We start from the raw sequence: 72,089 nt of genomic DNA on the forward strand, positions 1-72,089 counted from the left end.
CATTATAAGGGTTTGATCCACAAATAATCTGTGTTTGATAAATTACACAGGTACAGAAGTATATAATGTAATCTGTTATATGAAGGTATAAAACAAAGAAAAAATGAAGTTAGGCCCAGTACAGAACCCCCGACCAACCCTCTGATAACAGGTTATGGATCCTCAGCCTGAGGGGTCTTACCCTGTCAGATGCTGACTGGTCCTATATAGGTTGGTGTCGATTAGATTCACTCCGCTGTTAACGGTCTACATCCCATAGTTCCTCCCATATCTTCCTCTACCCACCTCAGCTGAACTGAAAAATCTCCCCAAACCTAAAAACTGTACACCGAAGTGGATAGTCTCTATGGTTAACGACCGCTCTAATCTGATATGTGTGCCAGTTGGTGTGGTTGCGGATAAAGGGTTTATCGGTAAGGATAATTTACCCAAAGGAGGTAATAAGAGGTCAGATATAACCCTTCAGATCCTAAGATGTATTATGCACAGCAATCTATAATATTTTATGTTACCAGGAGGAGGTAAAAAGGCTTATGAGGGATGGAATGACTAAAAAAATAAAAATAAAAATAAAAAATAATAATAAAAAAATTAAAATAAAAATGTAGAATTAAAAATTGAGAAAATTGTTCCTTTAAATGCAGGTTAAATTCTTTAATGATGGCTTAAAACATTACAGCATTACAGGCAGAGTGATTAAATGGTAAAATGCTAGTATTCAAAAATGATAAAAAATTAGAAAATAATAAAACCTATCAGTCTGTCCCTACTCTGCCTGTGAAATTTAGAGAAGTCCCAGTTTCAACCCGTCGAGCATAGCCGGTTCCTCTATCCGCCAGAGCTGTTGTTATACAAACAAAGGTCCGCCAAGGTCCTCCGTTGTACTAGTGTGGCGAGGCCGACAGTCAGAATTCAATCAGAGTGTGAGCTCCGGACAAGGAGAATCTGCTATATTTGGTTTTCAACACACTCAGTTCTGCTCCGGTCCTTCAGGTGTACGCTCCGCAGCGGGGAAAGTCCGATGTACTGCTCCAGGGAGCTCTTTTTATAATCTTCAATGGGGCTTTCCTTTACCCCCACCCTCTCTTATCTAATTCATTTCGTCAGGCATTGAATTCGATCTAGTTCTCAGTCAAGCATAGAATTCTATCTAATTCATTACATCACCCTGAGTTCGCACCCATGCTTAGTCATGGGCCTAAGGGAACCTGTTGTTATGTCTACTAGACATACTTATCACTCTCCTGCTCAAACTGGACTCAAGGCCACTTCTTATTGTGGACTTCTGCAATTCTATTCTATTTTTTGTAACATACTAATCTAGGCCTTGAACTCATTTATCATTAACCAATTATATATATTTGACTCAACTTATCATTAATCGGTTACACACATTTGAATCAACTTATCATTAATCAGTTACACACATTTGAATCAACTTATCAGTTACACACTTTTGAATCAACTTATCAGTTACACACTTTTGAATCAACTTATCAGTTAAGCAGATATGCAGTTGCACCTATTTGAAGGATAGTTCAAAGATAAAATGTGTTTCAGGTTGGGCCCCCAGCTGCTAATCTTTTTCTCTTTCTAGCAGTGTCATGGTGATTCACCAAGATTGCTCTCAAATCTCGGGCCAATCCTGCTGTGCTTAACTGGGTAACGTTGGGAATGGTGTTTAGGCTGGGAAAAGGCCATACTAATCTCGCCCTCGGCGACAATTTAAAAAAAAGTAAACCAGCCTAGATGGCGTGTGGGTTAGAGTTAGGGTTAACCCTAATTGCATTGTTCTGTTTCTCCAAATCTTTTATTGGGTTAGGGTTTGGTAAAAGACAAACAAACCCTCTCTGCTATGATGACAACCTAAATTCTTACTACCTGCAGCAGGTTTTGTGTATTATGCAAAAGAGTAAGCAAGCTCTGCTTTCCCAGGTCTAGTCACATTAAGTAGCTTGTAGCTTAGTCACTACTTGTTTTGTATTTTGGGAAACTGTAAAACGTGAGATGTTAACAGACTGCAGCTTTGGGTTTGAGAGGAAATAGTGTATTCCTAATGTTTAATGTTAATGTAAAAACAAGTATATCTAAAGTTCTCTATCTCTCTGTGTGTCTGTATGTGTGCATGTTTAATGATGAAGTCACAGTCACTGTGCACACGGTTTAGAGACAACAGAGTGCATCCTATCACATTAACAAGTTAACACGTTGAGGTCCTATTCCTTTACCCATTTAAAAACCCCAAATAGCTTGACACCACACCCTTTCTCCCCACAACACCATGACAAACACGTTGGTTATGATGCATCTAATTTATTGGCATAGCAATCTTACCATATATAAAAGTGCAATGTTTCAAAACTGATAGCTGCATTGTTTATCAAAAGGTAGTTATGACTAACATTCATTATGCATATTTATAATGTGCAGTATGCAGCAGTCGACAGGTAAGAAAAGCTTAAAGGTAGACTTTGGGATATGACGTCACGCCTGTGAAAACAGAGCAACTTTCATCAAAGATATTGTAGTGAACAAGAGCGCCCACTGATGTCACTGTCCTCCGAATTAAGATGGCAGAGAGCATGTGCCGATCACATTCAACTCTACAGTGTAATCCTTTCCTCCCTTCTGTCTCAACATGCTCTCTAGTCTGTTGCATTAACGTTTTTTAAAGTCTTTGGCAGCATCGTGCCGCTTGTTTTGCTATGACGTAATATCCCAGAGTCTACCTTTAACTCAACAATAATGCTTAACTCGCATCGTAATCAATAATAATGCTTAACTCGCATCGTAATCAATAATAATGCTTAACTCATCATAATAATGCCAAATAATAATAATGCATATAAACAGGATGCAGACGAGTACCCTAGCCTGTTATCACTGCAGGTTGGTTTGACCCTCAGCTACGGTATGAATTCAGGAGGAAATGTACTGTAAAAAAGCAGGCTGAAATGTTTTGCTTGGGAGTACATTTGGCACTAAATCATACATGTGAATTAAACAAACAGTTAAACTGCACTTCAGTGTAGCTGCAAAATACATAATTTTGTTAAATCATTTTTGGAATATTGACTTGTACACAAATTAAATATTACACAGCTTGGAACCACAATAATAGCAAATAATGCTTGTAGTAAAGATCAACTTTACATACAAAAGAACATCATTATAATAATATGTCTCAGTGATTAATCAAGACACATTTACATTCATTTAGAAATCAACATATAGTAATATATTACTGAATAAGGCAGAGATACATCCACTACCCTGACGACTGAACCAAATAATAAATATAGGTTTTTATAAAAGCTTATTCTTATTCAATTGTATTAACTTCTCAAATCATCAGTATCTGATGACTAGAATTAAGGTTTATGCTGGTGTGGTCTCTACAAAATCTATGACCATTGTTTGGTGTTTGGGTAAACATCATAAGGCAAAACTAAAATATACTCTATCTTTTCATGTTACTGTTGTTAAAACAATCAAATAGTACTCCTACGTGAGCACACTGCCCGCTCTAAAACAACAGAAGGTGGCTCAGTTGGTAGAGCATCGCACTAACAATACTTAGGTTGGGGGGTTCGATTCCCGCTGGGACCATATATACTGAAAAATGTATGCACTCACTGCAATGTAAGTTGCTTTGGATAAAAGCATCAGCTAAATGGCATATATAGAATAAAAAGCAACTTTGTAAGAGAGCCAACAGAGTCATGACTAATAAACAATAAACTGAGTAATACAAATGTACACATACCACAACAAGGGCTATTCAATTTCCCATTTATGATGTCTAACAGTGCAAAAGATCTCTTGTACATAGTACATGCAAATTAACATAGGAGTGATACACACATCAGCTGGGGTAATGGCAATTTCTAGAGAGTTACCAGTAGGACACAAGTATACTAGTGCTTTTAGCCCCACAAGGGCACACAGGTAACCCACACAAGTAACCCCAGGGGTACACTGATCTGTATTATATGTGCGTATCAGGCAGCGAGTACAGTAGGTCTTATAATGGGCATTCCCACTTAATAAAAATATATTTGGAAATCACTGCTTAAGTAAACTGGCGCAACAGATCATTGGCTAAGCAGTATGGCTTATTAGCCAGGCTAACGCTCAAAAAGCTAAGATGGACAGAAACGACAGTAAAGGAGAAGGGGCACTCTTTAGGTTTTCCTTGGAAGGCAGAGAGACACAGAGAAGGGTGTGTGGGCTTCACTGACTGCGTCTGAACTCGCCTGGTCCACCCTGGTTGGCTCAAGCAGATCCGGATGAATAACGATCGGTGGATGTGGTCAGTTCTTCCGGACATCTGCGTAGATGGTGGAGGGGACATCATCCGGCTGAGGGGCGGGCCTCTTCACCTGGGGGTACTTGGATTGGTGATCTACATAGGAGGGCGGGGCGGACGACTGTCCAGGCTTGCTCTTCGGTCTGACCTGGGCGTACTCCGTGGCTGAAGTACCCAGGTTCCCCAGTTGAACTGACCCACCATCCTTCCTCTGGAAATGGCTGATATCTGCATAGGTCAGATTCTAGGAGAGATAGAAAAGGGTGACACCAATCTTAGTGTGGGTCTTACATTTGGGGCTGGACTAAATACTATTTTTCAATAGAAAATGTATTTTTACTACTCTTACTCTATTGGAGATGTATATTAGTCTAGGATAAGGCTTTATCTGTGTCCGGAAAACAAGCCGCTAAAGTTTAATGTTAGCAGTTATGTAGGTTCACTTGTTTTTTATTAATTTATTTGTTTCTTGTCCAACTCATTGAGGTTATGCAAAAGCAGGGTTGGGCAACTTCCACTAAAACAGTGCTTGCAAACTTTCCACGTTATCCACTTTTGCAGGATAATGCACCCACATGACCCAGATGAAAAAAGGTCTGCACTTGCATTAAAGCATTTGACTTTATTTTATTAATGGGTCAGTTCAGATGTTTCAGACTTTTTCTGAGATTTAAAGAGTAGCCTACTGTATGCCCCTAAACAGTGTGCACATTATTGCTTTTACCTTTCACCAAAAAGGGTTAGTTCAAGTGGAAATTCACCAACTACTAGGTAGGTTGAGTGTATTCATCTATTTGTCCAACTTCCTCTACGACAGTGGTTTTCAAACCTTTTTGGAATTTGACTCTCTTTTGTACAATGATTTATCCACATGACCCAAATGAAAAAAAAAATGTATAGAGAAACTTCCTCTATTTATTAATACACAGGACAAGATGTTATAATCCCTTGTGCCATGATCCAAGGTAAAACAGATGTAGAAGGCCAAATCAAACCAACAAAGCGAGTGATATATCCACCATTCGATGCAACACCATAGCAAACATCAGGCTACGCCGTCATAGGTCTACGGAGTCATTCCTCAGGTGGTACCATTCACCGGTTACCTACTCTAGCCAACTGAGGTAAGCAGCATGTCATTGGGGTTATCAAGTGGGCACCTTCTGTCACCGGTGTTTCGTTAAGTTAGGCCCACGACACCTCGAGAAGGCTTAACTGTGTAGTCCAGCGTCCTGGAAACACCCCCCTCAACACCACTACCTCAATACTATCTTTAACTTAAACCCTACAACCAACCTATCAGCCTACCCACCCCATCAGTGTGTGTGTGTGATGCCCTATCTAGGGTAAATGTTTTCTGTAAGGTAAGGGAACGGTGTATGTGGGGGCCTAAATAGTGTGTGCATGTGTTTATGTTTATGTCTTTATATAAGTGTAGATGCAGGGATTCAAACCCTAATTTAGGGTAGAGGGAAGGGTTAGAGGTGGGGAAGCCCCCGGGTGGATACGGTCCCGGATTAGGGAAAGGAGGGGTGAGTGTGCCCTTTATTTATGTTGTGGGGGAATGTTTGTGTCCGTGCAACTTCATGGCTAGCCTACACTGGCTAGCAGTACTAACCCCCCCCACCACACTATGACACGATATCCTCTCATAAATATAGCCAAACAATGGCAGTACAAAACCCCTCACCACCACAATATGACACGATGCCTTCTCATTAATATAGCCAAACAATGCCAAGCTATGCTACCTCATGCTCTAGTCAAGTCGCTGTTGCATCTTACCTTTAACGGGAACCCCAGCTACTGATCTTCCGCCTCAGCCACAGCCACTGGCTAGCGCTCTCCGCTGCTACCGACATATTCTTTATCGCCAGTTTCAATTCTCGTCCGCGAATACCCAGCTCCGTTAGCAGTGCATAGGTTGTCTTGGCCACAAATCCTCGACAACCAATTTCCACTGGGCGAACAAAAGCGGTCCACCCGCGCTGTGTCGCGTCTGCCGCTAATTCTGCATATTTAGCTTTCTTTCGTTCATAAGCCTCGTCAACCCGGTCTTCCCAAGGGACCGTGAGTTCGATAATATAAACTAGCTTCTGTGCTTCAGACCACAGCAGCATGTCTGGCCGCAAATTAGTGCTAGCAATTTCAGCCGGTACGATTAGCTGTTCAATTAAATCTACCTTTAACTTCCAATCTGCGCCAGTTCGCAACTGTCCCTGCGCGCAGCTGCGCCCTGGCCTCCTTACGCCAGTCTCTCCCTCTCTTATAAATGCAATGTCTTTCCGCTGGCCACTACTAGCTAGCGAGTTTACTTCTAGCCGTTTTCCCTCAACTGCAGCAGCTAAACATTTCAACACTTGATTGTGACGCCACGTGTATCGCCCTTGAGAAAGACTGATTCTACACCCAGTCATTATATGCCTAAGTGTGCATACGCTGGAACATAACGGGCAGGCAGCATCCTCACCCAACCATTGATTAAGATTTTGGGGAGATGGCAGTACGTCATAAGTAGCCCCTATGATAAATTTAATTCTGCTTGCCTCCATGCTCCACAAATCCTTCCACTTCAAGCTTCTCTTCACTACACTCTCCCAGTTTACCCACTGGCCTTGTTTTGCCTGTGCCACCGCCCTTGTACATCTTATCATCTCCTCCTGTCTGTGTATTTCTTCCACTACCAGTTTCCTCCTTTCTACTGCTGTTGCCTTACTCCACACAGGTTTTCCTGCACACAGCCCTAGACCTCCACGTCCATGCTGAACCTGCCCAATGATATCCCTATGGCTAAGGGCTGCCTGTGCCTGTTGCACTGCCTCTTTAGGCTTCCACTTCCTTCCAGTTTTAACTATGGGCGCTGCACTTCTAACAACTGGGTCCTTTGACTGGGTTAGAGTCATTTCCAGTCTAGCCTTGGCACATTTAAATTCCTCTGTCAGACTAGAAATCGGCAGCTCTAGCATGCCCTTTCCATACAGGGCCACACTGGTCAGACAGCGCGGGGCTCCAAGCCACTTTCTAATATTAGAGTTAATCAACCTTTCCATTTTTTCAACCTTCGATATGGGAACCTCGTAAACTGTCAGTGGCCACATCAGCCGAGGCAACAATCCAAACTGTAGGCACCACAACTTTAGCTTGCCTGGGAGCCCTGACTTATCTATACCTTTGATGCCTTGAATCATCTCCTGCCTCAACTCCTCACATTGACTCTTGTCATTGAGGCTTGCGTCATACCATCTTCCTAAGCTTTTAACCGGTTTCTCTAACACTGTTGGAACCACTTCCCCACCAATGAAAAACTTTTTATCAGCTATCTTCCCTTTGACAATGGAGATACTCCTAGACTTGCTTGGCTTCACTTTCATCCTAGCCCATTCTAGGTTGCTATTTAGTTTATCCAGTAGCCTCCTAGTACAGGGGGCTGTTGATGTCATAGTTGTCATGTCATCCATGTAAGCCCTGATTGGTGGGAGGCGCAGCCCTCCCTGCAACCTTTCCCCACCCACTACCCATTTCGAGGCTCTGATTATGACTTCCATTGCCATGGTAAAGGCCAAAGGGGAAATTGTACAGCCTGCCATAATGCCTATCTCTAGCTGTTGCCAAGCTGTAGTGTACTCTGCTGTAGTAAAACAGAGTTGAATGTCACAAAAGTAAGCTTTAACTAACCTCTTTATACTGTCTGGCACTTTAAAAAAGTCAAACGCCTCCCATAACAGACTATGCGGTACTGACCCAAAAGCATTCGCCAGATCCAAAAATACCACATGAAGGTCTTTCTTCTCATGTCTAGCTGTCTGAATTTGATTCCAAATCATGCTGGTGTGTTCCAAGCACCCGGAGAAGCCTGGAATTCCAGCCTTTTGCACCGTAGTGTCAATTAAGCTATTCTTTACTAAGTAACTAGACAACCTCTGTGCCACCACACTAAAGAAAACCTTCCCTTCCACATTAAGAAGGCTTATAGGCCTAAACTGACTAATGTCTACAGAGTCTCTTTCTTTGGGAATAAAAATTCCCCCTGCTCTACGCCATGCCCTAGGAATAACCTGTTTCTTCCAGACTACCTTCATCAATGTCCATAAGAACCTCAGCACATCTGGCGCACTCTTGTACAGCCTGTAAGGGACTCCATTGGGCCCTGGGGCTGAAGACGCCCTAGCCCGCCTTACTATCTCTTGTACCTCTTTCCACCTAGGTGGGCTATCGTCACACTGACTGGTTATCTCTCCAATAGGTGGAATGTCAGGGGGGAGGGGTAGCTGTCTAGACCTTTCTCTGTCTCTATGCACTTCCTCCAGATGTCCCTCAAGCTCCTGTTTTGGAGCCCTAAGGCTACCATTTTTCCCCTTACTAAATAACGATTTCACAAATCTAAATGGATCTTTGTAAAATGCTGTTCTAGCTCGCTCTCTCTTTTTCCTGTTTTTCCTAATGCTCTCTGCTCTTCTTAACACTGCCAGTCTCTCCTTCACATCTACCTGCAGCCTATTTAACCCTTCCTTCTCAGCCTCTGTAGCTTTCCTCCACTGTTTCCTGAGCTGTCTTCTCTCCCTGATAAGTCTATCCATTTCCTGTTGGCGCCTAGATTTAATTACCTCAGTACCTGTCTTCTTCTTTTTCTCGGACACGCCAAATCTTTCTGCTCCATAATCATAGATAATATCGCCCATTTTCTCCAGTTTACTCTCGGCAGTACCTTTCAACTTGTCTAAAATCCTACTCAAGTCACTGTTGATACCTTCCCATACCCTGTTTTCTGAAGCCCCTGGCCATTTAACTCTCGGCTTCTGGGCACTAATCTTTTCCCTTTTGGGCTGGCTGGTCTCTCTGTCTTCTTCAGTGCTAGGACCTACTTCAGGGGTGCTGATGTCCTGCGAACTGTGGTTTACTTCCTGCCGCTGGACTTCAACCGACTGACTTGACATACTTCTGAGGAAATAATTGTCAATGCGGGATCCCTGTGTTCCCTCTACCAAGCACTTCCTCCTCCCTTGATGGATTCTAAGACCCTTCAAAGTTGTTACCTTTTGCCAGCCGCATGAACAAGTTTGGAGCTTCTTCCCACCCATCTCTGATCTAGTGCCTTCCACAGCCATGTTTTCCCTACTCGTAGTCAGGTCCGTTCCAGAGTCAATAACCATGTTAGCCATAGATGAGTCATCTTCCGCCCCCGCTCTCGCAGACTCTAGGGGTGTTTTTCTCAAAGTCGTTTCTGTAGCTAGGTAGGGTGTAACCACTAGGTTTATACAACCTTGGTTACTGCAGCATTGAGTTGCTAACCCAATGCCGCCCCGGTGGGGTCTATTTCCTCCTGTCAGCTGTCTTTCCATTCTGTCACAAGGTCTTTCCCTAGTTGTCAGCTGCTCTATTCACAACAGTCACTAGCCTAAGCTAGCTTTAGCATTTATTAATACACAGGACAAGATGTTATAATCCCTTGTGCCATGATCCAAGGTAAAACAGATGTAGAAGGCCAAATCAAACCAACAAAGCGAGTGATATATCCACCATTCGATGCAACACCATAGCAAACATCAGGCTACGCCGTCATAGGTCTACGGAGTCATTCCTCAGGTGGTACCATTCACCGGTTACCTACTCTAGCCAACTGAGGTAAGCAGCATGTCATTGGGGTTATCAAGTGGGCACCTTCTGTCACCGGTGTTTCGTTAAGTTAGGCCCACGACACCTCGAGAAGGCTTAACTGTGTAGTCCAGCGTCCTGGAAACACCCCCCTCAACACCACTACCTCAATACTATCTTTAACTTAAACCCTACAACCAACCTATCAGCCTACCCACCCCATCAGTGTGTGTGTGTGATGCCCTATCTAGGGTAAATGTTTTCTGTAAGGTAAGGGAACGGTGTATGTGGGGGCCTAAATAGTGTGTGCATGTGTTTATGTTTATGTCTTTATATAAGTGTAGATGCAGGGATTCAAACCCTAATTTAGGGTAGAGGGAAGGGTTAGAGGTGGGGAAGCCCCCGGGTGGATACGGTCCCGGATTAGGGAAAGGAGGGGTGAGTGTGCCCTTTATTTATGTTGTGGGGGAATGTTTGTGTCCGTGCAACTTCATGGCTAGCCTACACTGGCTAGCAGTACTAACCCCCCCCACCACACTATGACACGATATCCTCTCATAAATATAGCCAAACAATGGCAGTACAAAACCCCTCACCACCACAATATGACACGATGCCTTCTCATTAATATAGCCAAACAATGCCAAGCTATGCTACCTCATGCTCTAGTCAAGTCGCTGTTGCATCTTACCTTTAACGGGAACCCCAGCTACTGATCTTCCGCCTCAGCCACAGCCACTGGCTAGCGCTCTCCGCTGCTACCGACATATTCTTTATCGCCAGTTTCAATTCTCGTCCGCGAATACCCAGCTCCGTTAGCAGTGCATAGGTTGTCTTGGCCACAAATCCTCGACAACCAATTTCCACTGGGCGAACAAAAGCGGTCCACCCGCGCTGTGTCGCGTCTGCCGCTAATTCTGCATATTTAGCTTTCTTTCGTTCATAAGCCTCGTCAACCCGGTCTTCCCAAGGGACCGTGAGTTCGATAATATAAACTAGCTTCTGTGCTTCAGACCACAGCAGCATGTCTGGCCGCAAATTAGTGCTAGCAATTTCAGCCGGTACGATTAGCTGTTCAATTAAATCTACCTTTAACTTCCAATCTGCGCCAGTTCGCAACTGTCCCTGCGCGCAGCTGCGCCCTGGCCTCCTTACGCCAGTCTCTCCCTCTCTTATAAATGCAATGTCTTTCCGCTGGCCACTACTAGCTAGCGAGTTTACTTCTAGCCGTTTTCCCTCAACTGCAGCAGCTAAACATTTCAACACTTGATTGTGACGCCACGTGTATCGCCCTTGAGAAAGACTGATTCTACACCCAGTCATTATATGCCTAAGTGTGCATACGCTGGAACATAACGGGCAGGCAGCATCCTCACCCAACCATTGATTAAGATTTTGGGGAGATGGCAGTACGTCATAAGTAGCCCCTATGATAAATTTAATTCTGCTTGCCTCCATGCTCCACAAATCCTTCCACTTCAAGCTTCTCTTCACTACACTCTCCCAGTTTACCCACTGGCCTTGTTTTGCCTGTGCCACCGCCCTTGTACATCTTATCATCTCCTCCTGTCTGTGTATTTCTTCCACTACCAGTTTCCTCCTTTCTACTGCTGTTGCCTTACTCCACACAGGTTTTCCTGCACACAGCCCTAGACCTCCACGTCCATGCTGAACCTGCCCAATGATATCCCTATGGCTAAGGGCTGCCTGTGCCTGTTGCACTGCCTCTTTAGGCTTCCACTTCCTTCCAGTTTTAACTATGGGCGCTGCACTTCTAACAACTGGGTCCTTTGACTGGGTTAGAGTCATTTCCAGTCTAGCCTTGGCACATTTAAATTCCTCTGTCAGACTAGAAATCGGCAGCTCTAGCATGCCCTTTCCATACAGGGCCACACTGGTCAGACAGCGCGGGGCTCCAAGCCACTTTCTAATATTAGAGTTAATCAACCTTTCCATTTTTTCAACCTTCGATATGGGAACCTCGTAAACTGTCAGTGGCCACATCAGCCGAGGCAACAATCCAAACTGTAGGCACCACAACTTTAGCTTGCCTGGGAGCCCTGACTTATCTATACCTTTGATGCCTTGAATCATCTCCTGCCTCAACTCCTCACATTGACTCTTGTCATTGAGGCTTGCGTCATACCATCTTCCTAAGCTTTTAACCGGTTTCTCTAACACTGTTGGAACCACTTCCCCACCAATGAAAAACTTTTTATCAGCTATCTTCCCTTTGACAATGGAGATACTCCTAGACTTGCTTGGCTTCACTTTCATCCTAGCCCATTCTAGGTTGCTATTTAGTTTATCCAGTAGCCTCCTAGTACAGGGGGCTGTTGATGTCATAGTTGTCATGTCATCCATGTAAGCCCTGATTGGTGGGAGGCGCAGCCCTCCCTGCAACCTTTCCCCACCCACTACCCATTTCGAGGCTCTGATTATGACTTCCATTGCCATGGTAAAGGCCAAAGGGGAAATTGTACAGCCTGCCATAATGCCTATCTCTAGCTGTTGCCAAGCTGTAGTGTACTCTGCTGTAGTAAAACAGAGTTGAATGTCACAAAAGTAAGCTTTAACTAACCTCTTTATACTGTCTGGCACTTTAAAAAAGTCAAACGCCTCCCATAACAGACTATGCGGTACTGACCCAAAAGCATTCGCCAGATCCAAAAATACCACATGAAGGTCTTTCTTCTCATGTCTAGCTGTCTGAATTTGATTCCAAATCATGCTGGTGTGTTCCAAGCACCCGGAGAAGCCTGGAATTCCAGCCTTTTGCACCGTAGTGTCAATTAAGCTATTCTTTACTAAGTAACTAGACAACCTCTGTGCCACCACACTAAAGAAAACCTTCCCTTCCACATTAAGAAGGCTTATAGGCCTAAACTGACTAATGTCTACAGAGTCTCTTTCTTTGGGAATAAAAATTCCCCCTGCTCTACGCCATGCCCTAGGAATAACCTGTTTCTTCCAGACTACCTTCATCAATGTCCATAAGAACCTCAGCACATCTGGCGCACTCTTGTACAGCCTGTAAGGGACTCCATTGGGCCCTGGGGCTGAAGACGCCCTAGCCCGCCTTACTATCTCTTGTACCTCTTTCCACCTAGGTGGGCTATCGTCACACTGACTGGTTATCTCTCCAATAGGTGGAATGTCAGGGGGGAGGGGTAGCTGTCTAGACCTTTCTCTGTCTCTATGCACTTCCTCCAGATGTCCCTCAAGCTCCTGTTTTGGAGCCCTAAGGCTACCATTTTTCCCCTTACTAAATAACGATTTCACAAATCTAAATGGATCTTTGTAAAATGCTGTTCTAGCTCGCTCTCTCTTTTTCCTGTTTTTCCTAATGCTCTCTGCTCTTCTTAACACTGCCAGTCTCTCCTTCACATCTACCTGCAGCCTATTTAACCCTTCCTTCTCAGCCTCTGTAGCTTTCCTCCACTGTTTCCTGAGCTGTCTTCTCTCCCTGATAAGTCTATCCATTTCCTGTTGGCGCCTAGATTTAATTACCTCAGTACCTGTCTTCTTCTTTTTCTCGGACACGCCAAATCTTTCTGCTCCATAATCATAGATAATATCGCCCATTTTCTCCAGTTTACTCTCGGCAGTACCTTTCAACTTGTCTAAAATCCTACTCAAGTCACTGTTGATACCTTCCCATACCCTGTTTTCTGAAGCCCCTGGCCATTTAACTCTCGGCTTCTGGGCACTAATCTTTTCCCTTTTGGGCTGGCTGGTCTCTCTGTCTTCTTCAGTGCTAGGACCTACTTCAGGGGTGCTGATGTCCTGCGAACTGTGGTTTACTTCCTGCCGCTGGACTTCAACCGACTGACTTGACATACTTCTGAGGAAATAATTGTCAATGCGGGATCCCTGCAGATAGGGTGTGTTGAATTTCAGTTGAATAAAGACTCAGTCTGTCAAAGAGCCAAATGGACACATTGTGCCTCTTGGCAATTTACAGAGATTCATTTGTCAGAGTTGAGCAGCCAAGGAAACAATTTAATCGAAATACTTCATAGTAAAAGGTGTGTTTTCCTGATCAATATGACACACTCTTCCTGGATGAAAGTCTGCCCAGCCTTACAGTAAACACACCACACATACTTGCCGGAAAGTGTGCTCACCTTTACAATGGGGTTATAAACCTGGTCATAGGTTGGGCCATGAGTTATAAATTAGTAGGCACAACTGGAGACAAAGCCTAGCTGGAACTTGACTTTGGTGACTTTCAACTACTGACCCATGTTTGTCTACAATGCACTGTATATTGAGGCTATTTAATTGTGATTATAAAAAGTCTATTGGGCTCATAACCTAAGTATATCGTTACCATTTCCTTATTCCCATAACTGTCTTTATACGATGATACTGATAACTGTCTTTATACGATGATAAGATCATATCTCACTGATATCTCATCAGCATTAGAGAGTGATAACTAGCCAAGCTATGATACAGTGCATGTAATCAAGCTTTGACTCTCTCAAGATGGTGAAAGCAGTTGGCCACTAATGGTGAAAGCAGTTGGCCACTAATGGTGAAAGCAGTTGGCCACTAATGGTGAAAGCAGTTGGCCACTAATGGTGAAAGCAGTTGGCCACTAATGGTGAAAGCAGTTGGCCACTAATGGCTCAACCTTTTAGGGGGCCCTTTGCTAAAAACTTCAGGGGGGGGGGCCGACCTCGCACCCGTGACTCCCCCAATGCAGTTTTTTGGTTGTTGCACTCTGGGGCCCGTAGCAGTCGTCTGGTCCTCATATAGGAAGAGCCGGCTCTGTGCACATCTACCTACAGTATACTCATATCATAGTGATAAAGGTACTGTATACATTTTAGTTGTTTTAATCTCCAATAAATAGAAACCGGATTTTAACATTGCAGGAGAGAAATGGATGATATATGCAGGACATGAATGGTTCTTTACCTGGTTTGCTGGTCCTCCGCCGTTACTGTGGCCTGTGCCTGCAAAGAAGACATGGCATATAAACAGAATTGTGCTACAACTTAAAGTGCAGAAGTAAGTGTGAAAAGTCTGTACTCATAATCTTCATTAAAGATGTTGCTTTAGATTACGGGCATGGTGGTCTTAACGTGATGGTTTAGATCAGTGTTTTACAGTGCAGATGAGAGTTCATAACGAGAGAAGGGCTAAATTAGTTAGCCCACATTCACAGTTCTAGGTGAAAAAGTAACACTTTAAACTCCTTTGCAGTTTGCATCAGGCACCAAGTTCATAAGCAATCCTTGCAATGAAGTACAGTGCACATTTCTGAAGTGTAACTTTTCTAGGCCCAAAACTGTACAGAGGAAGTATTTTTTGCAAGGGGAAGGGAATAAAGGTAAGCTTACTGCAATCAATTGAATACATAGCACATGTACACACAGGATTAACACAAACATATAACCATACTTACTGTTATTGACATTCAGGCCGGAGGATTCTTTCTTGAAGTAACTAATGTAAATTGAGTTGAAGTTAGTATTTTTAGTGTGCTTTCTACCAAAATGCTATTCATTGGACTCTAAAATGTACAAATTAGTCATTTAAATATTGTACTTCAAAGCTTCAGAAGTGTCAATGCGATTGTAAAGCGGAGATTGTAAAGCTAATGGTTGCACACAAGGGGTTGTACCCTTGTGTGCAACCATTAGCTTTACTGAACCACCAGCAAATCCTGGCAAAATCATTTCCTCAAAATGGTATAACTATAACGGTACCTTCAGTAATGCCTACCAACAGTACAAGACAAGTGAGTCTCCTCTTATCAAGCTTTAAATGTTTACTTTTTACTACAAATTCTACTCAGCGTCACTACCCCTAACTGGGTGGCTGGAATTCTCACACTCATATTCTCTCTCTCTCTCTCTCTCTCTCTCTCTCTCTCTCTCTCTCTCTCTCTCTCTCTCTCTCTCTCTCTCTCTCTCTCTCTCTCTCTCTCTCTCTCTCTCTCTCTCTCTCTCTCTCTCTCTCTCTCTCTCTCTCTCTCTCTCTCTCTCTCTCTCTCTCTCTCTCTCTCTCTCTCTCTCTCTCTCTCTCTCTCTCTCATACTGTATCACATACAGACATACCTTGGCACTACATTTCAATAATTAAACCACAATCTGGCAGCCTCGTCATAGGCAAACACCAGAGGTTTGAAAAGCACAAATAAACCTGAAGGGCAAGGAGGTGGTGGTTATTCATCAGGTGCTACACATATATGGTGTCATTTCGAGGAAGCTTTTTTCCATCAAATACTTTTGCATTTGTGTTGTTTTTCCACTTTCACTTCTGGTGACACAGGACAAAAGCTGAAGCCCCAAGCAAGAACTAAGAACTGTATACCTGTAAGTGGTTATTGTCTGATATACTGTAGTGATGTGGATTACGTCGCTCTACGTTATCAAACAAACAAACAGTGGGTGGAATATTTTCAGAAAGAACAAGCATGCCAACCCAAAATCCTAACCCTAACCCTAACCCTATCTCTAAATACAATATCTGAATCTGATTCTAACATATTGAATCTTAGATATCATCTTACAGTTTAATGTTTGTCTGAATGAAAGACTTCACTTACAAGACGTATGAAAACAACACATTTTCACTCACCCCTTTTTCATAATGAAGTAGCTTGCCACAACACCCACAACCACAACCACCAATACACCAATCACAATCCCAGCAATGGCACCAGGAGACAGACCAGGTGGTGTTAAAGAGCCCACCGCTGCAGAGACCAGGGACAGAACCACACAGACATACAGTAAGAGAAATGCAACAGTTACTGGACCGACAATGAACACTATCATAGACTATTTGTGACACACATACTGTACAAGGTCAAAAATAGGCATTTTGGCATCTGTTTCCCGATTAGTTTAATGCAACAGTGACATGACAGAATCCACCCATCCTTCAGTTCTTACTAAAGACACTACAGTAATCTATACTGAGGATTGTGAATAATACCAGTTGGTCCTATTATGTATATCATATAAATGTACTCAGCATATTTTAACACACTTCTGGCTTCTCTTAAATGTACCTTTTACTGACAGTACATGGACTGCAGATTTGGTGATTTCAGTGACGTCATTATATGCTTTACAGGTGTAATTTCCACTGTCAGAGTATTCACTCTTCTCTTTAGTGAACACAGGTGACTGTCCAAGTGTGTCTGTTCCATTCAACATCCAGGTGTAGGTGGTGGTGGGGGTTGAGTCAGCAGAGCAGGTCAATGTAAACTTCTGTCCGACTTCTATTTCTTTTTCACCCATGATAGTAACTGTATCAGGTCCATCTGGAACCCAGAGATCACAAATACATCAGAGATGGCATGCTTGTCAGTCTTTAATCACTGTAATAGTGGAGGTACAGTCTAACAGTGTTAGTTATGTTTATTAACAACTAATGCATGCTGATTCTGGAACCCTTATCCAGTTACAGTTTAGAAATGATGCTGCAACTGTGGTTTGGACATTTTGATGGAAAAAGAATGAAACACATTATGTGGACATATCTGGGGCCTGGAGTTTGTCTTGGTCAGGTCAAGGGGTCAAGAAAGTCAAGTCTGGTTAGACTACTTACAGTTTACAGTCATACTGTATGTAGCTTTAGCGGTGTTGACAGGGTTGCTGACTAGACACATGTAAAGCCCACTGTCTGTTCTAGTCACAGGGTTGAAGGACAGAACTCCTTTAGAAGTCACCAGAGGTTCACCATCCTTCTGCCACTCTATGGTGTCGATGGACCCAGATGCCTCACAGGTGATGGTGACAGATTTTCCCTCTATGATCGGCTGGTTTGACGGCCTTGAGATGATGACATTAGATACTCTCTCTGTGAAAGCAGTACAAAGAATAGTTGCAATGGAGATTACATATCATCAAACAGAAATTGTTCCCTAGAGACACAAAGGAGACAGATTAAGCCAAATCCTGGACAAGAGAACACTTTTATTGAAGATTCTCCAGGACTGGGCTTAACCTGGGAAATCATATGTAACAATGGCATCTGTTGACGGGGACAGTACACATTAACCTAAATCAACATCAATGTACAGTATATGTGTCAGAGTTAGCTAGAGAGCTAATGCACATCTGTAGTGTACTGTATGGAAAATGTGTATGAAAATAAAATGTGAGTAAAAGATCATTCAAGTTACATAATGGACGTTAACAAAAAAGATAATCAGATTGCAAAAGAATTCTCAAACATGTCGTAAGAGACAACTACAGAAAACGTACAACCAACTCCCACTTGTAGTGACGCATTCAGCACAGTACCATCTAGTCATTTAAAACCATCTGCACTGCGACACACAGAGAAGAGCTAAACAGTGCTGCCTGTTGGTCTACTGTACTTCTTAGGATTTCTTAGGATTCAAAGCTTCTCTCAAACAACCTAATTCATACTCTTAGAATATGTTTTTTCCCAAGATAGTGATTTATATTGTAATAATGATAATCATTATTATTATTATTATTATTATTATAGGAGATTATAATCATTGACTACCTCATATAACTGTACTACCTCATATAACTGAACCCGACTGTCATTTTCAGTTTGCACATGCATAAATGCACTGTTTACATTTGCACTGTTTTATTATTATTATTGTTGCTTTTTTATTATCACATGCTGCCTTAAATGTTGTTATCTTGTACATTTTGTTTAGTATATATTGTATATTTTTTAGTATTGTACATTTTACATTGGTTGGCATTCTGCGGACAGCAAAGCAAGAATTTCATTGTACAGGGAAACGTGTTTTCTACTGTGCATATGATAATAAACACTTTGAATCTTGAATTATTATTATTATTAATAATAATAATGCATTACATTTGTATCGCGCTTTCTCATGGACTCAAAGCGCTTTACATGTCAAGAATATGAAAAATAGAAAATAAAAATAAAAATATAATAAAAAATACAATATTATACTGTAGATTGCACTTGTTCCAGATAACACAGAATCCTTTTCCTCTCATTGTTCAGTTACACGGTAATGTTTTGGGTACAGTCACATGCCTTTGTGATAGTATAAGGTTATATAAGCTTTGAATATGTTTCCCTGTGTACACATTTCCGTGTGTGATATCAAGCTCACTACCACAAAGATTACCCTAATTATCCATGGATCGTGTAAAGATTTATCTGGACCTGTTCTATTAATCATTGTGTGACAAGAAGAAACAACAAAAAAAGTTTTAAAAAGTACTTTTTTCAGGTCATTGCACAGTCCACATCTCTTCTGTGTCAAATAACTATGCCTGTGTGGCCAGTATTTATGTGTGTCTGTTTCACAATAAGTCTGGTCGTGTTACAATTAGAACAGGGATAGGCTTATGTTCTATCATATACAAATAAATTAGGCTTATTTGTGTAAACGTGGCGTGTGCAGGACTCTTCTGAACATGTTCTACCAGTCAGTGGTGGCCAGCGCAGTGCTGTACACGGTTGTATGCTGGGGGGAGGCAGCATCAAGGAAGGTGACACAAAGAGGCTGAACAAGCTTATTGGGGAAGCTGGTTCTGTCCTCGGTGTCTCCCTGGACACTGTGGAGGAGGTGGCCAATAGAAGGATGAGGACCAAACTCCTGGCCATCATGGACAACCCCTCCCATCCCCTACATGACACTGTGGCAGAGCAGAGAAGCTGCTTCAGTAACAGACTACTACAACCACGTTGCACTAAGGAGCACTATAGGAGATCTTTTCTGCCTGCCGCAATAAGACTGTACAACTCCTCCTCTGGCTGGCTCGATCGGGGTGATCAGAGTCAGGCTAGGGGATGTTAAATCATACTGGACTGTTCTTACCGTATGTAATGTTTCAAATGTCTATTTTATTCTATTATTCTATTGTCACTTTATTTTGTTGTTGTTGTTTGTGATGTGAGCTGCTGTAACGCCTTAATTTCCCCTCAGGGGTCAAGGCGATTTGGAATTTTCAATGGTAGGCATAACAAAGCCATAACATAACTAGCTACTGCCGATCGCCAAATATAAATCCTCAGAGCCAGTCTCTAACCACTTCGTCAACAAGTGAGCACACACAGCTCCTCTCCCCACTTACCGAACACACTGATGTGTGAGGGTTCTGATGTCTGGTACCTCAGGGTTCTGGTATTATGGGCCATGCAGCTGTAGCTACCACTCTGATTAGTCTGAATGCTCTCCAGTATGAGTTCCGGCTGCTTATTGGACAGTAGAGTTCCATTGAGTAACCACTGAAACTCGGCAGGAGGCATGGAATCAGCTGAGCAGGACAGGGTGAGGTCTGACCCTGATCCATATACGAGACCTGGAGGTGTCACCCTCACAACTGTGTTTTCTGGACCATCTGAAAATGAATGGTCCATGTCAACCACCAGCATTGAAGACTGTATGTTAATCAAAAGCTAGGTGGACAGGCTGACATTTGACCATCATCCATACAGTAAAGCTTGAAGGTATTGGCATTGTTGTTTTATCTGGACCATCTGCAATACATGGTCCATGCCAAACACCAGCACTTAAGAAGTATGGCCTTTCAAAAGCAATATGAAGTAATACTATAAAACATGTCCAAAAGATATCTTATGAATATAAGAATGCATCTACTCTATGTAGCTTCAGTGTCCCATCACCAGCAATCAGCCACCCAATAAAAGCCCATTTAAGCAACAACACGGAAAGAAGATTGGAAGACCATAGAAACATGCCACAGAAGGAGAAACACCTCTCTATAGCTTGATACATTAGTGACTTACAGCACAAGGAACCATATGTTCACAGTCTGGATTTGAAACACCATTTTCAAAGATTTCACAATAGCTTTTTCCACATGCATACACTTCAGAAGAGTTTGGCATTAGTGACTCACAGTTGATGGTGAGGGTTAGAGGCTGGCTGGTTTCACTACTGATGGGGTTGGACACTGTGCATGTGAACGGTCCCTGGTCATAGCGGGTCACATTGGCTATGGTGAGAGTTCTGCCTCCATCACCAAGCTGAACTCCATCACTGGCTGTGACCTCAGAGCTGCCATTCAGCCAGAGGTAGGAGAGGGAGGAGCCAGAGGAGGAGCAGGACAGACTGACAGAACTGTTGAACTCTACTATGTCAGGGCCATTATAAGTTATCACCACATTGGTGACTGGCTCTGTGGGTTCAAAACACAACAACATTCTTTTTGACCATTTCATCCACAGTGCTTGGCTTCATTTCCCCCACATGTTTTTTCAGCTGAATGAAACACTTCATGATAAGTGTCTTGCCGTACATCTAACAGTAGTAGTGACACATGGAATTGAAACCAGCAACTGTCCTGTCCATTGCTGCTTAAATTAGTTGTGTGTCAAGTAGGCGAGGGTTATTCAATTGGCTGCTCACGCTAGAACTTTTGTTATTGAAAATCTGAATGATTAAAACCAGATATAAAAATGTAGAAATGATAATGACCTATCTATTTTTTAAGATAGATATTTCATATTTTGCACAATTGTGGTTCCACAATCACACATGGAATGTCTCTCTAAGCAACAATATCAGAAACATTTAAAAATGTCTAATCAAATGACAGAAGAAAATGTGTGTGCTGTTGTTATTATGGGGCAGCAGGTAGCCTGGAGGTTAGAGAGCCCGCTCCTGGTAATAAGACTAAGACTGGAGGGGAGGGAGCCGGATGTGAGCTGGTGACTGGAGGGTGACTGGAGGGTGACTGGAGGGTGACTGGAGGGTTACTGGCATCATATCCAGGTGCCTATCACTGCCGTTGTGCCCTTGAGCAAGGCACTTAACCCCTAACTGCTCCAGGGGCACTGGAATATGGCTGACCCTGTGCCCAGAGCCCTGTTCTCCCTTTGGGGTGTGCAGTGCGTGTGTTGTCTCGGATGGGGGGTGTGCAGTGCATGTGTGTTGTCACATTCCAACAATTGATGTGAATTGATTACATGGCCAATAAACAGTCTTAGTCTTATTACCAGAAACGTAATTCACTCAGGGAAATTCTGGAACTCTCCATGGTTATCACACCTCAGTGATGCAAAATTTTATTTTCAACATTAAATTAATATTTACTTCATAGAACTGCTGTTTTTTGGAGATGATAAGTGACATGTGTAAGCATTAATCCAATGTAGGCTATTTCTACAGTATGCAAAAACTGTTTTCAAGCCCCCTGACCATCTGTTAAGAAAAACAATGACCAGAGGCTAAACGTACAGTAACTGAAGACTCCTGAATAGGGCTTCACCAGATGACCAAACTGTGTCTCCATTCAATGCAGCTTTTTACACATCTGCACTTGATCAATAATGCTGAACAGCACAAGAGGAGAAGGCATAGTCTGGATTGTCTGGTCCAGTTACAGTACAAACATCTTGATCACTGAACCATAGATGTTAACTTAACTCAGTATGTCAGAGAGTTAATGTTACACTACTCAAATACTTTACATCACTGTGAATAGATAAAACAGATATATGGTTCTCCATAGATCAATAAACCATATTTGAGAAACAGCACCTCTTTATCCTCCTTGAAAATTAGCTAGAGCTGTTTCTGCTTTCACCAGAAAGGGAATTTGTGAACCTCACTCATAATGTTGTTGTGTCACAGTTGTCTTAGCTTCCCTAATAAACATCTTAATGCAATGCACTGAATGTGAAGTAGCAAACACTGGAGTATGACCTGCTGAAAGAACAAGTACTCACCATAAACCTCCAGTTTAATATCTCCGTTCAGTGCGCTGCCGGTATCTGGTATTATCACAACTCTGTAGTCTCCACTGTCACTCAGGGTCAGATCCCTCAGCTCCAGAGATCCAGTGGTTTTGTCCAGAGTGATCCTGTCTTCGTATCCAGGCACTATGTCATCATTATTGGGCCTGGCAGTTATTATATTAACCGTAGTATTAACTGTCCAGACAATTGTAAGAAATTGAATGTTTGTTGGAGTGACGGTTGTGATAAATGTCACATTCCCGTTTAACATCCCATTCAGAGGACCTGCTGGTAACACTCCTGCTCCATAAGACAACCCTGAGGAGACAAGAGAGCCAAAAACAACATGTAAATGCATGGGCTTCTATGAATAGTTTTTGTCTGTTAAGAACATCATCTACATTTGTACATCTGCAACATTGTGTTACACTGCGGTGCTGTATGATTTGAACATTGGACCGGCTATTAAGATGTCAGTCATCTCCCCAACCTGTAGTACAGTATGCTAGTGTCAGTGTTGAAAATGGAATTAATTCATTTGGGGAACCCTGGTAAAGCTACAGTATACATTTGTTAAAGTCTCCTATGAGACAAAAAACAAAACAAGGGACAATGGGGTAATAGGTCAAATCTTTGTTTCAGATATGATAAGGTCACAGTGTTCTGCTCCCATTAAATATGCAATACTTAATTAGTTGTGCAGCCAAATGGCTGGCCTAAAACTTTTTGGTATGAAGTTGAGAGATGGGGCAGGGGAAATGTGCTAACTCTCAAATTCATAGGCAGAGCTCTGGATGCAAGGACTAACAGTCCATGATGTTGAAATGATCATTTTAAACATATTTTAAAGATACATCATATTTGTTGACAGAGACATTGTGTATATACAATGAAGTAAAACTACCTTGAATTTGGGGTTGTGAGCTGTAGGCCTGCTAAGCCCAGTAGGCAAGAACCAATAGGTATATATCATGAAGTGGAATAAACATTGACAGAACAAATCCCAAATCGTGCTCTTTAGGTATTTAGAAGTCAGTAGCCTATATGAAATTACTGCACATTTTACTCTGGCTGTAGCTCTTAAGATCAACTTTGATTCATATGTTTGAAAACTGCTATTTTATATCACGACTTTTCACACATTTATCATTTCACACAACAGCAATACAATAAACAGTGTTGTTAAATTCCCTCTTACCTACAAAAGCCAGTAAAAATATTGAAAGAAAATACTGAAGTTTGTGAGAATCCATTCAAACCATGAGTCCCTGATGGGTTCCGCTTTTCTCTTGTTATGTGTTATGTCCACCAAATACCCCAATTCTCTCTGTGTCACTGCTCACCACTGCACTTTGAGAGACAAACTTTAGCCAATGATTGGTATACTTCCTTGAACTGCAAACACGTAGCCTACCAGTCGGCATGATACAGGGCTCGGCCAGAGATTGTATGTCAGCTACCACCCATCATGGTAAATAGCAGCAGATTTCCCTCTAGTGGCTGAAGTTATCCTCTGCACTTGTTCTCGGCTCTAAATAAAAAATGTGTGAAACAAGTTTGCCATCTTCCATGCAATGCAATGCAATGCAACACCCAATATTCTTGCAGAAACGTCCCCCGTGCTGTGTGTGCCTATGTCTTTAGCTGACCAGCAAAGGAGGTCATTTTGTTTTGTTTTCAGGTACAAAATGTGCAGGTAGAGGTGCACGGAGTATGTGATCTGTGTAGAATAAACGTTCCCAGGGGAATCTTATTGTCATAATGATGATAAGCACAGTATGTACGTGTTAAGTCCCGCCCTATTCCTTAGTTTATGTTTGTCTCTGTTTCATATTATTTATTTATTTTTTCCTTGTCATACCGGCCCGATGCTCTGTCTCGCCTGTTTGACCCTGACTCAGCCCCAAGGTCTCCCAATAACATCCTGCCCCCCTCCTGTGTGGTGGGGGCTGTTACATGGGGCATTGAGGACGAGGTCAGACAGATGAGTTAACACCCAAGTACCGGATGGCTGTCCCCCAAACCGGCTGTTTGTTCCTGACTCCCATCGCTTGCAGGTCATCCATTGGGCTCACACCTCCATTCTCTCCTGTCACCCTGGTATACGGCGGACTCTCTTCATGGTCAGTGTGATTGTGTGCCTGTGTGATTGTTTACCCCGCCCTGATTGGCTTCACCTGTTCCTCATCATCCTTCCCTGTGTATTTCGTCTGTGTGTTCCCCTTTCTCTGTGCCAGCCTGTGGTTTTTCTTAGTGTTGAGTATTCCTGTTTATTTTGATCTCTGACAGTGTTTCTGACTTTGCTTTTTGCCTACTCGTTTTCGGATTATCTGCCTGACTTTTTGAATTGCGTACCTGTGTAGCAAACCTGGCTTTGCAGTAGTAGCAGTCTGTGACCGGTTGATGTAAACATACCGTCAAACCTTGTCAGAAATGAATCTCTTTGAACAACATTATTACTGCATTAACAGCATTGAAATACTCCAGATACAGAATCGTCTTTAGCACCCATTTTAAAATACAGTTGAATATAACAAATAAATAATCAACAAAAAGCAAACAGAGAAACTGAAAATCATACATAGTATAATTGACTTGTCATAGTACTGTACATTGCAACTCCTCATGGGAGATTTAGTTGATGCTGGAACCAACTGAAGAGCAATGGATAAAGTATTTTTGATATTCATCCATATATTTTTCTTTCTGTAAGATTGAAAGGGATGGAGTAAGAAAAATAAATATTACAATTAAATTAAATGAACTTAAAAAACCCAGAAGGGCAATTGTTATTTGCAGGCATAGATAGACTACAATAAACATATTCTACAGACAAACTGTAGGCACACGTGCATGCAGGCGTGCACACACACACACACACACACACACACACACACACACACCAACACTCACACACACACACACACACACACACACACATTACTGAAAGGATTGCACCTTAAAGGTATTTAAAAGTCATCTTGATCATAACCAAGAGATATAATAAATTATTTGAAATGACTGAAAATACTGCTTTTGTTCTCCCCTCTGAATAAATAATATTGATAGAACTCTTTCAATGTCTTGTTGCTGATGACCACAGGTAAAGCCTCACCTGAGACAATCGTCATGAAGAGAGTGAACTTTAATAACTGTTCACCTTAGTACATACAATTTTGCTTATTTTATAAGACAAGCTTCTTGCATAGAGCCCTAGTCTAAGATCACTTTAGTGTAGGAAAAACTGAAGCCTCTAGAGGGCGTCTGCTCCACATTTGCCAATGTTCCAGTATCTCAATGTTCAGTGTCATTATGGTGTCATATAATTGGGCCATTAGGACCTGGTCGTAACACTCACTTATACATGTTGATAAAAGGGGTTCATATGTTATGTCTGGTTAAAGGGCAAACACTCCCTGTTGGTGGTAAAGGGTCATGGACTTGGTTCAAAGATAATCATCATCTATCAAACATTGATCAATCAATCAAAAGAATTAGGTCAGGGCACATTGAAATGTTTGTATTGATAAAATACAGTATTATTACGTTTGTCTGTGAGGACGTGATCCTTCTTGAAGCAGAGTATTTATTACTTTAAAAAAGTATGTTACAGTTTATTATTATGTGCACCGCTATCAACTCCTGAGAATAACATCAAACTTAACCAACCATCATCTAAGACTATAAAGACCACAGTGCATTCAACATCAAACAGATAAACTTTATTCCTAATGCATGCAGGTTTGTAGCCTGTACATGAATATAAAGAAATTGTGCATTACAATTCAATTGAGGGTATAACTCAATGAACAACAGTGCTGATTTAGATCTATGTTCTATCTAGTTGAAGCAAAAGGGAACCAATACCCAGTAATGAGGAAGCTGTGGGATTTTCCCTTCACTGAGCCTGTAAAGAGAGATTACTGTCTACATCAACATGTTGTACTAGTTTGATAGTAAGAATGCTGGACTTTGGTCTGGAGTTCGACATTATTTTTGTAAATGAAGGAGAATAAATATTCTTGATTAGTATTTAACATTTTGGTAAGACTTTATTTTAGTGAATATATATTAGGCACTCATTTGTAGCTATACTGTTTAAAGTGTTTGCTTTCTACCTTGCCCCTCAAGATACTCCCCACACACACCCACACAACAATGTTGTTGGGGGCAAGGTTGGCCTTGAGGTTAGGGAGGCTCACCAGTAACCCCAAGGTTGCTGGTTCAATCCCTGGATGTGAGCCAGTGATTGAAGGGTAGCAGAAATCACATCTAACTAGCCAGCTACAGTACTACATGACTTTTAATAAGAAAAGAAGAAAACACTGAATAAAAACCTAATACATGGCTAGCAATACCCCAAAACTTGCCATTTAGCTACTTCTTAAACACATAAGCGACAAATTAGTGCCTTATAAGTGTTCCCCATACTAGTGTGTTACCAACATGTTGAAGAACCCCATTCAATGTTATCAAAGGCATTACACAATCTCTGATTATTATATGCTTTTCATTTTGCATAAACAAGTATCCAAATAAAGAGCTTGAATTGGGCCATTGAGCCTTGGCCATAACACTCACATAACACAACATAGGTTTGTGTTCAAAGGTCAAAACAGGGAAGAGGCAAACACTTCCTGGTGGTGGTGAAGGCTTAGGAACTTGGTTCATGCTGTGCCTCATATTGTTAGACATTGATCCATCAAATACTGAAAATCACATGTTTTAATATATATATTATGTATATATAATAATATGTTTTGTGTGCATTAAAGAATCTATCACAAAACATCAAAAATATCAAATATGCTCAACATGGAAGAAAGACCCAAACAGTTAGAACATTAACATTATGCCTTATAAGTTATTATAGACATGCATGACACTTTATAATGTCCTCATAATACATCCATATGCTGATAATAGCTCAGGATCAGTATGAGATCATCATAACATGCCTATAACAACTTATAATGTGCTATGAATGCAATATAACTGTATGCTCTAAGTAAAGTGTTACTCTAAGGGTATTAAACGCATCACCATTCACCCCTCATCAAAGAAAACAGTATAATTATGCTTTATCTCTCATTTACCATTGTATTGATTAGTCTTTCTCTTAAAAGTTAAAATGCAAAACAAAAATACACATTTAAAAAAAACTATTTACAGCTCCTCACTGGGTGATTTGGTGCAGGACTTGTCTCTGTGTGAATGCTGGAGCACTCTGAAGATCAGTGGTGTGTTACATTCTGTGAAGTCTGTTCTTTTGTGGCTGAAGTATGCTCTTCTTACTTCTTCAACTGGAAGTTTGAAGTAAGACTGTTTAATGCAAAATCTGCAAATACAATAAACAATGCAAATGACACAAATCAATTTCTTTGTCAATATTTCAGTCACATGAACGGTTGTGTGGCCTGATGCAAATGTACCATAATCTGAGTATCATGGGAATTGTTGGGCTCCTGAATGCCACAATTTTGGATTGAAACAATAAACACAAAATAAATGGTATACAATAAGATAGAAAGAAACAACAGCTACAACAGCTTCTAAAAAGCTTCTAAAAAACATATGAAAGTCCATAGCTTCAGCTAAACATTGATATTATGCTAAGAGTCTTGGAAAAAGAGATTACTGCAGTAGTCTTAACCAGGAAGTTTAAATACACTAATGGAAGCAGACACCTGCTCGGTAGAGTACGAAATTCACAAAATGGCTCCTTGGTTGACAATATAAATATAATATAGCTTGTAGTTCATATCACCAGATAATTCTCACTGATGGACGTTCAATCTTATTTTTTTATTAGGAACCAACTTTTCTGAAGCATGCATTAGCCTACCTGTGCTTTTCCTCATCCACAGGTTATGGCAGGTGGATAAGGGGGAGTACAACACAAATACAATGTACAACCTCCGAAAACATATAATCGCTTTATTCTTAGCTTTGAAGTTTAGAAACAGACATCTTAGTCTTCTTGTCCAAAATTATTCTATTAGAGTGAGCAGAGTGTGAGAGCTGAATGGACACTCTAAGGCTCCAGTACAGTGTGCTATAGAACAGAGAAACGGTTGTCAAAACAAAACTCACTTGTTCACTTAAGTTGTTCACCCGATTTGTATTTTGGGTGAACTGTACCTATAAATTGACTCTTACACGCTTATGCGTACCACGGTTGGGGTCAACATAGGACAATCAACTCTCGATGATGTTGGGAGTTGATCATGAATTGGAATCCAATATTCTGCAAGCAGTGAAGCAGTGAATCAATACAGTAAGTCAAACTCACAGTCAAGGGTTGAGGTGAGATTGAGAGCGTGGGTAGTTCTCATATACATGTACTTCAGAGTCTGTATGGGGCGCACAAATAGAGAGTTTATACAGATGATAATATGATGAATTTTGCATGAAAAAGTGCATGAAAAGTCTAGGTGAAAAAGTAACAGTTTAAACTCAGTTTGCATCAGGCACCAATTTCATAAGCAATCCTTGCAATGAAGTACAGTGCACATTTCTGAAGTGTAACTTTTTTAGGCCCAAAACTGTACAGAGGAAGTATTTTTTGCAAGGGGAAGGGAATAAAGGTAAGCTTACTGCAATCAATTGAATACATAGCACATGTACACACAGGATTAACACAAACATATAACCATACTTACTGTTATTGACATTCAGGCTGGAGGATTCTTTCTTGAAGTAACTAATGTAAATTGAGTTGAAGTTAGTATTTTTAGTATTGTGGACAATTACATTTATAGAATAACACTTTCTACCAAAATGCTATTCATTGGACTCTAAAATGTACAAATTAGTCATTTAAATATTGTACTTGAAAGCTTCAGAAGTGTTAATGCGATACAGGAGATTGTAAAGCTAATGATTGCACACAAGGGCACAACAATGAACCACCAGCAAATCATTTCTTCAAAATGGTATAACTTTTACGGTACCTTCAGTAATGCCTACCAACTACAGTACAAGACAAATGAGTCTCCTCTAATCTAAGCTATACATTCTTTTTACTACAAATTCTACTCAGCATCACTACCCCTAACTGGGTGGCTGGAATTCATACACTCATAATCACTCATAATCTCTCTCTCTCTCTCTCTCTCTCTCTCTCTCTCTCTCTCTCTCTCTCTCTCTCTCTCTCTCTCTCTCAGCCTCGTCATAGGCAAACACCAGGGGTTTGAAAGGCACAAATAAAGCTGAAGGGCAAGGAGGTGGTGTTGCGGAGCTGAAGCCCCAAGCAAGAACTAATAACTGTATACCTGTAAGTGGTTATTGTCTAATATACTGTAGTGATGTGGATTACGTCGCTCTACTTTATCAAACAAACAAACAGTGGGTGGAATATTTTCAGAAAGAACAGGCATGCCAACCCAAAATCCAAACCCTAACCCTAACCCTATCTCTAAATACAATATCTGAATCTGATTCTAACATATTGAATCTTAGATATCATCTTATAGTTTAATGTTTGTCTGAATGAAAGACTTCACTTACAAGACGTATGAAAACAACACATTTTCACTCACCCCTTTTTCATAATGAAGTAGCTTGCCACAACACCCACAACCACAACCACCAATACACCAATCACAATCCCAGCGATGGCACCAGCAGACAGACCAGATGGTGTTAAAGAGCCCACCGCTGCAGAGACCAGGGACAGAACCACACAGACATACAGTAAGAGAAATGCAACAGTTACTGGACAGACAATAAACACTATCGTAGACTATTTGTGACACATATACTGTACAAGGTCAAAAATAGTCATTTTGGCATCTGTTTCCCGATTAGTTTAATGCAACAGTGACATGACAGAATCCACCCATCCTTCAGTTCTTACTAAAGACACTACAGTAATCTATACTGAGGATTGTGAATAATACCAGTTGGTCCTATTATGTTGGTCCTACACACTTCTGGCTTCTCTTAAATGTACCTTTTAATGACAGTACATGGACTGCAGATTTGGTGATTTCAGTGACGTCATTATATGCTGTACAGTTGTAATTTCCACTGTCAGAGTATTCACTCTCTTTAGTGAACTCAGATGACTGTCCAAGTATGTCTGTTCCATTAAACATCCAGGTGTAGGTGGCGGTGGGGGTTGAGTCAGCAGAGCAGGTCAATGTAAACTTCTGTCCTACTTCTATTTCTTTTTCACCCATGACAGTAACTGTATCAGGTCCATCTGGAACACAGAGATCACAAATACATCAGAGATGGCATGCTTGTCAGTCTTTAATCACTGTAATAGTGGAGGTACAGTCTAACAGTGTCAGTTATGTTCATTAACAACTAATGCATGCTGATTCTGGAACCCTTATCCACATAACAATGGAATGTAGCCAATCCTACCACATCAGAGAACTGTGAGTTACAGTTTAGAAATGATGCTGCAACTGTGGTTTGGACATTTTGATGGAAAAAGAATGAAACACATTATGTGGACATATCTGGGGCCTGGAGTTTGTCTTGGTCAGGTCAAGGGGTCAAGAAAGTCAAGTCTGGTTAGACTACTTACAGTTTACAGTCATACTGTATCTAGCATTAGCGGTGTTGATAGGGTTGCTGACTAGACACATGTAAAGCCCACTGTCTGTTCTAGTCACAGGGTTGAAGGACAGAACTCCATTAGAAGTCACCAGAGGTTCACCATCCTTCTGCCACTCTATGGTGTCGATGGACCCAGATGCCTCACAGGTGATGGTGACAGATTTTCCCTCTATGATCGGCTGGTTTGCGGGCCTTGAGATGATGACATTAGATACTCTCTCTGTGAAAGCAGTACAAAGAATAGTTGCAATGGAGATTACATATCATCATACAGAAATTGTTCCCTAGAGACACAAAGGAGACAGATTAAGCCACATCCTGGACAAGGGAACACTTTTAATAAAGATTCTCCAGGACTGGGCTTAACCTGGGAAATCATATGTAACAATGGCATCTGTTGACGGGGACAGTACACATTAACCTAAATCAACATCAATGTACAGTATATGTGTCAGAGTTAGCTAGAGAGCTAATGCACATCTGTAGTGTACTGTATGGAAAATGTATATGAAAATAAAATGTGAGTAAAAGATCATTCAAGTTACATAATGGACGTTAACAAAAAAGCTAATCAGATTGCAAAAGAATTCTCAAACTACACCAAGATCGATTGACAATATTCACAATGCCAATAAACAGAAAGATTCTGTCATTCTGTGCTGCTTAATCTACCGTCATTGCATCAGGTATAACAGACCAATAAGTAGCATCCTGTCAACTTACAGGAAAGCATGTCGTAAGAGACAACTACAGAAAACTTACAACCAACTCCCACTTGTAGTGACGCATTCAGCACAGTACCATCTAGTCATTTAAAACCATCTGCACTGCGACACACAGAGAAGAGCTAAACATTCAATTGCGTGAAAGATGTGAGGTACAGAACTTCAAACTATTGTGAGTGTATTGTGACTTAAAACATATTGAGCAATAACCTTACCACACAAGGCTTGCAATGTCAGTTCAGCTGTGATTGTCCTTTCCTAAATATTCATGACCAAAAACCCCAAAATGTTTTTGCTTTTCTAATGGGATTATTTCGTAGGATAGTGATGGGATCACATGTTTTGTAATTTAGCAGCAGATCACCTTCCAGTGTAGAAACCCTGGTGATTAATGACCAAAAAATATGTTTTAAGTGAGAAGTTATGGCTCGTCAAAAGCCACAAAAGACAGGAAATTACAAATGAGCACCACCACCCATAACCTCCCCTATGCACTAACAAGGTTTTCCAGCACACAGCTTTGATACCTGCGATAGTGCTGCCTGTTGGTCTACTGTACTTCAAAACATGTTCACCACTGGCAGGTTTCTTAGAATTCAAAGCTTCTCTCAAACAACCTAATTCATACTCTTAGAGTGTGTGATTTATATTGTAATAATAATAATAATTGATTGCATGGCCAATAAACAGTCTTAGTCTTATTACCAGGAACGTAATTCACTCAGGGAAATTCTGGAACTCTCCATGGTTATCACACCTCAGTGATGCAAAATTTTAATTTCAACATTAAATTAATATTTACTTCATAGAACTGCTGTTTTTTGGAGATGATAAGTGACATGTGTAAGCATTAATCAAATGTAGGCTATTTCTACAGTAGGCAAAAACTGTTTTCAAGCCCCCTGACCATCTGTTAAGAAAAACAAAGACCAGAGGCTAAACGTACAGTAACTGAAGACTCCTGAATAGGGCATCACCAGATGACCAAACTGTGTCTCCATTCAATGCAGCTTTTTACACATCTGCACTTGATCAATAATGCTGAACAGCACAAGAGGAGAAGGCATAGTCTGGATTGTCTGGTCCAGTTACAGTACAAACATCTTGACCACTGAACCATAGATGTTAACTTAACTCAGTATGTCAGAGAGTTAATGTTACACTACTCAAATACTTTACATCACTGTGAATAGATAAAACAGATATATGGTTTGCTCCGTAGATCAATAAACCATATTTGAGAAACAGCACCTCTTTATCCTCCTTGAAAATTAGCTAGAGCTGTTTCTGCTTTCACCAGAAAGAAAGATTTGTGAACCTCACTCATAATGTTGTTGTGTCACAGTTGTCTTAGCTTCCCTAATAAACATCTTAATGCAATGCACTGAATGTGAAGTAGCAAACACTGGAGTATGACCTGCTGAAAGAGCAAGTACTCACCATAAACCTCCAGTCTAATATCTCCGTTCAGCACGCTGCCGGTATCTGGTATTATCACAACTCTGTAGTCTCCACTGTCACTCAGGGTCAGATCCCTCAGCTCCAGAGATCCAGTGGTTTTGTCCAGAGTGATCCTGTCTTCGTATCCAGGCACTATGTCATCATTATTGGGCCTGGCAGTTATTATATTAACCGTAGTATTAACTGTCCAGACAATTGTAAGAAATTGAATGTTTGTTGGAGTGACGGTTGTGATAAATGTCACATTCCCGTTTAACATCCCATTCAGAGGACCTGCTGGTAACACTCCTGCTCCATAAGACAACCCTGAGGAGACAAGAGAGCCAAAAACAACATGTAAATGCATGGGCTTCTATGAATAGTTTTTGTCTGTTAAGAACATCATCTACATTTGTACATCTGCAACATTGTGTTACACTGCGGTGCTGTATGATTTGAACATTGGACCGGCTATTAAGATGTCAGTCATCTCCCCAACCTGTAGTACAGTATGCTAGTGTCAGTGTTGAAAATGGAATTAATTCATTTGGGGAACCCTGGTAAAGCTACAGTATACATTTGTTAAAGTCTCCTATGAGACAAAAAAAAACAAGGGACAATGGGGTAATAGGTCAATCTTTGTTTCAGATATGATAAGGTCACAGTGTGCTGCTCCAATTAAATATGCAATACTTAATTTGTTTTGCAGCCAAATGGCTGGCTTAACACTTTTTGGTATGAAGTTGAGAGATGGGGCAGGGGAAATGTGCTAACTCTCAAATTCATAGGCAGAGCTCTGGATGCAAGGACTAACAATCCATGATGTTGAAATGATCATTTTACATACATATTTTAAAGATATATCATATTTGTTGACAGAGACATTGTGTATATACAATGAAGTAAAACTACCTTGAATTTGGGGTTGTGAGCTGTAGGCCTGCTAAGCCCAGTAGGCAAGAACCAATAGGTATATATCATGAAGTGGAATAAACATTGACAGAACAAATCCCAAATCGTGCTCTTTAGGTATTTCGAAGTCAGTAGCCTATATGAAATTACTGTAGCTTTTAAGATCAACTTTGATTAATATGTTTGAAAACTGCAATTTTATTTCACGACTTTTCACACATTTATCATTTCACACAACAGCAATACAATAAACAGTGTTGTTAAATTCCCTCTTACCTACAAAAGCCAGTAAAAATATTGAAAGAAAATACTGAAGTTTGTGAGAATCCATTCAAACCAGGAGTCCCTGATGGGTTCCGCTTTTCTCTTCTTATGTGTTATGTCCACCAAATACCCCAATTCTCTCTGTGTCACTGCTCACCACTGCACTTTGAGAGACAAACTTTAGCCAATGATTGGTATACTTCCTTGAACTGCAAACACGTAGCCTACCAGTCGGCATGATACAGGGCTAGGCCAGAGATTGTATGACAGCTACCACCCATCATGGTAAATAGCAGCAGATTTCCCTCTAGTGGCTGAAGTTATCCTCTGCACTTGTTCTCGGCTCTAAATAAAAAATGTGTGAAACAAGTTTGCCATCTTCCATGCAATGCAATGCAATGCAACACCCAATAATCTTGCAGAAACGTCCCCCTGTGGTGTGTGTGCCTATGTCTTTAGCTGACCAGCAAAGGACGTCATTTTGTTTTGTTTTCAGGTACAAAATGTGCAGGTAGAGGTGCACGGAGTATGTGATCTGTGTAGAATAAACGTTCCCAGGGGAATCTTATTGTCATAATAAGTTGATAAGCACAGTATGTACGTGTTAAGTCCCGCCCTATTCCTTAGTTTATGTTTGTCTCTGTTTCATATTATTTATTTATTTTTTCCTTGTCATACCGGCCCGATGCTCTGTCTCGCCTGTTTGACCCTGACTCAGCCCCAAGGTCTCCCAATAACATCCTGCCCCCCTCCTGTGTGGTGGGGGCTGTTACATGGGGCATTGAGGAAGAGGTCAGACAGATGAGTTAACACCCAAGTACCGGATGGCTGTCCCCCAAACCGGCTGTTTGTTCCTGACTCCCATCGCTTGCAGGTCATCCATTGGGCTCACACCTCCATTCTCTCCTGTCACCCTGGTGTATGGCGGACTCTCTTCATGGTCAGGCAATGCTTTTGGTGGCCGTTCATGGAGAGAGAGGTTGGAGAGTATGTGGCTGCCTGATCTGTGTGCGCCCTGAATAAAGTCTTCCGACGCCCGCCTCCTGGTCTCCTGCGTCCGCTTCCTGTGCCTCATCGCCCCTGGTCTGACATCTCACTGGACTTCGTCATGGAGTTACCCCCCTCGGAAGGTAACACCACCATTCTGACGGTGGTGGACAGGTTTTCTAAGATGGTGCACTTCATCCCTCTGCCAGGGAGACGGCAGAGGCAATGTTGTTTCTTGTTTTCCGTATCCATGGATTCCCGACGGATGTGGTGTGAGATCGGGGGCCGCAAATCTCTCAATTCTGGAAGGCGTTCTGCTCTCTTCTCGGGGCAACCGTCAGCCTCTCCTCCAGGTACCATCCCCAGTCCAACGGCAAGACACTTATCATGAAGTTTTTCATTCAGCTGAAAAAACATGTGGGGGAAATGAAGCCAAGCACTGTGGATGAAATGGTCAAAAAGAATGTTGTTGTGTTTTGAACCCACAGAGCCAGTCACCAATGTGGTGATAACTTATAATGCCCCTGTCATAGTAGAGTTCAACAGTTCTGTCAGTCTGTCCTGCTCCTCCTCTGGCTCCTCCCTCTCCTACCTCTGGCTGAATGGCAGCTCTGAGGTCACAGCCAGTGATGGAGTTCAGCTTGGTGATGGAGGCAGAACTCTCACCATAGCCAATGTGACCCGCTACGACCAGGGACCGTTCACATGCACAGTGTCCAACCCCATCAGTAGTGAAACCAGCCAGCCTCTAACCCTCACCATCTACTGTGAGTCCATCCAAATCGTCTATACATCCGTTATTCCCTATTTCTTGTAGTTTCAACTTTGTAAAAGGTTGTTAAAATGTTCACCAGTTTGTCTAATGTGGGTTATGGCTCTTAGTGCTCCCCTACTGTCTTACATGTTAATGTGATGTGAGTCTCTATGGCCCATAAACTGTCTATTAATGGTAATTACTACAATTATGTAAAGGGTACTAGAGATGTCATACTCTGTACCCATATTCCATTATTAATTCATAATCATTACTACAGAGATGTCGTTTTACCATAACACTGTTTTTGATTTTCCTGTGCATTTATTTACAGATGCATTTATTCCATTCAAAATGGTTGGATATCATAGGACGACCAGAATGACCTTCTGCTATGCATGAAAGCTGATATATTGTATGTCTGTGCTGCTTACTGGATGTGCGCAGTAAGGATTAGCAGGATTGTTTACTTGTGTTTTGTCTCTCAGAACACACTGGACTCACTGCTGGAGCGATTGCTGGCATCGTTATTGCAAGTGTTGTAGCTGAGGTGCTGTTGATCGGCCTCGCTGTCTTTTTAACGCTGAAGAGAGTGGGGTGAGAGTATTACAATGGTCACGATGCTATGAAGCTGTTTCGTACAGGAGATGCATTTCATGTTTTCTATGAGCAACATGCCCCTGTTTACACACAAACATGTACAGACAGTACAGTATACACACACACACACACACAAAAACATTTAAATCATCAATAATCAAATTATTATCATTACTAGACTACCATAGCAAGATTTAAATATGTTGTTCTACTCGTTATATTGGTTGATTTTATTTAATTTATTTTTTTTACAGTAAAAAGCCTTCCGACCTAACACATCAAAGAGGTGAGTTTTCAACACTGACTATATCTTTGTTAAGGTTACCCTTTCTCCACCATTAAACGCAAAGATACTGTAGACAAATTGCAAGCAAAGGCAACAGGTAACACTGGATATCCTTGTTCCCAATACAATATGGTTTTATGGTCTTTTACAGTAAAAAGTACAGGTTCTAAAAAGTACTATAAAAGTTTATACTGTTGATACTTATGCAAAATACATCATATTATCATCTGCATATACTCTCTATTTGTGCGCCCCATACAGACTCTGAAGTACATGTATATGAGAACTACCCACGCTCTCAATCTCACCTCAACCCTTGACTGTGAGTTTGACTTACTGTATTGATTGACTGCCTCACTGCTTGCAGAATATTGGATTCCAATTCATGATCAACTCCCAACATCATCGAGAGTTGATTGTCCTATGTTGACCCCAACCGTGGTACGCATAAGCGTGTAAGAGTCAATTTATAGGTACAGTTCACCCAAAATACAAATCGGGTGAACAACTTAAGTGAACAAGTGAGTTTTGTTTTGACAACCGTTTCTCTGTCTTATAGCACACTGTACTGGAGCCTTAGAGTGTCCAGTCGGCTCTCACACTCTGCTCACTCTAATAGAATAATTTTGGACAAGAAGACTAAGATGTCTGTTTCTAAACTTCAAAGCTAAGAATAAAGTGATTATATGTTTTCGGAGGTTGTACATTGTATTTGTGTTGTACTCCCCTTATCCACCTGCCATAACCTGTGGATGAGGAAAAGCACAGGTAGGCTAATGCATGCTTCAGAAAAGTTGGTTCCTAATAAAAAAATATAAGATTGAACGTCCATCAGTGAGAATTATCTGGTGATATGAACTACAAGCTATATTATATTTATATTGTCAACCAAGGAGCCATTTTGTGAATTTCGTACTCTACCGAGCAGGTGTCTGCTTCCATTAGTGTATTTAAACTTCCTGGTTAAGACTACTGCAGTAATCTCTTTTTCCAAGACTCTTAGCATAATATCAATGTTTAGCTGAAGCTATGGACTTTCATATGTTTTTTAGAAGCTTTTCTAAATGTGTATTTTTGTTTTGCATTTTGACAGATTTTGCATTAAACAATGTTTATTGTAGTCTATCTATGCCTGCAAGTAACAATTGCCCTTCTGGGTTTTTTAAGTTCATTTAATTTAATTGTAATATTTATTTTTCTTACTCCATCCCTTTCAATCTTACAGAAAGAAAAATATATGAATGAATATCAAAAATACTTCATCCATTGCTCTTCAGTTGGTTCCAGCATCAACTAAATCTCCCATGAGGAGTTGCAATGTACAGTACTATGACAAGTCAATTATACTATGTATGATTTTCAGTTTCTCTGTTTGCTTTTTGTTGATTATTTGATGTTTATTTGTTATATTCAACTGTATTTTAAAATGGGTGCTAAAGTCGATTCTGTATCTGGAGTATTTCAATGCTGTTAATGCAGTGATAATGTTGTTCAAAGAGATTCATGTTTGACAAGGTTTGACATCTACTCTAAGTTTCCATCAACTGGTCACAAACTGCTACTACAGTATTGCTGGCATAAACTAAAGCATTTGCTTCCATGTTGAGAACTTAATATAATAATATCAGACTAAAATCATGACTCATATAATGATGTTCAGTACATTATTTGAGGTCTACTTGATAGATACAACAGGCCTGCGGCCAGATAAAACTCCCAGGAAATATTTACAGAGCTGTCAGCATAACTGGTTAAAAAATCTGTGATAATATAGGCCATGCGTATAATGAAATAAGACCTTCAGCTGGTAGAAGGATCAGATCCTCACAGATACACAAAATAACAGTGTATAATCAATTTACACTTCATAACATAACTAACTGCTTTGATTCTCTTATTGGTTCAATGTCTGATCAACGGATCAAAGGCCCAATTCGTTACGCATCACTTCACAACCATGGTTTTAATGCATCCACTGAGGAATGTTGAGCCTCACCATGGCCATCTTGGAGCAGAGTGCCCTCTAGTGTCTTCATTCATCCACTGCACTTACTGTAATGGCTATGCTTATGCTATTCAATCAAAACCTCCAACTGGGCTCCGAGATTAAGCGCAAACAACAAATATGTTTTTGTTACTAGAAGAATGCAAGTGTGAACGGTACTCACCTAATGAGAAATACAGTGGTTACAGTACTCCTCACATCAGGTACTCCTCACATCAGGAGACAGTCTCCTTGTATCACATGAAACACCTGGTTTTGATGGGAACGTCCAGGGTCTAATTTTGTAACTGGGGTGTCTGTTTAAGCTGTTGTTTTCATACAGTACTATGACTCATCAGATTGTGAAAGGAGTTAATGGAGTCACTGTCATGGACCAGTTAAACTGATATTGTTGAAGATGATTAAGAAACGACATCCTTTGTCCATGAGTCAAAGAGGGATTTCAGAGGTGGTAAAACTACCCTGGTGGAGCTAGATAGATATCTACAGAAACCATTGTTATTTCATGTTTGACCTCCTTTTCAAATCCTGTTACAGCACTGATATCACATTCATAATCTTGAACAATGGCCAAGAAGTCTATTAAGGCCTCATCAAAATCACCTCAAGCAAATACTGTAGATAAACTAGAACATAGCTCTGTAAACCTGGCTATCTCTGCTACATAAATATAGTTCCATACAAAGGATTCTGTCTCTCCCTGCACAATGCACTAAAGTGACTCACAATACAATGGTTGGCTGTGTCTGTGTGTGTGTGTGTGTGTGTGTGTGTGTGTGTGTCTGTCTGTTTCTGTGTGTGTGTGTGTGTGTGTGTGTGTGTGTGTCTGTCTGTCTGTTTCTGTGTGTGTGTGTGTGTGTGTGTGTGTGTGTGTGTCTGTCTGTCTGTTTCTGTGTGTGTGTGTGTGTGTGTGTGTGTGTGTGTGTGTGTGTGTGTGTGTGTGTGTGTGTCCATTAGTGAGAGAGGGATGCCTTGGGCTTGAGTTTCATCCCAGTAAATCTCAGTCTGTTGACTGTTGGTGTGTTCCATCTCAGTATAGTACATACTGTACATACCCTCAGTGGAGCTCTGGGGGGGTCATGAACTGTAGACTGATGTCAGGTTAGCGTCAAGCTGCCACACTAACTCACGTGGCCTGGGGGTAGAGACACAGGTGATACAGATGGCCTACAGTACATACAGGTGGTCGCACACAATAGTGCATTATTATGAGTGACCACATGCCCATGAAGCAAAGATATGAGATATATTAACTTTTTTTTCTTGTACTTTTTGATTGATTGTGTTGCAAGATCCTTTCTCAGTTTAAGCAGTCTCTCATTGGACCACACAACCCTGGAGGTCAACCCTGAAAATAACAAACAAATGTATCTCACTGTTTTATCTCAATGACAATAACCCGGATAAATTACATTTTGGGATAAAAGGTAAAGACCGAAAGTTGCCAACATTCCCTGACATACAGACTCGTTTTTCAAACTTGGCTGATTTTCATGGTCATCTAATGCAGGCATTAGGCTACTATATGTTTAGCTAGTTAAATCAGCAGACTGTTTCTAGTGTGTGTTTGATGTTGGTGTGGCTCCTTGTCGTGGCTTTGATCCCTACCTGGAATGTATGGGCTGACTACCTCTGTTCTAACACAACTAGAGGTACAGCACAGTGGAGGTGCTGTATACACCTTTAACAGCGTAACTGTGATATACAATGCACTCCTCTTCTCCACAAGATGGTGGGTAGATTCTCAAAAACATTCCTACACTGTACATGCAATATAGGTTACTTGGCTTTTGACTGATTGTAATTGTAACCAATAGTCAAATTATTATTAAAAAGGCAATGCATTGTTAGTATAAGAATGTTTCTGTCCAGTGATTTTTAATCTCTGTAAACGTTTCATTGTTATATCTATGGATTTTTTTTTCAGGTTGAGTGAACTATACTGAGAAACACTAGGGTTCATGTCATGTAATAAGGAGTTTATTCAATGGTTGAAGCATCCTTTGACCGCTGAACCAGATGACAATACAATATGAATGACTGTATGGGCAGCAGACTCATTTCTAGGCTGTGTGGGCTAGGGCTGGGCTAGGGCTGGGCTAGGGTTGGGCTAGGGTTGGGCTGTGGATGGTAGACATTACAGGTCCATGATAAACAATCCAAACAGCCCTTTCTGTTATAAAAAAGGACGTTTCTACAATGCATGTGGTTGTTCTGTTCCTCCTCCTCTAAGTCTAGAAAGGGCTTATCAACTTGATCCTTAAAAGGCCTAACCTTTCAGTGGAACATACGTAGGCCTGGGGGCATTTTAACGTATGTACACAGCACCATCGTTAATTGTGTTTTTTGCTCTTTGGTATCGGGTGGGGGGGCCAGGGTCTTGGCTGAAGAGGAGAAAACACGATGGGGCGTGAGTGGGCGTGGGCGTGGGATGGGGTGTGGGTGGGCTGGTGGTATAGGACAATAAAAGGAGATGGGGACACTTAAGTGGTCACTTCCACGTCCGACAGAGCAAGAAGAGGGACTGACTACACCATCCGTCACTATGGACTACATGCTTCTTACAGCAGCCATAGTACTTCTGACATCAGGTAGGCCCTATTTCTACAACACAATCAAGATTATGTGTTCATGAGACAAGCTTTGAAGGTGTTGCATGTCTATCACAGTATCTACAACTTTAAATTACCTGTTGAATCCTTATTCTAAAACGGTGACAGTATATCTCCTCCATTTCCAAGTATTTAGCTGCTCCTACGGTAAGTAATAACACGGTAATGATGAGTATGTATTTCCCTGTTGTCTCCCCCAGGTGTCTGCGTGGGGGAGAGTGTGCTACCACCAGGACCCCTGAGTGGAGTCGTGGGAAGGGAGGTGCAATTCACCTCAAGCCTCAATCCTCCAGCTAAACCCTTCCTCTCAGTTAGCTGGAGCTTCAAAGGCACCAACATCATCACCAGCACCAGCATCGACGTCATTGGATCTGAATACACAGACAGGATCACTTTAGACAGAACCACTGGATCGCTGGAGCTCAGGGAACTGATCGTGGGGGACAGAGGAGAGTACAGAGTGACTATTATACCAGATGGAGGTCTGGAGCAACAGGGATTTATCACACTGAATGTCTATGGTGGGTCAGTCTAACTACTGAAGCTAGCCTTACACCACATCATTCTCTCTTGAACATTTAAGATAATACTGTGTCACTATCAACAAAATAAACACGTAAAAAATCATTATATGAGAAGTATTCAAATATATGTAATATCTATAAAATAATGCTGTATATTATAGCCAAGTCGTGCCTTTGCTTCATTGTTCACACAGTAAGTCTCAAATCTATACACAACACACTTTTTCACAGTGTTGCTATCTGGAGCCACCATCACTAGCCCCACAGCCATCCTGATAGCACACAAGAGCTCCACCAGCTTAACCTGTCAGGCCACTGGCTCCATCAGCACCATAGAGTGGATGAAGGATGGTAAGACTCTGACTTCTGGTGACAGAATCACTTTCTCTGGTGAGAAGAAGATAGTCACTATCAGTCCTGTAGAGAGCACCAACCATGGAGAGTACCAGTGTCGAATCAGCAACCCTGTCAGCACCCTGACTGCATCCTACCATCTGACTGTCAACTGTGAGTACTGTTTACTGTGTTTACCGTTTATCTGGAGCGACTGTGACTTTATTAGGAATAGTTATGAGGAGCGTGATACAATTTTACATGAACATGATACAATTGTACTGAATTGCTATTGATGAAAAAAAGATGATCGTATCCAGATAAGTTGGTCAGTCTTATATAGTAATGCACTGTCAATGAATGTACTGTTTTGCCTTATTACAATCGTTTTGCTTTATACAGTATTAAAAACCAAAAGACAAATGGAGACTACAGCAAGACATTTCTGTATCTATGATTCCATAAAGCTTTGAATATGCGTTGCCGGTGAAAGTATGTAGATTGCAGCATGCAGCAGTTAGCAGGATATTGACACGGTAATGTTGCACGTATTCCCAGGTGATATGGCTTTACCCCACTAGCACTGATCTCCGTACCACCTTATGTTACAGTTGGACCACAGAACGTGTCAATCGATGGTCCGCCATCAGCACCCCCAGGAAATAGAGTGGTGCTGAGGTGTTTAGCTGACTCCGTACCCCCCGCTACCTTCACCTGGATGTTCAACGGTAACAAGACCAGAGTTAGTGACACCCTGTACGTCATAGAGAAGATGGACAACATACACACAGGGAATTACACCTGCACAGCCAGCAATAACGTCACCAGACTGGAATATTCTGCTGTGCTGAGTCTGAGAGGTGAGTTACAACTTGGTATTTTACTTACTCTGATTTGTGGAAGTATATCCAATCATTGAAATCATCAATAAGGAACAACTTGGATTAACTTGTTTTTTTGTATGTTATTATAACTAGGTAACTTGTCACGGTAACTTGACTCTCTGTCCCATACTGTATGAAATGTTTATAAGCTTGATATTACAGTTATTGAAAATATCAGGATAGGCTGCCTGAAATCATCTACCGCTGTATGTACTGTGCACGTACCAGTGGAAATCAAATCTGGTGTCTTCTCCTCGCAATCCAGCGTCCTGTGCTGCCCCCTGCTGGTCATTTGCTGTAATGGCGATTAGTGCCCTGGCAGTGGTGGGACTGTTGCTGGTGTAGGGGAGGAGAGCAGGAATGGAGGATGAGAGGGGTACGTTTTCTGGCAAATGTTTTCAAATGTTGGCATAATGTCCATCATTTTGTGTCAGTATCCTTTAATAAAAACCTTTCTTTAATTTTTCTCTTAGGTTTCTCTCAGAGGCTAACCACTTCGCCGATGAATGAGGATCTTAGTAGGGAATCAGCTGGACAGTCAGATCAATTGAATAAAAACGTATTCTTTATCATATTTTACTGTATTTGTTTGTGCTGGATACTATGTAAAGATAAATGTGCTGTAGGCTTTGTGAACCTGCAATACTACTGGAGATTTAATTGACATGCAAATTAAATCAAGGTGTGCATAAGTAATGAAGGATTAATGTATGTACTGTATATATTATATTAACACATTATCAATCTTAAGTTCTAGATAAGCATCATTACATACTATACTCTTCCACTTTTCACAATACTGTCCTCATCTGATCTTTTCTTTGGTGCTACAGTTACCAAGGTTTATTATTATACATACAGTAATCTGTTAAAACAATGTAAATATCAATGTTGCTGAAGCTGGACATCAGATGTGTTTCATTTACAATACTGTTGAAGTGATCATATGAATAAATACTAACATTGGAATCTTTCATTTAAGATGTGTTGACCCAACGCATTGATCAATCAAGTTAAAGCTGCCATTGCTTCAAAACATTGTACAATGGTGATTGGTATTCCTCTTGTTTGTGTGTGCGTGTGTGCATGTGCGTGTGTGTGTGTGTGTGTGTGTGTGTGTGTGAGTGTGTGCGTGTTTGCGTGTGCGTGTGTGTGTGCGTGTGTGTGTGTGTGTGTGTGTGTACTTGTTGATCATTATCCAGTTCCCTGTTCTTATTTATTTGAACCATAAATACCTGTATCTAAATAACAGCATTATAGGACAATGATCATAATCACCCAATCCAAAGCAAAGGTCATATCAGCTTACAGTAAAAGAGGAAGTTCCTGGTTGCCATTCCTGGATGCCCTACCTCATACTATATTGCCATGCTGTAATTGTGGTGGAGATTCTCTCTACATCCGAGCAATAAAGAAAGGAGTGGAAGAAAGAAAGGAGTGGAAGAAAGAAAAGTGCAAGAAAATGGAGACAGCAGCAGCTATTTCCCTCATGCTGTCCATACTCACAGGTAAAACATACATATATCTCTGAATTTCACATCTTTTATTGTTAACTAGGTCACACTGATACTAAGGAATTGTTTGCTAAATATTATATGAAGACTGTTTGGGTTAATCGACACCAGCCAAGGCAGCTAAGCGTAAAATTATGAAAAGTTGTGTCTGAAGAGAACTTTTCCTTTAAGTCCCACACTTGCCATGTAGTTACATGGATTTTGGATTTGGGTTGCTGTTGTTGTTGTTGTTGTTGCTGTTGCTGTTGTTAAAGTAATGACTACAGCACATACAGTAGATATGTGAGTCTCTGCATTTGGGAGGCCCTCAGTACTGTCTGTTTACAGAATAGAGGGGAGAAAATCCTTCAGTGGTCATGATACAGTACGCTGATGATTACAGTGTTGTGGTATTACTGTGTTATTTATTACAGTAAGATCTAATGCTGCGGTTTGTTTGCCAGTGTACCACTACTATTTACTATACAATACCTATGCAGTACATTGTCCTTCCTGTATGTTTGGTCTGGTCTCCAGAAATCTAATTCCTGATACTGTATCTACCTGTTTAATGGGAGCATGCAGGACCTTTACTGGGCCTATTACTCTCAGGTGAATCAATGATTTGAATCAACCTGAATGATGTCACCCTTGCAAAAAAATGTTTCTAACTTCAAGGGACTTATCGGATCAATTGAAGGCTAAACAGGTGAATAATGTCACCTTTATTCTCCAGTTCTGTATGACCAAGCCCCCTGTGGTCTCCCCAGGTGTGTGTACATGTCAGGATGTGTTACCACCTGGGCCTGTGAGCGGAGCTGTGGGAGGTATTGTGATGTTCACCACAAAGCTACATCCACCAGACCAGCCATATACAAGAATAGAGTGGATTTTCAAAGGAACAATTAATATCATCACCTCTACCAGCAGTTCCAATACTATAGCACCTGGATACATGGACAGGATCACTCTCAACAGATCCACTGGGTCTCTGGAGCTCAGGAATCTGACCCTGACTGACAATGGAGATTACACATTGAGAGTATCAACAGCTTCAGGGTCAATACTGGTAGGAGGTACTACACTGGATGTGTATGGTGAGTACCGCAAATACAATGTTAACTTTCCTGAGTACAGTTTGCAATAGTACGTTCACTGAAGCTTGTCCTCCATTTCCACCTCCTCCTTTGTCTCCTCCTCCTCTAATCTCCCATCATAAGAGTTGTTGTCATTGTAGTATATGTCATAATCATTATCTACACATATGGCAATTCTCTCTTTGTCTACAGAGAATATATCTGACCCCACTATCAGAATCTCTCCAGACTCACCGATCATAGAGAATGGCTCTGTCACCTTCACCTGTGAGGCGTCCGGCTCCATCTTGAACATAGAGTGGATGAAGGATGGTGAACCTCTGATTCCTAGTGACAATATCATCTTCTCTGGGAACAACAGCGTAGTCAACATCAACTACGTGAAGACCACTGATGGTGGGGGATACCTGTGTGAACTCACCAACGCTGTGAGCTCTGCTAATGTCTCCTCCAGACTGGTAGTAAACTGTGAGTATCTCATCTACTGATGTCTATTACCAATCTGTTACTCCATTAGACTATAAGACTCAATAGTAGTAGTAGTCTATTACTACTCCAAATACGTCTACTGTACTTTATACTTTATATTTATTTATATATCGTAGTATTATTAGTGATCAGCTTTTAGCCTTATTATGTCATCATAATCTATTTATTTATTCTGTTATTCTATTATTCTATTATTCTATTATTTATGTACAGTATTGTACAATGATGATGATTTCTGTAATTTGCAAGTTGAAGTAAAACCTGATGGTGCATTTCTTTGCTGAATATCAATCATTTGCCAGCGTTCTATTCACTGTGTTATGACACCCTACTCTTCTATTCACTGTGTTATGACACCCTACTCATAGTTATAGCTCATCATCATACAGTACATAACTCATGCTCTGACACACCTCATTCACATGATTAATTGGTTATCTAAATCAGGCGTGTTAGTGCTAGGCAGTTGCTGTGCAGAGGGCCAGGCAGTGCAGAGTACTGCTACATCTTGTGCTTCCTTTATTCCTGTGCTTCCAGATGGACCAGAGGCCGTGACCATACTAGGACCAGACATGACAGAGGTAGACACACCCATTCTCCTGTACTGCTCTGTTGGGTCTGAACCACCTGCTACATTCACCTGGCTGTTCAAAGGGTTAGAGACCGGTATTAAAGAAGCAGGATACATCATAGAGAGGAGCAGCCACCATAACAGCGGGCTTTACGGATGTTTGGCCTACAATGACATAACTGGACGCACTGTCTCCTTGCACCATACTCTGTCAGTGAAAGGTAAAATGAAAACCCTGATGTACTGTACAGTACTAACCACATATATATAACTATACTGGTGATAGGAGCAACAACATTGAATCTATGTGTGTGTGTGTGTGTGTGTGTGTGTGTGTGTGTGTGTGTGTGTGTGTGTGTGTGTGTGTGTGTGTGTTAAAGACAAAAGTCCCACTCCACTACTAAGCCTGGGAGCAGTAGCAGGTATAGCTGTTGCTGTGACGTTGGCCGTGGTTGGATTGGTTCTCGGGCTCTATTTCGGCATAACTCACTCTCGGTGAGTCCATACAACCATGACCTCATACTCAATAAATAAAGGTAGTGGGGTTTCGCCAATTTGCTGGGAAAGTGGCATCATTCTTTGCACAATTTCTTGCCCCACATAGACAACGGGAAGCCATTAATTTAAATAGGAACCATTACCTTTCATCAATTGTTGGAAAAAACAGAAACATGGTACATAAAGAAGTAAGAGGACTAGATTTAGGAGGCATGACTGAGCTTCGAGAACTGCAGATGTCAAAATGTTCTCTCTTTTGTTTAGGAACAATTCCAGAGATTCTGCACAACGAGGTATGACTTGGTTGTTTCCACTCCTTTGGGCCCTGAGTCACATGTTTAGTTGCCTGACTTAGCAGAACTGTACAAGACGCTGGTTAACAACTTATAACACCTCTAAAATACGAATATTATTATTATCATTCACAAGTGCATGAAAATATGAAGAATAATTTGAGTGGATTTAGGAAGTTTATCACTCCTTGAGATGATGTCTGTGATGTCCTTTAATCTATGCTATCCTGCAGATAAACGCACACTACATAGAGAAGACCAGAGGGAAGACCAACCCAGTCATGGTATAGACAATGATATAGAGAAGGTCCAAATGACACCATCAACAATCCCGAGAGTCCAAGTTCCCACCACCAATACAACAGCCACCAACCCTGCAACAGGTTAGGGAGTTGAGACTGTTGTGGATATGGACATAAAGTGTATCTTCAGCAATGTTTTAGTATTGGATATTTTTTGTTGTTCACTTGGTAGATGGATTTACAGTACAGTGAGATAACATACATAGGACTGCTGTAGCAGACTGGCCATCTGGAGCACTGAGAGAATTCCTGGTGGGTTGGTCGATCTGTGGGCTGCGGGGTCGGTTGTTAAGAAAGATATGAGCCGGTGGTAAAAAAAAAAAAGATATGAAAAAAAAATACAAAATAAAAAAGGTAGGAAAAATGAGCGACTCGGCCCACTTCTCCATCTCCCCCGGCCCTGACCACCACCATGTACTGGATATTTAGTGTTGGATATTCTTTGTTGTTTACTTGGTTGATGGATTTACAATATGCTAAACATACATAGGACTCGGACTGATGTCATGACTGATGATCTGTGATCATTATCTCGGACACTACAGTATATCTTATTAACTGCTTTTTTGTTTATTTCTTTCACTGCTTACACACACACACACACACACACACACACACACACACACACACACACACACACACACACACACGCAAACACAAACACACACACACACACACAGACAAACACACACACACACGCACACACATGCACACACACGCACGCACAAACACCCACACAGATGATGATGATGAGGATGGTCCCATCTATGAGAACGTGGAAGAGAAGGAGGCTCCGAAAGTACCTCCGAAAGTACCAAGAGTGAGTTCACCAGTTGTACATGTCCTGTAAGAGTGAGCTCACCAGTTGTACATGTCCTGTAAGAGTGAGCTCACCAGTTTTACATGTCCTGTAAGAGTGAGTTCACCAGTTGTACATGTCCTGTAAGAGTGAGTTCACCAGTTGTACATGTCCTGTAAGAGTGTGGAAACAGTGTTGTGGTTGACTGGCTAACGAGATAAGCACGGATTGTAGCTTACTGTGACCTTTTATCTCCTCAGAAAATCCCCGTTTCCAAACCAGCCAGTACTGTCACTGTGAGTAATATCACACATCTAACAAATTTGATAGTGTTTAGTCATATTAGAAAACTGTATAAACTAACAGAAATAAAGAATTGCTTGTAACAGATTGTTACATGGCCTCTGTATAACCTTTAGTTAGCTTTGACATAGATCATAGTTATTTAGATGAGTCACATAAAGTACTGTACAAATGTAATTAATGTGTCTGTTTCTGTCCTCACTATTTCTGCCAACACAGTCCGACGGACTCTACTGTAAAAAGCTACCCGGACGATGGTAGGCTAAGTTCTGACTTTTACAGTATTTTGATTATTATATTGTCTTTGATTACTGTAACTGTCAGGAATTACTGTATGTACCACCTTATTCTCTCTCTCTCTCTCTCTCTCTCTCTCTCTCTCTCTCTCTCTCTCTCTCTCTCAGAATAACTCAACTTCTACAGAAGCAGGTTTTCCTACTGTTTTTACGAGACTGGACCTTACCCCACCAATGATGACACATTGGTCTTGGCACCTACTGTACACAGTATATGAGGGGTGGGGACTTTATGGGGAGCGAAAATGGGAACTCGTTCCAAGTCCTTTATTGACAAATACCGCCATGACCTCACCTAACCCATCCATTTATGTCTTATTGTCCATTCTTAAAAAGGCTGTAAAATAAAAACAATGATGTATAAACCTAAACCCATATTCATACAGTTGTGGAGTGGATGCTTATAAATGAATGATAAATGGTGTGAATGCATTTCTTTGAATGTGTTCTCATTGTGAAATGTTCTTCCCAATGGGCTCTTCTGTTTTACTGCAGACTGATTCACTGAACAACATTATCCTCAGCTTGACCTGCAACGCACCAATAGCAATATGCCATTTAGCAGACACTTTAATATAAAGCCATTTACAGTGAATGAGTGCATACATATTTTCTATAAATATTTATAGTCCCAGCGGGGAAGACAACAAAGTGGTGCTTGTGCCATGCTCTCCCAAATGAGCCACACAGGAGTTCCACATCCAGGCAGATAGAAACAATTGAGGCAACTGTGTCATGTATGTATTAGTCATTTCACCATATGAGGTCAGTGTTGTATTGGTAATTGTCAGTGCTTGACATAAGTTAAATCTATGAGGCAGGGTTGTGAAAACCCTTCACCATTAGCCACTGAGTGAATTACTTTGATGGTATAAGCTGCCAGTATGAAATAACCAACAAAACGTACTTCCTCAACAAAACCAACCTATTCTATAAGGTAATTTCCAACACCTTTAAAACATCTGTGTATGAAAAAATGTAATATATAACTGGAAAAGTGTTTGTCTGTCCATACTCAAGGCCTTTTTCAGAGGAAGCACCTACAGTATGACCAAGCACTTGTGACGAAACATCATCGGTCAAATGAACCACTGAAATGAGGATGACAGAGGGTGACAAGATATGCTTCCACTTCCATATCATGCTTCCTCTACAGACTCTCTCACTTCTCTGTTGTATCGGATTATTTCGAGCAATGCCTCTTTATGTGTATGGTACAGTACTTAACTGTTTATTATTGTGTTAATAATTACTCCGTCGGGAGCACTAGGCAGCAGCTGTAGAATGACAACAAGCAGGCAACTGACTCCCATGTTGGGGCTGGCTTACATAATCCTGTCTTCAGGTAAGATGTTAAACGTGCTTTACTCTGGTTGGTACTGCAGTAGGCTATTGGAACGGTGACACCAGTAACCCAGGAGCAGAAGAGAAGTGGTAAAAAAAAAGGTTGATATTCAGACACATTTTCATATTGAAAGAAAGTATTGAATTGCTGTTGAAAAGTTCACTATTGAATGAATGTTTTCCACAGAAGTAAGAATGATTTTCACACAAAGCTATCAACGATATCAAAATGAATCAGCCCAAGCATTCTCCATTCTCTGCCTGAACCAGATGGACTTGTTGACCAGATGGACTTGTTGACCTGTTCTTGTCTGTAAAACCAGTGGAAATGTTGAAAAGGAGACTAAACCACAGCTCCTATAGCTACAGTGCTCACAGAAAGGTCATCAACTACTGGATCTTTGACACTGATGTTTGATCTGTGAATCATCTGCTTTTCCTCTTCCCCCTCTCCCTCCTTCTCCCTCTCTCCTTCTCTCTCCCTCCTTCTCCCTCTCTCCTTCTCTCTCCCTCCTTCTCTCTCCCTCCTTCTCCCTCTCTCCTTCTCTCTCCCTCCTTCTCCCTCTCTCCTTCTCCCTCTCTCCTTCTCTCTCCCTCCTTCTCCCTCTCTCCTTCTCTCTCCCTCCTTCTCTCTCCCTCCTTCTCCCTCTCTCCTTCTCTCTCCCTCCTTCTCCCTCTCTCCTTCTCCCTCTCTCCTTCTCTCTCCCTCCTTCTCCCTCTCTCCTTCTCTCTTCCTCCTTCAGTATTGGACGCCCAGGAGGTCAGTGTTGATCCACAGGTGACTGGGTACCTGGGTCAGGATGTGACATTGCGATGCCAGTTCCACCAGGGCAGCACAGACGCCCAAGTCACACAGTTTCAATGGCAGCTGCAGACACCAGATGTGGAGGCAATACCCATAGCTGTCTTCAACCCTACTTTTGGACAAGACTTTCCTACATCGCCACTGAATGGGAGGCTGGAGTTCTCTAACACTTCTAAAGAAGATTGCTCTCTCATTATAAGAGTGGTGGAGATGTCTGATGCAGGAGAGTACACCAGTACAGTCACAACGTTCCCCAGTGGCGCTTTTGAAGGGACCACCAGCCTCACTGTCATGGGTTAGTCTGGGACGTCTTCACTAAGCAAATAAGCAATAACATCTTTCTGAGAGTTTTATGATGGAACAAAGAAGGAACCTAAAACATAATGAGCGCGTTGTGATTGTCTTGTTTTGTGATGTATGATTATCAAGAATAATAAGTGACCATAGTCGTATGGTTACAGTATGGTTGAGAAATTGATCACGATATACTACGTATTTTCTGAAGTCTTGATTCAGTCTCGACCAATGAGGTCGGAGGTCAAAGAGATGACCGTGGTTATGTTTTTATTCCCAGACAAGCCTCCTCCACCCTCTTTATCATCCGAGATGGTCGCTGTTATTGTGATCACAACCCTTCTGGTAACGGCTGTCATGGCAGCCACAGCTTACCTCATCATCGTCAGGAAGAGGTATGCTGTCTGCACATGCTGTAGTTTATCATCATTTGACACCAAGTCATGGGTGTCTGAGTATCTGTGTGAAGTGATGTAGCAATGTATGATGATTATCATGACTACTCCCCAATCCAAACACATAATCATAAGATATTATCAAATATCATCATATTAGTAAAGCTTTTATGATGCATTCAATGTTTTGTAAATGCCCATATACAGGTTTGATGACATTCAAAACAAATCATGTATTCAAAACGTGTTTATCCAGTAGCTCTGCACCAAAAAAATCCAATGTATGCATATTCCATGTTACTGACAGTGACCCTCAAAGTTTGTTCATAGTCTCAGTCATTATAATTCATAAGCCTAACCCTAACCCTAACCCTAACCCTAACCCTAACCCACTGTAGGACAGGTGCAAAGGAACTGAAAATGACATTTTACCACTAAATATATTTCTATCAATCTCTCCACCCAGGCCAGGGGCTTTGTTCAACCAAACAGTCAACATTGGTGAGCAGGAACCTCTTTTCTACCAACCACACACATTGAGCTTCCTCTGTGACTCAGTGTTCAACATTATTATATGATCAACTGTCTTGTTCTTCTGCTAACTGGAAAAAGCCTATCTTGTTCCCCAGCTGGTCCAGTGATAGATGTGGCCAGGACAGTGGCTAAAACAGAAGAGGTCAGCTTCTTTCTTTTTTTACTGTAGCCTAACGTATGTGTGGGAACTCAAAATAATTGTTGAAACATTGTTTTTCATTGTGGGTTTCCTAAGCTAATCTGGGAATGCTTGTATTTATTTTTTTGTGATCAATTGTTTTTTTTAATTTTTAAGGTGCACCTTTTGCACAGTTTAAACATGTTATGGAGAGGGATGAAAGTAAACCTTGCCCCTAAGGATACAGTAGTCCCTTTATTGTTCTAACAATCCAGTTCTTCTAGGACCTGGTCTACTCTGACATCACTGGATTCAAGATGTCCAACAGCAGATCAGACGAGCAATCAGCCAGAGAAGACCTACGACACCAACATGTCACCAGCAATGATGATGTCACATACTCCCAGGTGGCAGTGGGGCCTGGGCGTCCTATCAGGGGGGAGGAGCCGGTGTACTCTCAGGTGAAGAAGAAGTGACCTTCCTATTGGCTGAAGGCACATGGACTGTCTTAGGGCTAGCTGTGTGAAGATGTTGATTGGTTGGTATTTATTATTTTGATGATGAGTGTTCTTGTGGACAATATGTCATGGAGTCTACCACTAGTACCTATGGTGCTATGCTGTCTTACCTAATCCTCCTTGTGCCTTGGGTCTTTGACGGAACACAGAGCTGTGCCACACCAGTGATGACATCAGCAGACCCTTGGAGGAAGTTATAACACCAGCATAGTGTCAATGATGAGGACACATTTCAAACGTGCACATGGTGACACAACAGGATGGAATAAGACAAAGACCTTATATGGTATAAAGGACCACAGGATGTTGGTCTAGATAGATAGATAGATAGATAGATAGATAGATAGAAACTTTATTTATCCCAGGGGGAAATTCAGGTTCCAAGTAGCGTACAGACAGTCTATGCTGTGATTGCTACAATATGATAGTTACCCCACTGATGGTTATCCAATTGCATTGCAGGCTTTGGTGCAAACACAGCTTGGGTGCCAGACTATTCTGCTTCAGCCAATGTGTTGTTGTTGTCACATTTGGCAAAGCAATGATGCACTGTGGTGTTGTTGTGTGCAGTGGCAGTCAGGTTGCCAGGCTACTGTAGCAGGAAGCAGAAATAGAAAAAAGAACTTTTCTCTGTCATGCTATGTGTGTCTCCCTCTTCAGTGAGTCAGGCCACCTGCTTCTTCCTCTCGTGGCTATGGCTGCTCAGTAAAGTTGAAAACATGTCTACATTCACTCAAGGCTTTTTTATGTGGAGAAATAAAATAATGATAATTGACCTGTTCTGATTGACTGGCAAAAATGTGATTTTCAAGCACACCTATCATGCTGAAGATCAGACTGCAAACAAGAAACATAGAAGCGAGATAACACACAAATTTACAGAGGTGCTCAGCCTCTAACTAAGGCACAGAGGATGACTTAATTAATGGGAAACACACACACACACACACACACACACACACACACACAGGCAGACACACACAGGCACACACACACACACACACACACACACACAGGCAGGTACACACAGGCAGACACACACAGGCACACACAGTGTAACATAGACACACACACACACACACACACACACACACACACACACACAGGCAGGCACACACACACACACACACACACACACACACACACACACACAGGCAGACACACACAGGCACACACACACACACACACACACACACACACACACACACACACAGGCAGACACACACACACACACACAGGCAGACACACACAGGCACACACAGTGTAACATAGACACAGTGGAGCATGAATACACACATCCGAACACAAACACCAGTACACTCACACAGTACAGACGAGACATCATGCCAATCTTGGACAGTTTGAATATTTTTTTATTCCAAACCAACTTGTGTGTCTATAGGTTTTAACACCAGGTGGTCACTATGAAGAGGATGTTCTTGTGACCCGCTCCCCTCACCTCTTTCAACCCCCATCCCACCCCTCCCCCCAAAAAACAGCTGTATCCTCCCATAGACCCCTGTATTTCAATAGGAATAATAATAATAACAACAATTTAATCATAATAATATTCATCGTCATTGTTTTAATAATCCATTTAGCACTAGTATAGAAATATGAAAAAATAACAAAGAGAGAACAGAAAAGTAAACAAAAAAGGTTTGTTTGTTTTGTTGAGTGACCACTCCCCTCACAGACAACCCTCTGATTTGCTTTGCAACCCCCCACCCCACCCCCCTTGACATTCATCAGCTGTATTCCAATACTCAAATATCGTCCCTTCCTTGTCTCCTTTCCTTCATTACCATGGATAAGTAAGAAGACTAGATAGATATCCACCATGTTGCTTTCACCTATCTCAATCCTGTTAGATTAGTTGTCCTCTTGGAGGGAGACAATGAAAGGAGGCTATGTAAGACTATTGAGACACATCCAGTGGAATCACAGCATTGAGTTGAGACCGGAGTCAGACCACATTGGAGTCTCTGCATACTTGTAGACTGTGTCTGCTGCAATGCCTGTACTCTAGCCTCAAAGGCACCATCCATTCTAAACATCTGTCCATGTATGTATGTATAATACTGTAATATCTCACACTGAGTGTATGGTGTTCAGTTGCGTATCTGGCGTTCTATAGTGTATTTGTGTGAGAGACACATGTAAGATCCATTTTCAGAGCCAGCAGAGAACAGTGCAGTAGTTCAGAGAGGGCAGCTTTTTATGACATCAAAACCTCATGATCTCACTAAAACAGTTGGCGCCCAGGAAATGTGTACCAGCAGACCAAGCACTTAAATTCTCTCAAATTAGCCATCAAGGGTAAAATATCCAAACTCGCCTTAGACCAGAGGCCTATCCAGTGGCTTACAACATTCAGAACGTCGCAGAAAGAAAAAACAGCATATCGGCCTACAGTAGAGAAGACACAACTCCCTATTCTCCATAACAGAGAATCACATCTGCTCAATAGGAACCATTTCTACCGGGAACGAACACAGGGAATAATTAGCCAATCTAAAGCTACCCCTATAGGATTGTAATGCCAGGCTTGTGTGTGTGTGTGTGTGTGTGTGTGTGTGTGTGTGTGTGTGTGTGTGTGTGTGTGTGTGTGTGTGTGTGTGTGTGTGTGCAGTCTGTAGGTCTGGCAGACGTCACTGTGTTGGACAGCCAACTCTGTCTGATATGGAGAGAGGCAGCTTCAGCTCCAAACCTCCTGGCAGGGGAATAAGCCTCAGCAAGATGCCCAGAATTACCAGATCAGGAGAGATCTAATTATGGAAGTAGTTCAATTAGGGATTTGTCATACTGATACACTGGCATCCTCTCTCTCTGTCTCTCTCTCTCTCTCTCTCTCTCTCTCTCTCTCTCTCTCTCTCTCTCTCTATCTCTCTCTCTCTCTCTCTCTTCCTCTTTCACTCTCTCTTTATGTTTTTGTGCTGCAAACAGAAATAAAAGGGAGAAAGGAGAAGTTACTTGGATAATGAGGGTTAATTTCACATTTCAAAGCCGCTTTCTCTCTCTCTCTCTCTCTCTCTCTCTCTCTCTCTCTCTCTCTCTCTCGCTCGCTCGCTCTCTCTGTATCTGTCTGTCTGATTATCGTACACTCGTAGGATGGTGCAATCATTGGTTACAGGGTTCCTCTCACTTTCTGTAATTAGAGACAGAACTCTGTACTCTCTCTCTCTCTCTCTCTCTCACACACACACACACACACACACACACACACACACACACACACACACACACACACAATACCCATCCACCCACCCACACACACAAACACCCACACACCAGATCTCCAATTACTCTGCTATTATACTGTATGCATATTCTGTTGCATATGCATATGCATATTCTGTTATGCATTTTGTGTGTTTCCAGCTAACTCAGCCTTACTCAATGCCATCTTAAAAAGCAGCTACGGGGTGCACGGAGGGACACAAAACCTCCTACTTGCAGCAAACCATGGGGGACTCTCCATAACATGTCGTGATCCACCATATCAGCCACATAATAAGTATTTATTTTTTCTGTAACTCCCACTTAGAACAATGGTAACAAAACAATAAAGACAACAAAAACAACAGGAAATCGTATAATTCTCTCAGTCTCAGTTTTTTTTTAATTCTTCTGTTGTCGTATGTCACATAGTTTAAAGGTCCTCCTTGGAGGTGGTGCACACCTTTAATGGTCCCAGTCCAGAGAAGAAGAGCTGGCCGCTCTAGACGAGTGTCTGTGGTACCATAGAGAGGGACAGCCACCGAAGGAGGAGAGAACGGATGAGAGAACAGAGAGAGCCAAGACCAGGTCCAACAGTCTGGTTCTGATTTTGGTTTGTTTCCACCTGACAGCCTCATCCGGTGTAGCCTCAGTCCTGATTGGACTGGCTTCCAGAGAAGTCAACAACAACAACAGAGCAAAGCGGCCATCTTGAAGTAAATCACAAACAAAAGCATATCTGACTACCATGGTAGAGCATGGCTGTGTCGGAGAGGGAGCTAATATCAGGACGAGCTAGAAAGGGCATTCTGCTTCTCTCCCTCCTTCCCTCTGTAGGGTGTGTCTGTCAGTATCTGTGCAAATCTCTGTCTCTTTCTCTCTGTCTGTCTCTCTCCCTCTCCTTCTCTCCCCCTCTGTTGTTCCTCCATATGTGGAGGGCCATAGATGAGTGGTGTGTCACTGAACAGCTCAAACATCCTCAGCTCAAATGTTCGTAACCCTGCATACTCCCCCCCTGCTCCCCCCACCTCACCCCTCAGTCCTGCTCCCCCAGTAGGTCTTTACTGGTGCTGCTCTGTGGGGGGGGTATGGGCCGGGGGGGCGGCGGGGGGCTGTGGTGGAGCCGTCTAGGGCTGGGCCCCCCTCCCCCCTCGCTGTCTGTGGTGGAGGAGGAGGGGGGCGGAGGCGGGGGGAGGCGGGGCAGGGGCGCTGAGGAGGGGGGTATCCTCGTGGAGGGCGCCCCTGCCCCCACCATGGACCTCAGGCTCTGGATCCTCCTGCACTCCTGGCAGATCCTCACGTGCGTGCAGCTGCGGGAGAGTGCCACGGGGGCCGGCGGCGGTGGGGGAGGGGGGGTGGTGTTGGCCCCCAGAGGGTCCTCCAGGAGTCGCTGGGGTCCAGGGCCCATGTCCGAGGGTCCCCCTCCTCCCCCACCGGCCCCTACCCCGCCACCGGCCCCGCCCGTCAGGGGTCCGGAGCCGCTGTAGAGCTTGCCGTTGCTGAGGCGCATCTCCCGTACTAGGCGCAGCGGCCGCGGGGCGCCCAGGGCGATGCGTGCGGGGTGCCGGAGCGCCGCAGAGCTACTGAGGGGCCGACGGCGGCGGGAGCGCGAACTCTTCTTACAGGAGACGGCGTTTCGGAATTCGGTGAGCATCTCCTGACAGACAGACACCTGAGAGGACAGGGGAGAGAGAGGGAGGAGGGGAGGGGGAGAGAGAGGGAGGGGGGGGGAGAGAGGGGAGGCAGGAAGAGGGGGAGGAACAGGGCCACGAAAGAAAAGTAGATGTGGGAGAAGAGAGGGAAGGCATAAAAGAGGGAGGGGAGTGACAAGGAAAAGAAAGCAAAAGGAGGGAAAGGGAGGCAGAGGTAGAGAGAAAGGACAGGAAGGAGGGTGGAGGTGGAGGAGAGGAGATGGCAGGAAGAGAGGAGGGAGGGAGGGAGGGGCGCAGGCAGAAGTGGAGAGAAAGGACAGGAAGGAGGGTGGAGGTGGAGGAGAAGAGATGGCAGGAAGAGAGGACAGAGGGAGGGAGGGAGGGGCGCAGGCAGAAGTGGAGAGAAGGTGAGGTTGGGGATGATAAAAGGAGATGAGGAGATGGATAGAAGTAGGAGAATATCCAAGAGGCAGAGAGGGTTAAAACAATTAATACAACTATATACACATAAAATGTCTTCATTGAAAATGGGCTCTTTATAATGGCACATATGCACTATGAACAAACAGGCAGGCCTGCAAACTGAGGTGCACGAAGACAAATACACGCACGCACACACACACACACACACACACACACACACACACACACACACACACACACACACACACACACACACACACACACACACACACACACACACACACACACACAAACACTGCTGCGAAACATGTCTCTGATCAGCATTCCGACAGCATTACCAACTTGCACGTAAAAGTCAAACACAATGCATGTGCACATAGACATAAAGTCATGGGAAACTCTGACTGGTCGGTAAAAAAAAATCATAACAATAAATGTAATGTGCTCACATAAACAGAAACAGTATTCACTATCTGAAAACAGACACTGATGAAGAAATGGACAAACATTTGAAGAGACGCATGATGGGTGAGAGTGATCCAAGGATGGAAACGAAGAATACCAGCGTACATGTGAGGCATGTAAAAGAAGATACATCATGACATTTAATGCCAGGGGGAAAAAAATCACACGGCTTCTTTATGCAAGCAAATATTGGCATCTCAATATTGCTTATCCATACGCGGTAGTTAAAATGTGAACACTTTTGTTCACGATCGAAATACACTTAAGGTCATACAGCAATGCTAACAATATAGCATGACAACTCAAATACACAGAAAACCACAAGAAGACATGCAACTGAACCTAAATTCTGGTGTTAGCAGTACAAATATGTATGTCTGTGTTTTAGGTACAGCTGCACAATAGCAGGACAATAGAGCAAACTAAACTTCCAACATTCTCTTCATTACACATGCACAGTACACATGGAACCCTGATGAAACACACACAGAGTGTACTGTCCAGTACAACACACACAAATGGTGGCAGAAGCAGGCTAACTAACAAACACACACACACACACACACACACACACACACACACACACACACACACACACACACACACACACACACACACACACACTCCACGACACAAGCTCAGGCAGAAGGGTTGGCGGGTTGCCATGGGGACCTACTGGGGTGGGTCTGTGGGGTCGGCGAGGGCGGGAGTGGGGGCGTACCTCGTCTGTCTCCGCCGAGCGCCGTGTCGACCACACAAACTCCATTATGGCCACGAACACGGCGATGATGAGGCCGCAGATCAATACCACAAAGATGCCCCCGATGTTCTCCATCCCCAGGCCTAAGAGGGAGGGAGAGTACGGTTACAGTTACATTTAAGTCATTTAGCAGACACTTTTATCCAAGCGACTTACAATAAGCACCTTTGTCTAAAGTAAGTGAATCAACTATACATCAATCATCAAAGGTCTAATTTACACTGTCACACACACATGCACACTATGTAAATGCGAAAGCCCTGGGCCCAGGCGAGCAGGGGGCCCAAGAGGCTGAGCCAAAATATATATATATACAAGAAATTATAAAAAAAATATTACTGCAATTTCATTTGCAATTGGTACATGGTCAAACCCGGAGCAAACACCCCCGCAGCCATCTCGATGGTCAGGGGGCCCCGCCTTGCCCAGACCCTGACAACCACCCACTGGAGTAGCAGAGACCCCACAACCCCCCAAGCACCTTAAGGCCCCCCACCCAGTCCCACACAGCCACCTAAAGTGTACTATTGGAAATGTGTGGCCTATAGTTATAGTTTGCGCTTTTCTGCATTCACTTCAAGCAGAGTGACAGTTGACCCTTTTCCTCCATAGTCCTCCAGAGGTAGAGTATTTTTTTTATTTAATCTCCTATTCAGCTCCTGGTTAAGTGGTCAGAAACAAAATACTCGGTCAAAGATAGTTTCAAAATGAAATGTGAATAAATGAGTGTTCCAATTGTATCAGTGTCCCGATGGAGTGTGGCCTGCGGTTATGTTGATGCTGCGTGACAGTCCTTGAGCAGTGTGTCTTTTGTGCTGTTGTGTCGCAGAATACTACACGCCATTGAAAATGTTGACGATGATAACACTAGAGAAAGCGAATAGCTCCAGGGCCTGTGGTAGTCTTGATCTTATGGTAGCCCATGAGGAAGGGTTATACACAGGTCACTCAGTACTGCACAGTACACTAGTAGGACGTTATGGCGGACATACAATATTATAGATAAGACACAGCTGGGTGACTTTAAACGGGGCATGAGACAGAAATGGTACTATAGATATCAGACATTACAGATGAGACACATCAGAGAGGATATTATGATACTGTAGATACACAACATTATAGATAAGACACAATTGGGTGACTTTAACGGGGGGCATGAGACTGAAACGGTACTATAGATATCAGACAGGATATTATGATACTGTAGAGATACAACATTATAGATGAAACACACAGAGAGGGCGCCATGAAGGAGACGCTGGACAGGGCGTTAGAGCAGACAGAGAGGTGGCTACTGACCCTTGGCACGGTGGTCCTCTTCTTTAGGGCACTGTCCACCTTCCCACCAGCGCCTTTTCAGGATCTCTAACCTGTTGTTCTCCTGAAGCTGGAGGATGGCCAGGGTCAACTCATCTCTGAACGGAGAGCCTGGGAGAGGAGAGGAGAGGAGAGGAGAGGAGAGGAGAGGAGAGGAGAGGAGAGGAGAGGAGAGGAGAGGAGAGGAGAGGAGAGGGGGATGAGAGGAGAGGAGAGGAGAGGGGGATGAGAGGTGAGAGAGAGAGAGGAGGGAGGGGAGTAGAGAAAGGAGAATAGAGAGGAGGAAGAGACAGACAGAGAGATAGAGTGAGAGAAGAGAGAAAGGGAGAGATAGAGAAAGGGAAAGGGAGAGATAGAAAGCAGAGGAGGTGAGGGAAAGGGTGAGAGAGAGGAGGAGAAAGAGACAAGATCAGAGGAAAGGGATGAGAGAGAGAGAGAGAGAGAGAGAGAGCGAGAGAAGGGAAAGCGGGAGAAATAGAGAGCGATAAGAGGAGATTATTTAGTTGCCACGATAGAATGGGTGGAGTGATGTTATCAGAAGAATGGGAGGAGAATGTGGGGATTAAAGAGAGAGAGAGAGAGAGGGGGATTAGAATCAGCTTCAGTGAAAGAGAGCAACATTGATGACAGGATTTAGAGTATAGAAAGAGGAACGTATAGAATAGTAGAATTAAAAGGAGTTAAAAGGAGTCTGCTCCCACATCCCTCCGACACTCTCCCAATCCTTCCTCTCCTCCCTCCCCTCCCCTCCCTCTCCACTCATTCCTCCTCTCTCACCCAGTGTCATGCCGATGCCGTAGCCCTTGGTGTCCAGCAGGCCTCCTATCTGCGTGAGGTTACAGTTGAGGTGGCGGTAGTACTCGTTCATGGTGCTCTCCATCAGGAAGGCGTACTTGGAGTTGAGGACGCGGGCGATGCCCTCCTCCGTGCTCTTCACAAACACGCTGGGCTGCTTGGAGTGCATGAAGTTCCACATGCGCTGGTACGTCTGGTAGCGCGAGTTCTGGAGGACGGGAAGAGGGGGATGGGGGGGGGGGGGTCAGGGCAAGGATGGAGGAAGAATGGTAGAGTGGAGATAGAGTGGAGAAAGGAGGGAGGGAGAGAGAAAGGGGTAAAAAGAGAGAGGGGGTCGGGGAAGGAAAGAGAAGAAGAAGGGACGGGAGGGAGGGAGGGAGAGAGAGGAGATGATTAGCAGATGTCCAATCTTCGACCCAGATGGAGCTGTACATCCAAACGCAGGTGGTACTACAGTACACATACAATATGGCCAGCTAAGAAACAGCGTAGATATAGGATCAAGTAAACAGCAATTAGCTGTGTGTATCATCTCGCACAGTATGTGTGTGAGTGTGTGATGGGGGGAGGGGGGGAGGGGGGGAGAGGGGTAATGTAGCTCCAGGGAAGTCTGCTTAAGCAAACACACAGACCCTTTGAGACTCTCCTCTCCTCACTAAGAGACATGAGGGAGAGATGCACACACATTGTGGTAAACAAACAAACAAATAAACCCACGCACACGCATGCACACATACACACACACACACACACACACACACACACACACACACACACACACACACACACACACACACACACACACACTCGCATACATGCACGCACACATACAAACACACACACAGCTGGCAAACACATCAACGATACTTATACACTCGAACATGCATACACACACACACACACACACACACACACACACACACACACACACACTCGCATACATGCACGCACACATACAAACACACACACAGCTGGCAAACACATCAACGATACTTATACAGACACTCGAACATGCACACACACACTGACGAACATAATGCATACAGTACTGTACACACAGACACACACACACACACACACACACACACACACACACACACACACACACACACACACACACCACATACACATTGACAAACACAGATGCCGACACAGACGCCAGAAGCTCTTACATAAGCATACGTAGGCACTCAGCCAGTTAACACAAATAGCCATAAAGAAAACAACAGGGGTGCTCAGAGACACGCCAGCTAATATGCTCTGATACAGACACACACATACAGGCACACACACAAACACACACACACACACACACACACAAACACACACACACACACACACATTCATTCATTGTTCTTAACCATTCTAACCTAGCCTCATATACATACAGACACAGACAGAGCACTTCTGGCTGTGGAGCATACCATGAAGAAGGTCATGGTGCTCCCCCCGTGGATGGTGCCATACTGGATGTTGGTCTGGTCCGCCAGGTCATCAGGGGACTCTATGGGCACCTCCATCCTCTGGACAGTCAGGAAGGCAGCCAGGTTGGCCGTGTAGGAGGAGATGATGATCAGAGTGAATGCCCACCTACGGGAGAGAAGAAGAGACCGGGGGTGGGGGGGGGTAAGAAATAGACATTTGATGCATTTTGATTTCACAGAGGGAGATCGAGGGAGATAGAGTCAGAGAGAGGGAGATAGAGTCAGAGAGAGGGAAAGAGAGTCAGAGAGAGGGAAAGAGAGTCAGAGAGAGGGAAAGAGAGTCAGAGAGAGGGAGATAGAGTCAGAGAGAGGGAAAGAGAGTCAGAGAGAGGGAAAGAGAGTCAGAGAGAGGGAGATAGAGTCAGAGAGAGGGAGATAGAGTCAGAGAGAGGGAGAGAGAGTCAGAGAGAGGGAAAGAGAGTCAGAGAGAGGGAAAGAGAGTCAGACAGAGAGTAATGGTGAGGGATGAGAGAAAAAGACAGATGGAGAGAGTCACACATACACACTCCCATCTGACACTCTCATCAGACCCCTGCACTTACAGGGTTAGTCTTAGACAGGATAGTCCACAGAACATGGTGTCTGGTCCTTGACACACACACACACACACACACACACACACACACACACACACACACACACACACACACACACACACACACACACACACACTCACACTCACACTCACACACACATACAGACACACATACAGACACACATACAGACACACAAACACACAGACACACACACACACACACACACACACACACACACACCAAACCATACAGACACACACACCAAATCCCCCCCCCCCACACACACACACACACACACACACACACTCACCAGACCCCACTGACGCAGCGCGTGGACAGGGCGCGGGGCATGATCTCCGAGCCCTGCTGCATAAAGCCTCCCACGGGGAACCACAGGCTGTTGCCCAGTGTGTACTGGTTCTCCAGCATGTCAGTCCTCTCCCTCAGACACGGGTGAGGGTTGTACCACTCATACGGACTCAATCTGAGAGGAGGGGAGGAGAGGTAGAGGGGGAGAGAGAGTGATGGGAGGAGAGGAGAGGAGAGAGAGGCGAAAAAAGGGGCAGGTGAGACATTTGGACCAGGTGTCTTATTTCTAGAATGTCTTTCCTGATACCAAGGACGACACAGGTCATAGAATCATAGAGATCAACCAAGATATCAATTTCCAACACAAACTGTTTGTTATGATGAATTTTAGCTGGGGTACAAACTACGTAAGACTCTGTTGTAATGATAACCAGATGTGGAACATAGCCTGGACCCTTCTACCTCCAGACCTGCTGGCACCATGCCATATATGGTATGTTGGAGACTTCCTGAGAATTGTTTGTCGCTCTGTATAAATAATGAGAGAGACCACAAGTTGGGTGCTCTCTTGTGGAACTGTGCATTGACCGTGTATCTTCCATTGTGAGCCCAGATCGATCTGAATTAAAATATCCTGATCCAACTTTTATTCGGCGTACCCACTTTATTTCCATCACCGGTGACTGCATTCTTCAACATCTGAAAATCATCATTACACTGTTCTAGTCGGCTACTTACCTTGCTGCCAAGAAGAGCACACAGCTGACAGCTAGGTATGCTAGCAGCATGAACAGCCACACCGCCGGAGAGAAGGGGTCCAGGAAGGAGAAGTACCCCGGCTTCCTCCCCTACGACAGGGGTAAGAGGAGCGAGAAAGAGGAGTTAGAGAGGGCGATGACACCTGTTCTGCAGTTCACCTTTCAACCACAGGAGGGCAGTGTTCCTCTCCACATCTGCACACACGAACCACAGTTCTAGTCCTGCTGTAGCTAACTGTAGCTAACTGTAGCCTGTCGATGCACAACGCTACAACATATGACTGCAACTCTACACCCACATTTGTAGTCCAGATACAGTTCCCCCCAAAATTATTATTCACAGCTCATATACAATGCAGTAACAGTAAGAGTAACAACAACAGAGCAGACGCCATAGTGAAACCCAATCCATAATGCATGTGTTCTACCCAGGGGAGCGTCTTACCAGGTGAACTCTATACAGGATGCTGATCCCCAGGGTCATGAAGGGCTTGGAGAAGTCAATGACTTTCTCCCTCTCTGATGTGATGGTGAAGGCTGCTACAGCCAAGTCTGCTTTCTGTAGGGAGGGAGGGAGGGAGGGAGGGAGGGAGGGAGGGAGGGAGGGAGGGAGGGAGAGAGGGAGGGAGGGAGGGAGGGATTGAGAGAAAGAGAGAGAGAAGGGTTTAGAGAGCAAGACAACAACTGACAGCCACTCCTTTGGTGCGTTGGTAGGAAGATCCATCGATGAAACCAGCGGTTACCACTTAGAACGACTGTAAAAGACAGAGAGATAACTCCAAAAATGAGAAAGAAAGAGAGAAAAAGAGAGACCATATACTGCAGTACTGGTGTTTGGGTGTTCCACCCATGAAACCAGTGGTCTCCATCTGCCCCCTCAGACACTTCCATTAAGGCCTAATTGATTAACATGGGATGCTAATTAGTCGTGTGTGATCAGGCTGGAGTGCAGGGAGAGAGTGGGGAGCAGGGTAGCACCACGGCGGGCAGGGCACCACACAGGGACCACTCCATGCTAATTGAAGTATACCGTATGGTAATTAACCAGAGAGAGTTTCTCATTACCCCGGTAACGAGACTGTCTGCCGGATACGAAATGTGAATGAGAGAGACATTTCCATGATTGTGTGTGTGTGTGTGTGTGTGTGTGTGTGTGTGTGTGTGTGTGTGTATATGTGTGTGTATGTGTGTGTGTGTGTGTGTGTGTGTGTGTGTGTGTGTGTGTGTGTATGTGTGTGTGTCTGTGTGTGTGTGTGTGTGTGTGTGTGTGTGTGTGTGTGTGTGTGTGTGTGTGTGTGTGTGTGTCTGTGTGTGTACTTACTCTATTGATAAGTTCTCCCACCATGCCGGTCCAGGATCCGTTGGGCTCTGGCGCTCCGTACAGTCCATCATCCACCAGCTTGATCCTGAAGGAGAACTTTAAGATGTCCGACAGCTCTCTCAGCATGTCCACACAGAAGCCCTCGTACTGGTCGTTCCCCTGGTATTCCAGGTAGTTGCCCTTACGCATCACGTACGGGCTCTCCTGCAAAGGGGAGACAATATGATAGACTTGTAATAGATTTACATGGTTTTGTGTGTGTCTGTGATATGACATTACCAGGCAGTCCCAAAAAAGGTTTAGGATTAAGGGCTTGACTTAACCAGTGTGGCAATAAAGGTTAGGGTCACTTGACCTTACCAATATGGTGATAGCAATGAGGCTTAGGCTTTTGACCTCACCAGTGTGGTGGTGCTGGTGCAGATTTTGACCTTACCAGTATGGTGGTGACAATGAGGGTCTTGTTGGCAAGTGTCTCGGACACGTTGATATCCAGGCTGGTAGAGTTCATGGCTAGTGTGTTGTTGGAGTACCAGATCCCAATCTAAGAGAGGGGGAGGGAGGGAGAGAGAGAGAGGGGGGGAGGGAGAGAGAGAGAGGGGGGGGTAATGAGGTGTAGCAAATGCAGGACGTGTATGTGATTGTGCAGGGGGTAAACACTTGTGAGAATGCAATCAGAGAGATAGGAAAGAAATGGAAAGATCACCTGAAAACCGAAAAAAGGCGCTTTGGAAAATAATACTGTCCATCTTTCAATAGGTCAGAGGAGTGGTAATGACTCCATTTACAGAATCATAGCTTTTTCAGCTTTTTTCTCCTCTCTGCGTGACATTTAAGGGAAAGTGCTGTAACTGCTATGAGCGATGTTAAGAGAGTTCAGCAATGATTACGAATGTTTATTGGACTTGTGACCTTCGAATGGTGAAGTTCTATCTGTAAAAAGTATAGTTCATATTCAGAGATATTATCAAGCGTCGCTCGTTTTCACATGCCAGATTTCCGAGCTGCTTCGTAGGCTAGCGGACACACTTCTTTCATAGCTCAGTAGGTTCACTGCCCTAAAGGCTCTCAAATTCGGGGACTGTTGATAATGGGATTTGTTAACAGGGCGCAAACGCAGATACATCTTTATAATTCTGAAATGTCAATCTGGGTTAATTATTTAGGTTCTACAGAATCAGTGTGTGTTACGTAATGAGCAAAGCACACAGCATAACCTCAAAGACATGAGTCCGATTTACAGACAGACTAATAACAGTTTCCAGAATGCTTCGTAGCTAATGTGGTACTTTATTTCTCTTGAATTGTTAAATGTATGTTTGACGATCAATCCTCCTCTATGTGTGACCAAACACAATTTGTGATTCAGGTGGACTGATAAAGTTGTGTTGTGTTGTGTTGTGTTGTGTTGTGTTGAGTTGTGTTGTGTTGTGTTGAGCTCTGTTGTGTTGTGTTGTGTTGTGTTGTGTTGTGTTGTGTTGTGTTGTGTTGTGTTGTGTTGTGTTGTGCTGTTCTGTTCTGTTCTGCGTTGTGTTGGGTTGTATTTTATGTTGTCTAGTAATTTCTGACCTCTTTGTGACCTCCCCTGTGTTTCTCCAGTATCTTCAGGGTGTAGTTGGTCCTCTGGCCTTTGCTGTTGAACTCCACACGGCCCGTCAGACCATCATACTCAACCTGAGGGCACAGAGAGACGGAGAGAATAGGTGAGAGAGTGTGAGGGAGAGAGAGACATAGAAAAAGAGATAGTCAAAACAAACAGACAGAGTGAGAAAGAGAGACAGAATCAGTGAAAAAGAGAAACAGACCATGAGAGAGAGAGAGATAGAAAAAAAGGGGAGATGAGATGGTGAGAAATAGAGAGACAGAAGAAAACAGACTGAGAAAGAAGGAGAGACAGAAACAGTGAGGAAGAGAGGCAGACAGCGAGAGATACATCACACACACACACACACACACACACACACACACACACACACACACACACACACACACACACACACACACACACACACACACACACACACAGCAGATCAATACTTACAGTCTGCACAATATCTAGTACACACTCCAACCCAGGACGCTGCCAGCATTAGGAGAGAGGCTATGATAAATGGCGTGACGGTGAAGATGGAATACACCATGTGGTTTGATAACAAAGACAGATGTCACACCTGTGTGAAGGAGACAATAAGAGATGGAGGAGAGGCGGCCATGAAGACAGGTCGTCAATGAGAGAGACAGACAACCAGCCATGAAATGCCTGAGCATAACAATGGAGAACTTCCATGAACGACAGTCAAACGAAGATCCAGCTTCTTTCCAAACAACACCATACTGCACGACAAGATAGTGGGGAGGAGAGTACAATGGCGGAGGTGCATGAGGACGGCCGCCTCCACACATATGGAACAATTTCTTATCACTCGGAAAAAAATCTGGCTTGCAGTAGATGCTGCTGCACCTCAGAATTTAGAGAAATGACCAAAAAATAATGCACTGATGAAATGTTCCCGTAGCACTGCTGTATGTGTGTGGAGGCTCCCATCTTTATGTATGTTCACCATTGACATGGTGAGGTTGGCAGCAGCAGCTTTGTGTTGCCATGTGGATGATATATGCATGGTAACTTAGGAACAAAACATGAAGCTATAAACACATATGAGCAGCTGGGACAGTGTGTGTGTGTGTGTGTGTGTGTGTGTGTGTGTGTGTGTGTGTGTGCGTGTGTGTGTGTGTGTGTGTGCGTATGCATGAATGCGTGTGTCTCTGTGTGTGTGTGAGTATATGTGTGTATGTGTGCATATCTGTGTGTGTGTGTGTGTGTGTGTGTGTGTGTGTGTGTGTGTGTGTGTGTGTGTGTGTGTGTGTGTGTGTGTGTGTGTGTGTGTGTGTGTGTACAGGTGTTACTGACCATGCGCAGGTAGTTCATGAGGCTGGTCCCATGTTGCCAGATCTGAGGCGAGGTGCAGCTGAGAGGTTTCACCCCAATCTCCTGACTGCGGTTCAATTCCCTCACTGCCCCAACTACCACATGTACCGCATCAAACATGAGAGCTGACGACAACTGTAGGGGGAGGGGGAGGGGGGGGGGGGGGAGTATGAGGGAGAGATGGTGGGATATGGGGGAGAGGAGGAGAACCGGGTTGAGGTGTTGGGGAGAGGCAGGGGTGGAAGAGGGAAGATATAGGGGGAGAGGCAAAAAAGGGAGGGAGGGAGGAGATGGATTGAAGCGTAAAAAATAGGTACAGCACATCAAACAACATACTTATCAAAAAAACAAAAAATACCAGCTGACAAATACATTGTACATCATTCAAAGTCCTAAAAAAGCCTTGTGTGAAGGTGCATGTTGTGGTCCCAGTGAGACTGACCGCAGGCCCGGGGTAGGGGCTGAGGTCACAGCCCTCTCTCCAGGACAGGTTGAGGCTCCTGATGAACTCCAGGTAGAAGGGATGGGTGGTGTTGAACATGGAGAAGCCTATGATGTTGGAGTGTTCATCAACAATGTCATCTAGTCTGAGCAGGGGGAAGTCCTATAGAGGGAGACAGTAAGGAGGAGGAGGGGGGGGGGTGGGTGGGGGTGGAGAGAGGGGGAGGGGGGGGGGAATTGATGAGTGACAACGTGTGTATCAAATCTCAGAGAGCGACAGCAAGAGGGAGAAAAAAGAGGGGGAAGGAGAGAGATTGAGAGAGAGAGAGAGAGAAGGAGAGAGACAGACAGACAGACAGACAGACAGACAGACAGACAGACAGACAGACAGACAAATAGACAGACAAATAGACAGACAAATAGAGAGTCTATGATCAAATCGAATGATTGATAACGTGTATCAAATCTAAGGAGAGAGAGAGAGGGTGAGGGAGGGAGAGAGAGAGAGAGGCTGACAGAAATGACTAGGTGTTGACAGAGACAGGAAGTGGTACAGAGAGTAAATGAAGAGGCTGGCCGGGTGTATACACACACACACACACACACACACACACACACACACACACACACACACACACACACACACATACACACACACACACACATACACACACACACACACACACATACACACACACACACACACACACACACACACGGAGGACAGGACAGACAGAGTGAAGGGTGACACACTCATTTAAATGCTGTAGGCTTCTGCAGAGAGAGAGAACACAACAAAGGGACGGATGAAAACACAGGAAACGGAGAGAGAGAGAGAGAGAGAGAGAGAGAGAGAGAGAGAGAGAGAGAGAGAGAGAGAGAGAGAGAGAGAGAGAGAGAGAGAGAGAGAGAGAGAGAGGGTGGTTGAAAGAAAGCAGAACGGATACCGCTGGCTGTCTTTGCGTTTGTGAAAACACCTCACCCTCAGACCCCCTTCGCTTTCTCCCGTTCTTTCAGATTCTCTCCCCTTGCCCTAACCTCATCTCTCCATTCCTTAGACATACACAGTATATATACAGTGCCTCCTTCACTTTATGAAATTTGAAATTTGTGAAATTATGAAATATGAAATTTTCTGAGTTGTTAGTGACATCGTAATCTACACAGTGTGTAATTGATTCCTATGAAAATCAGACCCTATAAAAACAAAGATATTAATTCCACAATTACATGAACTATTATCCTTGCAATAAGATGGACTCAATTCATCTTACTGAGTGATTTGTTGATGACATTTTGGCATTTTAGTTAATTTTAAGAGTGTCATAGCAAATGGTCTGAATACTTATGTACATGAGGTATTTCTGTATTTCAATTTTAATAAATTTACTGAAATTTCAAAAAACTTGTTTTCGCTTTGTCATTCTGGGGTATTGTGTGTGGATTGATGGCAAATTCGTTTAATTTAATCCATTTTAAATTGAGTCTATAACACAACAAAATGTGGAAAAAGTGAAGGGGCCTGAATACTTTCCGAAGGCACTGTACTGTGTCTCTCTGCATGTGTTGAATTGTTGCTACTACCTGTTCTGCCCTCACACATAAAGGGACAAAGAGAGGGAGTGAGCGGGAGGAAGGACACAGAGGGATGGAGGGATGGAGGGATGGAGGGATGGAGGGATGGAGGGATGGAGGAGAGGCTGAGAGGCATCGCTATGCTCTTACCATGGTTGTGAGGATGTACTTATAAAACGCTGATGTCATCCCCAACTCAGACGCCTGCAGGGCAGAGAGATTGAGAGAGGAAGGAGGGAGGGACGGGGGGAGAGAAAGACAGAGGAAGAGATAGAGAGAGAGCAAGAGATAGAGAGAGAGAGGGGGAGAGAGCATACGTTAATCACAGCCTAAATCATCAGACTAACACAGTGGTGTTTACAATGCTTGAAGGCAGAGTACAGTCCCAATGGGTGGACTGAAAATCTATATATAAAGTCTATCTGTGAGTCATTGTGCTTCTTTCTGTCGCTACTGGCT

At 43.0% G+C, this 72,089-nt stretch overlaps 4 protein-coding genes across 5 annotated transcripts in view; 1 reads left to right on the forward strand and 3 right to left on the reverse strand.

The window, feature by feature from the left end:
• Positions 1-2,055: 2,055 nt before the first annotated feature.
• On the reverse strand, positions 2,056-24,663 carry LOC310810760 (cell adhesion molecule CEACAM1-like; the record flags this gene model as incomplete). The annotated part of the gene is made up of 10 exons (XM_083678610.1): positions 2,056-4,553; positions 14,828-14,865; positions 15,318-15,358; positions 16,496-16,613; positions 16,932-17,186; positions 17,474-17,725; positions 19,969-20,235; positions 20,758-21,036; positions 22,589-22,761; positions 24,602-24,663. The coding sequence occupies 10 exons, from the start codon at positions 24,661-24,663 to the stop codon at positions 4,314-4,316; spliced, it is 1,725 nt and encodes a 574-aa protein (XP_083534736.1). The 3' UTR covers positions 2,056-4,313.
• Positions 24,664-30,134: 5,471 nt separating this feature from the next.
• On the reverse strand, positions 30,135-35,748 carry LOC310810761 (cell adhesion molecule CEACAM6-like; the record flags this gene model as incomplete). The annotated part of the gene is made up of 5 exons (XM_083678611.1): positions 30,135-30,256; positions 30,552-30,803; positions 31,137-31,388; positions 33,334-33,660; positions 35,607-35,748. The coding sequence occupies 5 exons, from the start codon at positions 35,746-35,748 to the stop codon at positions 30,135-30,137; spliced, it is 1,095 nt and encodes a 364-aa protein (XP_083534737.1).
• Positions 35,749-52,399: 16,651 nt separating this feature from the next.
• Positions 52,400-54,376, forward strand: LOC310810546 (uncharacterized protein). Its single transcript, XM_083678341.1, has 4 exons — positions 52,400-52,473; positions 52,940-52,974; positions 53,103-53,149; positions 53,410-54,376. Exons 1-4 carry the CDS (start codon positions 52,436-52,438, stop codon positions 53,599-53,601), a joined length of 312 nt encoding a protein of 103 aa, XP_083534467.1. The 5' UTR covers positions 52,400-52,435; the 3' UTR covers positions 53,602-54,376.
• A 3,522-nt stretch (positions 54,377-57,898) lies between these two features.
• The window catches only part of grik5 (glutamate receptor, ionotropic, kainate 5), a gene marked incomplete at its 3' end in the record, with an annotated part of 20,367 nt that continues 6,176 nt past the window's right edge, over positions 57,899-72,089 (reverse strand). The window contains exons 6-19 of one of the 2 annotated variants that reach the window (XM_083678361.1): positions 71,781-71,834; positions 70,057-70,218; positions 69,597-69,749; positions 68,255-68,359; positions 67,122-67,229; positions 66,686-66,889; positions 65,810-65,923; positions 65,345-65,454; positions 64,608-64,781; positions 63,702-63,867; positions 62,260-62,485; positions 61,465-61,593; positions 60,124-60,245; positions 57,899-58,534 (exon numbers count right to left, since the gene is read on the reverse strand). In XM_083678361.1, coding sequence (XP_083534487.1) covers positions 57,899-58,534; positions 60,124-60,245; positions 61,465-61,593; positions 62,260-62,485; positions 63,702-63,867; positions 64,608-64,781; positions 65,345-65,454; positions 65,810-65,923; positions 66,686-66,889; positions 67,122-67,229; positions 68,255-68,359; positions 69,597-69,749; positions 70,057-70,218; positions 71,781-71,834 — 2,463 coding nt within the window. Of the gene's footprint in view, positions 58,535-60,078; positions 60,246-61,464; positions 61,594-62,259; positions 62,486-63,701; positions 63,868-64,607; positions 64,782-65,344; positions 65,455-65,809; positions 65,924-66,685; positions 66,890-67,121; positions 67,230-68,254; positions 68,360-69,596; positions 69,750-70,056; positions 70,219-71,780; positions 71,835-72,089 lie in introns of both variants that reach the window. The other variant, XM_083678360.1, reaches the window with a different exon arrangement.

This window comes from Argentina silus (assembly GCF_951799395.1).
Source record: "Argentina silus genome assembly, chromosome: 10".
Lineage (NCBI taxonomy): Eukaryota > Metazoa > Chordata > Actinopteri > Argentiniformes > Argentinidae > Argentina > Argentina silus.

What these genes read in the sequence shown, in the direction of transcription:
- LOC310810546 (XM_083678341.1), top strand. Translation starts at nt 52,436, where the DNA reads ATGGCAGCCACAGCTTACCTCATCATCGTCAGGAAGAG. An exon ending in CAACCAAACAGTCAACATTG is followed by an intron (nt 52,975 to 53,102) that starts GTGAGCAGGAAC and finishes CTTGTTCCCCAG; the next exon opens with CTGGTCCAGTGATAGATGTG. An exon ending in CAGTGGCTAAAACAGAAGAG is followed by an intron (nt 53,150 to 53,409) that starts GTCAGCTTCTTT and finishes CAGTTCTTCTAG; the next exon opens with GACCTGGTCTACTCTGACAT.